Source organism: Lampetra planeri, chromosome 25 (assembly GCF_965212315.1).
Source record: "Lampetra planeri chromosome 25, kcLamPlan1.2.h2, whole genome shotgun sequence".
Lineage (NCBI taxonomy): Eukaryota > Metazoa > Chordata > Hyperoartia > Petromyzontiformes > Petromyzontidae > Lampetra > Lampetra planeri.
The window spans coordinates 8,130,854-8,187,350 of record NC_136131.1 but is presented as its reverse complement, the minus strand read 5'-3'; the positions used below and the strand labels follow the sequence as shown (position 1 = coordinate 8,187,350).

At 52.0% G+C, this 56,497-nt stretch overlaps 2 protein-coding genes across 2 annotated transcripts; both read left to right on the top strand.

Moving 5' to 3' along the window:
• Positions 1-1,791: 1,791 nt before the first annotated feature.
• Positions 1,792-10,522, top strand: ZNF839 (zinc finger protein 839). The gene is made up of 7 exons (XM_078606389.1): positions 1,792-2,870; positions 3,215-3,343; positions 4,885-4,977; positions 6,624-6,776; positions 7,203-7,358; positions 8,115-8,199; positions 9,456-10,522. Exons 1-7 carry the CDS (start codon positions 1,839-1,841, stop codon positions 10,520-10,522), a joined length of 2,715 nt encoding a protein of 904 aa, XP_078462515.1. The 5' UTR covers positions 1,792-1,838.
• A 6,386-nt stretch (positions 10,523-16,908) lies between these two features.
• On the top strand, positions 16,909-33,304 carry LOC144727390 (lysophosphatidylserine lipase ABHD12-like). Its single transcript, XM_078606176.1, has 12 exons — positions 16,909-17,008; positions 19,528-19,652; positions 21,076-21,184; positions 23,081-23,200; positions 23,935-23,965; positions 25,344-25,389; positions 27,148-27,277; positions 27,844-27,881; positions 28,610-28,689; positions 30,914-30,996; positions 31,349-31,555; positions 32,651-33,304. Exons 1-12 carry the CDS (start codon positions 16,992-16,994, stop codon positions 32,748-32,750), a joined length of 1,086 nt encoding a protein of 361 aa, XP_078462302.1. The 5' UTR covers positions 16,909-16,991; the 3' UTR covers positions 32,751-33,304.
• The last annotated feature ends 23,193 nt before the right edge of the window (positions 33,305-56,497 follow it).

Below are 56,497 nucleotides of genomic sequence, written 5' to 3'. Positions count from 1 at the left end.
TTGCCACTAGGGAGACAATAGGGAGACAAAGGCGGCCGGGCGTGGTACTGACCACCCACCCCCTCGTGTGCCGTGCCGGCCTTCATAGGTGCTCGCTAACAGCACTTGCCCCAACAGTCTGTTAAAACTGTACGGGGGATATTTGTTGTCTATGTGTGTTTTTATGTTGTCTGTGTCATTGTGTGGTATTGTGTCTGTGTTTTGTGTTGGCTGTGTTTGTGTGTCGTTGTTTTTTCGTGTTTGTGATTTTTATTCACGTCCGGTGGATGCTACTGTTAAAAAACATTTGACAAAAACAATTACAGTATAACTTATATTCTTGGTTCTTTCGGTAAAGTCACGTAGAAGGGAAATAATAAAAATAAAATATTATTTCCCTTCTACGTGACTTTACCGAAAGAACCAAGAAGATGAATCACTGCGGTCACGAAAGCTTTAAATCGAAATTCAATTATAACTGTAAAAAATTATGACATATAATCATCAGTCACAAAAGTGCATGCAGGCAGGTAACAAGTCGAGCTCAAATTGTCGCGGAATTATTTTAAGACGTCATTAGCAGGACAATGCGATGAACGTCTTGACAGGTTTCGTCGATTTCAGGAATCATCAGTGCGGTGTAGCCACCAGTGCCCCACTGCCGCCCATGCGCGCTTCGTCCACTAGGGGGGGCAGCTGGAGATTTATTTTTCTAATGAAAAAAAACTTTTCTTTAAATAGTTTGTTGCGTTTAAAACATTTTTTTTAAAAGTAGAATTATTCTTTCAACGTGAAGAAAACATTTTAAGTTCGTATTAGAAACGTCTGCAACGCCACAGTCTTGATCTGTGCCTCGGGGGGGTCTCGGGACGGCTGTGAAGGCGTCCGAGTGAGACATTTTCCTTCGTCGCGACGAGCTTCTCGCATTGAAGCCACGCTGTTTGAGACCCATTCAGGGTGGTGAACAATGCACCCGTGCCTGTAATTAGACGATGTCACATCGCGAGGTTGCACTGTGCAAATATAGCAGCTTTTGGCAGTGTCAAAGGCGATGTGTAGTGTGGACTTGAGGGTCATGGGGACAGCATTTGAGTGCTTTGTTGTTTAGCTTCGTATTGTTTATAAATGCCTACCGTTGGTAGATAAGACAGCCGTATCACTTTCACGGGAAGGCCAATAACATGCCGAGATTTTTCTTAATTCGAACACCAATATTTTTCAGAGGTCACTCACAACAGCCCCACCTAGTGGACATGTCACCAGCCGCCACGTGCTTCGTGAGGGCTGTATGTGGAGCTCTGACATCTGTTGTGTGATTGCAGAGGTGCGCTTGGGCTGTGTTAAACAATCGTTATCATCATCACCGATTGCCATCATAGCTCATTTTCCTCTGCTGCTTTCCAAGCAGTACATACTCCCTTCCCTCATAAATGCTGTTGATGATTGCCCACCCATGTACATTTTCTCCTCTGGCCTAGAATTGTCTCCTATCCGTGACGTTTGTATGTTAACACTTCTTTCGCACCGTATGTAGCCAACCGTGCTAATCGGAGGTTTGGGGAAGGACAACATATTAAATACAAAAAGCAGTTCTAATTAAATGAATTTGCAATCTACATGTAAAAGTGCATGGCTCATGTGGCTTACTAATGTCGGAAGGAAGAGCATTCCAAGTGGCCGCAGAAGCACGCGATGCGGTGACCGTCTTTGTTCGATGGCCTGCCAAGAGCCGCCGCTGCTGCCACCGTGACGTAGATGGTTTATGCTCCTTGATGAGATCGTGGCTGATCGTGGCTGATGATGACGACGTTGCCAATCGGCGTTGTGATCCGTGTGTCCCACAGGACAAAGAGCGGACGATGCCGCCGCTGGCGCTTGTTCAGCCGCGAGTGTCGAGCCAGTCCGGCGGCACCACCGTTGCCACCGCCGCCACCACCACCATGGCTCCCATCGCCAGCACCGCCGCTCAGATCTTTCACATCCAGGCCGTGGGGCAGGACCAACCTCAGCAGTTCATCCTGTGCACCACAGGCACAGGCACCAGCGCGATCCGCATCCTATCTCAGCGCCAGCCTCCTCCGCTCGGGCCCGTGTCCACCATCCGGCTGGTGCCGGGCATTGGTCTTACCAACGGGCAGAGGGTCGTGCTGACCGGTGAAACGGCGCAGCAGCAGCTGCAGCAGCAGCAGGCAGCGGTGGTGACGGGACGACCCGGGAACGGTCGCAGGTCGGCCGGCAACAAGCACTTGAAGAGGCTGGCGAAGATCAAGACGCGTTCCGGTCGCATCTCACGCCCGCCGCTGCACAAGATCAAGGACTACAAGTTCATCAGGATGGAGGACCTCGCCGACGGGCACCAGTCGGACTCGGACGACTACTCGGACTACAGCGTGGAGGAGGGTGGCGGCGAGGAGGAGCGCAAGGCCAAGGTGGGTGAGACCCAGGAGGAGCGACTCCACGGGCCGCTCACCTTCACCGTGAAGCCCAAGAACTTCCTCTGCCAGAACTGCGACAAGTCGTACATCGGGCGCGGCGGGCTGGCGCGCCACTACCGGCTGAACCCGACGCACGGACGATTGGAGCCGCTGGCGGACGAGCCGGACAATGCCGTTGCCGCCACGGCTTGTGATGAACACGGGGGTGGTGGTGGTGATGATGGGGACGGTGGTGGTGGCGGTGGTGGCGGTGGCGGCGGTGGTGGTGGTGAGATGATGGGGGAAGCCGCGTCACTGTCTGCGCCAGTGGAGGTACTGGCGGACAAGGGTCCGGCGAGTGTGGCCGATGCGGGAAGTTTGACGGAGCCGGAATTCATCGTCGCGTCTGACTTTGTGCAAGCGGAGCAGCCGTCTGTTTCTGAGCTGCAGCAACAACAGCAGCAGCAACAGCAGCAGGTATGAGTGGTGGCACATGCTTCGTGGCCGTGTGCTTTTGAGGATTGTGTGGACCTTAGGCATAAAATGCAAAATAAGTACGAGCACAGTTGTGGAGCAGGTAAGTAAACAAAAATCCCACAATGATGTATGTATGTTGAACCTCTTTTGCACCGTATGTAGCAACCGTGCTTGTGTATTATATGGACCCAAAATATAACAAGAGATGGTCCTTGCCTGAAAACATTTTTAACAGTTCACCAGGATTTGTTCACCCTCCACCCAGCACCCCGTGATCGTCAAAGCCGACTACCCTCTCGTCCCTCTGCGACCAACGTGACGCGTGAGCGCCTCCCTCCTTTTAGGAGCCGTCGCCTGTCGGAGCCGTGGCCCCCGTGCCCTCCGCCCGTCGCCCCGGAAGGCCTCCCAAGAACCCGGGCGGGCCTTCCGTTCAGGAGCAGCAGCTGCAGAAGAAGAAGACGCAGCTTAGAGAGGTGTGACGTGCTCGCGCGTCGAGGTGACGCGGCCCCATTTACACCGCTCTGTGAATACGCGTTGCATTGTATTGTATCGGCGACTGACAAGGAGACCCGTAGGCTCACACGGATATCCATAGGTTCACATTAGAGTCCCGTAGAATCACATAGAGATCCATAGACTGGCATAGAGATCCATGGACTTGGATAGAGGTCCATAGATTGACATATAATCACATAGGAATCCACAGACTCACATAGAGACTCATAAACTTGCATAGGGATCCATAGACTTACATAGAGATCCATAGATTCACATAGAGACCAATGACTAACTGCATCTCTATTCAATACATATGCTTACTCTTTCTGTACAGTGTCTTGAAATGCAGTTGCATTTATGCGCTGTATAATCCACATTGTCATTGTATTGTAGAAACTGATACAATATATTCATGACCCGCATAGAGGCCCGTAGATTGGCATAGAGACCCTCAGACTGACGTAGATGCACATTAGATGCCTATACTGCAAACTGACAGAGACCCATAGACTCGCATAGAGACCCATAGACTCACACGGAGTACCATAGACTCACAGAGACCCATAGACTCACACGGAGACCCACAGACTCACGCAGAGACTCAGATGAAGGCCTATGACTGACTGCCTGTCTGTTAAATAGTTGTGCCCACTGCCTTTGTACAGCCACTTGAGATGTGGTCACACACGGACCCTGTGTAAATCCCTATTGTATTGTATTGTATAAACTAAAACCAAACAGTTTTTATTTTTTTACCAGGTAAGGCCCACTGAGCTATATCGCTCGTTTTCAGAGGTGACCTGGCCACAAATGATAGCTCAGTGAAGGGGCTTATCACGTGGAAATTTACAGTAGCCAAATACTCCACAAACTCACGTTGATTATAAATGTGGGGGGGGGGGGGAAACCAGAGGACCCGGAGAAAAATCCACACGATCACGGGAAGAGAAATATGAAAATTCTAAATATGCAGGTGTCAGGTTCGGGTTTAAACCCATGACCTTTATGTATGTTAAACTTCTTGTGCACCGTACGTAGCTAACCATGCTAATCGCAGGTACAGGGGAAGGACAAACTAAAGACAAAAAATAAGTGAGCTACCTCCTGTATACCAGTAGATAACATCTCTCCACTTTGCGGTGCCCATCTCACCACTGTATTGCGTTTGTGCGTGTGTGCGCGTGTGGGGAGCGGTAGTGTAGCAGTTAGCGTGCTGCGCTATGAACCTGGCGACCCGAGTTCGATTCCAGCTCACGATCAATACCAGTGACGATTATCTGGACCGGTCCCGGGCCTCCCCTAGGTCTACTCAGCCTCAAATGAGTACCCGGTGCGATGTGTAAACATCGCCACTAGGGAGACAAAGGCGGCCAGACGTGGTGTTGGCCACCCACCCCCTCGTGTGCCGTGCCGGCCTTCATAGGTGCTCGCTAACAGCACTTGCCCCAACAGTCTGTTGAGGCTATACGGGGGGTCTTTGTCTTTGTCTCTGTTGTGTGTCTTCTTGGCAAAGCAGCTGCTGAAGGGGTGCGATGACGAGGAACTCTTGGAGCTGGTGCTGCCACGTCTCACCCGCATCCTTACGCTCTGGCAATTCCTGCTTAAGAAGGTCCGTGACCCTCCGAGACGTGGGAAATCTCATTTAGAGTTGATTTTAGTTTTTTATTGTTCGGGTTACTTTGCCATGCGAGTACTCAAATTCTAAGCGTTGAAGGGGTTACTTTCCAACACAGTGGTGTGTTGAATGAGTAACTAATTGGCCACGTTTTGTTTACTTAACAAACCAAAACTAATTGGGAGGTGGCAGGTTTAACGATCTAACCCAAAAAAAACCCGTTATGGATGATAATATTGGTCGCGAAAGCCCACATGTTATACACGCGCGGCGAGTGCTATCCCGACGTGTGTGTCGTACACCCTCCTACACCCCGACGCAGCCAGATGTATTGTCACATGAACCAAGGTGACAATACTTTATTACTGCTTCAGCACCACCGGTGTGTGGGACAGCGGTCCAGTTCCAAATAGTACAATTTTCTGGCTTGCTCTCCCAGTGTTACCGGCGGTGCTGAAGCAGTCATAATAAACTGGCCGTATTTATTTTAATGACAGCTTCATTCATTTGCCTGAGGGTGCACAATACGAAATCGGCACGTGTTGCTGCTGGCCGCGTGATGTTTTGCGCATTTTGAGCCTGTGCTCAGCAACTGTGGTTTAAAAACAAACAAACAAATACTGATTAAAACATGACTTCCTGGATTTTATTCCGACTCCGTGGATCGTGTCCTGACCTTGCTTGCCGTGATTTATCAAGCGAAACATCGCTAAATATTTCGCATGCGATTTGTTTTTCGACTCGACGGTGCGCGAGCCGGAATGGTAATAATAATAACTGGCGCGTCGATCGCTGGCACGCGGTGGTGGTGACGGCGGTGGCGCTGGTGGTGGCGGTGGTGGCGGTGGTGGCGGTGGTGGCGGTGGTGGCGGTGGTGGCGGTGGCAGTGGTGGCGAGGAGGGTGTTACGGCAAACACTGGGCCACACCTTTTCTGTGGCTGAAACCAAAAGTGAATTACGCACTCGTTATATTGGCTGCGAAAACTTGGCGTGTTCCTCAGTTTAATTCGAAATGCTGATGCGGACGAGGAACATTCAGCCGTAGGCTACTTGGCAAGAAATACCCACAGACCACCTTATAAGAGATGCTACATCGATAGAATACAGAGCAAATATTAAACTTAAACTTTTTTTTATTTTATCAGGTAAGGCCCACTGAGCTATTTAGCTCTTTTTCAGAAGCAACCTAGCCAGATATGATAGCTCAACAAAGTGGCTTATCACGCGGAAATGTATAGCAGCCAAATGCTTTAAACGCACATTTCTAAATGTTGAGGGAAAAACCGGAGAACCTGGAAAAAAATCCACGTAAACACGGGGAGAGAGAACATACAGCAGGTGTTGGGATCGAACCCACGACCTCCTGTGTACCAGGCGAGGTAGTTAACATCTCCTCGCCACCGTGATGATGATGATGAGAGAGAGAGAGACGCACAAACTCCAAATATACAGCAGGCGTTGGGATCGAACCCACGACCTCCTGTGTACCAGGCGAGGTAGTTAACATCTCCTCGCCACCGTGACACGAGAAACAACAACAACACCAACAAAAATAAACACCGAGCTGGGCAGAGTGTGAAGGCAGGGCACGTGTTGCGATGTCGAAGGCCGTTGGCGCGAGCCCCCCTTGCTTGCCACAGGTGGAGAAGGGCCGGTCGGAGCGACCGTGCCTCCCGGACGTCTACCGCGAGTTCGAGACCCTGCACCGGCACGTGAAGACGATGGCAGAGGAGCACTTCAGCAGCCCGCCGTGCCAGCCACCGCAGCCGCCGCTGCAGATCAATAACACGCAGGTACGCGCCGCCATCACCCACGGCCACTTGCGGGTGACGGAGTTCGTTTTAGCTGAACGCGAACGCTGACAATTGCACGACCATTCGTGTTGTCGTACCGTGAGTCCTCGCTTAACGCGCAGTGTTCACGCCACAAAGCGTTTTTCGCTATGACGTGGAAGTTCCATTAGGGAACACTTTTCGCACAACGCGGGACGCACGCCGTTACAACGCACGCCGTTACAACGTGGAACGTGCATCGTTATAACGCGGTTTCTGAGCGGTTTACTCGGCCTAAGATGAGTACCTGGTGTGTTGTGTAAGCATCGCCACTCGGGAGGCCAGGATCGGCCGGGCGTGGTGCTGGCCACCCACCCCCTCCGTGTGCCGTGCCGGCCTTCGTAGTCTGTTGAGGCTCTGCATGCGGGGGCACCTTTGTCTTTGTAGGTGGCCCAATCGCTGGGGTTGGGCCCAGAGTTGCTAGGACTCGACGAGAACTCCGCAGTGGGCCCACCGCTCGACTCCTCGACGCTCCGCTACGAGTTCGTGCTGGTTGACCCCGCGCGCATCGACCTGACCTCGACCTTCAAGCGTCACTCCCAGGTCACCTGCACGCAAACACACGCACGCAAACGCACGCAAACGCACGCACGGAATCGCACGCACGCAAACGCACGCACGCACGCAAACGCACGCACACAAACACATGCACACAAACACGCAAACACACAAGCACGCAATCGCACGCACGCAAACACGCGCACGCAAATGCACGCACGCAAACGCACGCACGCAGACGCACGCACGCAAACGCACGCAAACGCACGCACACAAACGCACGCAATCACACGCACACAATCACACGCACACAAACACACGCAAACAAACACGCACGCACGTACACTTATGCACACAAACTAAACGGATTTATTTTTTCCGAACTGTGTTCTGATTGGGGTGGGGGGTACGGTGGGGAACGGTGGCGCAACATCTAGAGCATTGTGCTACGAACCCAGCGGCTGGTAGGTTCAGTGCTATCAGTGCTATCAGTGCTATCAGTGCTATTAGTGCTATCAGTGATATCTGAACCGGTCCTGGTCCCTCACTGCCTTGACTAACCAGGGCTGACCATCATGTTGAAGTACATGATGGGTTTTATGTCTCGTCATCATCGGTGACTGGGCAGGTACATACGTACCTGGGGGGACAACCTGGTTTCATCACTAGCAGCGGGCTGGAACCCAGGATCTCAGCTGTGCCGGCTCAACGCTCTGAACCCTGAGCCTCGCGGCCGGCTCCTAAACTTCCAGGGAGTTGAACTCAGAGGTCGGTGTGCTCTCTGTGGTGGTGGTGTTGTAGGACGAGGCAGAGGGCGAACCGAATGGAAAGAGACCTCGCGTTGAGGATGAGATGGGAGACGAAGTACTGTCCGTGCCGGGAGATGGTAAGGCCTTGGCACGCGCAGCAACGGCAACAACCGCTATTCGCCACTAAGTGGCGGTGACGTCACCACGGCGCTTGTGCCAGCCTATGTGCACGTTAAGACCACGTGAAGCTGGCACGGTAGGGGGCACAGGTGGAGCATCGGCCAGTCATCTCAGTCAGTCGACCCATGGCACCTGGGTCTACCCCGTGACCTCCTGCCAGCAGACGTTCGACACTTCACGTGGTCTTAACGTGCTTGGCATGTGCACGCACGCACGCACGCAAGATGTTCTGTTGATTTCATAGGTTAGGTCAGAGGTCTGCAACCTGCAGCTCCGCAGCCGCGTGTGGCTCTTTCAGGGCTGCTTCGTGACGTCGTTTATTAAGGAGACCGCCATCTCGTATTCACCACGTGAAATATTGATATTTTTTTTTACCAAATTCGAAGACAAAGGCTCTTCATGTTATTTTGGTTTCTGACCCCTGGGCTAGGTAGCAGAGGTCGCAATCGGGTACCCGATACCCGTACCCTACCCAATACCCAGCTACCCGTACCCAGCCGGGTACGGGTACCCGTTTGCGACCCTGGTGCGGCCGGGTACGGGTAAGGAATCGAAACCCTTTTGCGATCTCTGCTAGGTAGACTCGTGTACCAGGTGTTCTGCGCGCTCGTGATAACCTTGGTTGTAAGAGTTACGCGTTTATAAATGCACTTACTCGGCAAACATGGCGAAGTAATGGCTACAGCAGGGGCCTACCAGCAAGTTGTTAGAGCAATGTCCATGAGTGCCCGAAACTTCTCTTGTCTCATGATCACTGCTGTTTGTTAGTATTGCTGAGAAAAGTGATGTTTTGTCATCTAGGTTGATATACAGTAAAACCTGGGATTGCGAGCATAATTCGTTCCGGAAACGTGTTTGTAATCCAAAGCACTCGTATATCAAAGCACTCGTATATCAGTTGTGATCACGTGACGCTGGGCAGACAAAGCGTATACACGTACTACTCGTATTGCAAGACCTCGCTCGTTTATCAACACCAGTGACGATTATGTGAACTGGTCCTGGGTCTCCCGAAGGTCGATTCAGCTTCAAATGAGTACCTTGTGCGGTGTGGAGTAAACATCGCGACTAGGGAGACAAAGGCGGTCGGAACGTGGTGTTGGCCACCCAATGGACCATGCCGGCCTTCATAGGCGCTCGCTGACAGCGCTTGCCCCAACAGTCGTTTGAGACTAAAGGGGCGATGTTTGTATGTCTCTGTTTGTTTCGACAGCGTCCGGTGATGCAGCTGACCAGCAGATGGCGCCAGCAGACGACGGCGCCCTGCAGCAGCTCATGGCCAGCACTGTTCCGTCACCCAACGTGGTTCAGCAGCACGACACGCTCCACTCGGTGTATTACCAGATCTCCACAGATTCCAACTCGGAACAGCTGACCGGCTTGCAGGACACTCCGCAGCAGCAGCAGGAGGATCAACAGCAGCATGGAGAGCAGAGCTCCGTGTTCTACCAGCTGCCGGGGGAAAGAGAAGCGGCCGATTCCGACACGGTGGACTCGTGCGGCGCCACCCTGTCGCGGCAAATCGTCTCCAGGACAGGTTCGGGCGACGGAGAACCCAGCCCCGGGCGCATCAAAGCCCCGTGCTTCGGTGAGGACGACTTGGTGATGATGGCTGACCTTGAGGGCGAGAAGCTGCTGGGCGGAAACGCTCACGGCGGGGGGGACAACGGCTTGGCGGGGAGCGACGGGTTAGCGGGGAGCGACACGCACGAAGTGGCCCACATCATTCACGCGCCCAGCTTCGGCGACGAAGACCTGGAAGAGCCCCGGTCTCGCGACTCGGCCGGGATGAGCGCGGTGGCGGACGCGTCCGACGGTCGGCCTCCCCCCACTCCTCCTCCTCCGCCTCCGCCTCCTCAAGGCAACGACGGCGAGAGGCCGGCGGCGATACCCAGCCACGCTCTGCCGACGAACGGCGGCTCCTTGTCGCACGTGGCACCGCCGGACAAAGCGATGGACGAATGCGCCGGCGGCGTCGGCGGCGCCGTCGCGGACGTGCCGGTCGCCCCGGGCTGCGCGCGCCCCACGAGCGGCGGCGCCGTGCCGAACGGCGCCGGTGACGTGACGACGGTGGGGGAGGGTGGGGACGGCGAGACCGGGGAGCTCGCGCCGTGCGCCGCGTCGTACCCTCGCGGCCCCGAGGGGCCCCACGTTGCCGTGGCGCCGGGCCGGCCGGACGGATGTACGGAGCGGCTGCCGCTGGAGACGGTTCAGGCGCTGCTCACGATGGAGGCGTCCCTGGAAGCGCAGCCGGCGGAAACGCAGCTGTGCGGGGAATAGGCCGCGGGCGTGCGTCCGTCCGTTACGCGTCGATTTTTTTTTTTTACGCCGATACATATATAGAAATGCCATGGACGTCGGTCGTTTGCCTCCCCTGGTCTTGCCGAAAGTGCGTGTCGCGCAGTACTTCGCAGATCGGAGGCTCCCCTGTTATTGAGCGGGAGGGCATGGTCGCGTCGTCAGGGTTGTGTTGGCGCAGTGATGTGTGATGTGGTGTCTTTATCTCTCCGTCGAGGACCCCCGCTGGTGACGGTGCACGCACGCGCACAGGCGCATGCACGCGCACGCACACACGCGCACGCACACACGCGCACAGGCGCATGCACACGCACGCACACACGCGCATGCACGCGAGCGCTGTGAAACTCGTCAAGTGCCAACATGCCCTTGCCTACCGGGGTAGTGCCGTTGCCAAGGGCGCACTGCCAGCGTGATTGTACATACAAGTAGTCGTACGTTTCGGTGTTTTCAGTTTTTTTTTGTACATTAGAGGACGTTCGCGCGCCGCAAGGATGGTACGATCGCTCGCGGTGTCCCCCCCCGCCCTCCCTTAAGCCGGAAAATATTTTTTTACAAACTCAGAAAAACTCACAAGTATCCTATTAAACGTGCGTTTGTATTTATATATTATTTGACAGTATAAATATACGGTGATATTCGTGAAAGGATCGGTGTGCGCGGAGTAAGATTTCGAAGGTTTTGTTTCCAGCGATCGTTTATCGCATAAGTATTACCGCAGTAAAGTGTTGCTCACACATGTACGAGTGTAACATAAACGTGGGAACGCTCATGCGTAGGATGCAAGGCGCGATAAAACCCTGCTTTTCACTTGCACCCGCGAAATATCACTGGGGAGTTGTTCATACCGGTGTGCAGCATGACTGGACATTCCGTAACACTGCCAGTGTTTGCCGCTCCATGACAGCGCCTTCGCCACAGCAGAGGAAACGTTTCTACTGCTTATTTTACGTGCCCGGTTCTTTTTTGTTTCGCAAGGAAAACCCTCCACCTGGCTGCATAAACCGTTGTCATTTCACGTGCACGTCACCACTGCCTTGTCGCGTTTCATTTGGAAAGGTCGGAGACGCAACCGCAATCAAAACAAACGTCTTGAAGGTGTACGCAACGGCCCCCGTTGTTCTCCAAGATCTCCGTAGTGAATCGGAAGCTTCGTCGGGCCTTCTTCCTGGCATTTCCTACCACTCTTGTGTGGTCTGCCTGCCTTGCTCTGCTTTCTCCACTCATTCCTATCCCGGGTTGCCATCTCTACGTCCACTCAACGATCCTTAATTTATGAATGCTGAACTTGTTTTGCACTGCACGTCGCCAACCGTGCTAATCGGAGGTGCGGGGAAAGGACAACAAACCAAACACAAAACGTAGTTCCTAAGGTATGAGTTTTCAATCTCGATGATTTCAAAGTGCACAGCTCCAGTGGTTTCCTAATATCGGAAGCAAGAGCGTTCCAGACGGCCCGCAGAAACGCATCTGAAAGCACGCGAGATGCGGTCGGTGACCGTCCTTGTTCGACGACCAGCCAAAAGCCGCCGCTGCGAGGATGACCGGAGTGCGAGTGATAGTGTGTGCCCCTTGACGAGCTCGGCAAGCTATCGTGGTTCATTTGTGGCAAGCGCATTGTGGGTAACGAGCGTGACCTTAACGTATTCGGGTCTTGATCCTAACTCGCAGCTTCCACCACCTTTCTCGGCCTGCTTCCACGTTCGTCACCTTTTTCTTCATCCAATGTGAAGCTTCGATTAAATTAAATAAAACTTCAAATTCAAGGGTCGGGGCACGCCGCCTTATCGCTGCGGTGATGTCACTGCAGTCACCATATGGTTGGTCATTGACCGAAGCTTGCGGGGGAGTGACAGAGATCTGTCTCCAGTTCCGTTACGTGCGATCGATCGTGACGTGAACGTTTTTCTTTCTTTCCTTGTGCACAAAAGATTTGAGTTTGTGTCTTAGCCCACGGACAAACAGCCTGGGTTAATGTTCAAGGTGTGTTCTGTTTGCGTCGTATGGTCACTGCGCACTACATTGACGTATACATAAAGCATCGGGTGTGATGAGCCGGTTACACGAGCATCGAAAAGGTCAAATTTCTCATGGCAGTCAATCTCCAGTCTCTCTCGGTCAGCCAAGACGTTATCCAGTGCACCCCGTGTTGTTTATGTGCACATGTAGGTGAGATTCTAAAGTGGCGTGGCGTGTCGCACAAATAATTAGATTTTTTTTTGCAAGGAATGTTTTGTCGGTGGGAGATGGTGGTTTCATTGAAAGTCGCCTGTTTCCCTGCAGCTGAGAAGTTAGATCAATCTCGCGCGGTAAGATTGTTTTCTTTCAATACGCTGGGATAGTTGGCAGTATTTATCGTGATTTGGGTCCGGCCCAAATGATTTTTTTCTGGACATCTGTAAAAAAATTGCTTTGTAGCTAATCGGATTCCTCGAGTATAAATAGTCGGATTCTGATCTACCTACAGAGAAGGTTAAGTAGAGTGTACAATGTAGATCATAAACATCGCCGAGTGAACTAGAATTGTGATGTATCATGCCATACGAAATTAGAAAAAAAAATGCGCTGGCTGGGTTCCTGCCTGGCTTCCTGACTGGCTTACGCGGTGGTGACGTCAACGCGCCACGTCTGCGTGGTGACGTCACCCGCATCCCACAGCGTTGAGCCGTGCTCGTGCGTGCTGACGTCACGGGAAAGGATGAGAACAAGGAGAGTGAGGGTGAGTTGAGAGCGGGGAAAGATCGAGGGGGGGGGGGGATTGGAGATAGAATAGGGTACAAGAAGAATAGATTAGAAACAAGAAAAGTGAAGTATCGAGATAAATTGGGATATCGGAACGTATATTATTTATACTGGAGGAATCCGATGAGCTATGAAGCTCTTTTTCACACGTCTTGTAGGAGCCGGTCAGAACGTTACAATAGGGGGAAGGCAAGAGAAAGGTGGAGAGAGGGCTCTGTACTTTTTAATATTCATAGTTTGGCTGGCTGGCTGGGAGAGACGGACGGTCACGTCCAAAGAACATCCAGGTTGCTAGTTTAATATAAAAACGTGATTTCCAGAAACAAAGACATTGTGAGCGCCCTTTTGTCAACCCTCAGCCGGATAACGGCCTCCTCCTGCCATGTTGGTAATAATGGGGGTTGTTTGGCCACAGTTCACTGTGTTGGAGCGATGGCGAGTTTGATAACCCAGCCATGGATAATGTCAGTGTCGAAAGATATCTCAACCGGCCTCCCCTCCCCCCAACAAACCGATGGAGACCAGCATGGTGAAGAATGTCAAACCACCTCTATAACCAACGTGGCATGGGGAGGAGACTTCCATCCAGCAGTGGATTATACTGGTAGGAACGAAGTGGACCAGCCACCAATAGATTATTGCGTCCGTCCGACCGTCCGTCCGTCCGTGTAGCAACATCGCCCCCTACTGCAAACACTTGGCATGACCCTACAAAAACCTTTAGACTCAGTGAGGCTTTCCTGGCTAAACAAGTGTAACATTCCCTTATAATCCCTCAGATAGCTTTTAATTAAAACATTTAAATTAATGAGGCTTTCCTGGCTAAACACGTGTAACATTCCCTTATAATTCCATGAGATAGCTTTTAATTAAAAATTTGAAATTAAATAAAAAAACTCACAGCGCCCTAAATCCTACAGCTAGGCCTAAAGCCTAGAACTAGGCCTGAAACTCTCCCTTCGTATCGTACCCCCGCGTGTGTGAAAGGGAGTTAATGTTTAACAATGTTACATTCCCTCATGTTTTTAAATAGAAACATTTAAATTTAAAGCTTTTACATAAATAATTAAAACATTTAAATAAAAAATTAACTCACAGCGCCCTAAAGCCTACAGCTAGGCCTAAAGCCTAGAACTGGGCCTCAATCTCTCCCTTCGTATCGTCCGATTAGGTGTAGCAACATCGCCCCCTACTGCAAACACTTGGCAGGACCCTACAAAAACCTTTTAACTCAGTGGGGCTTTCCTGGCTAAACAAGTGTAATAATACATTATGTTTATATTATTTGGTTATTCGTTCCTACCAGCCCACCCCGCAGGGTCCTGTTACATCAAGGGCTGTAAATAATGAAAATGGTAATAAAAAAAAACAATTCTGTGAAGAAAAAAAATCGATTGAAGGGAAATATACATCTAGCTTCTAATGTGATGCAATTACAGATCATATCCAGTTAAAAATGATAAAACTGCTAGATGAAGGCCTGTCCGTATGCTGTGTTCGTCTATAGCAGTGTTCTTCACTATATCAGAGCGGGGGGGGTGGCACGTCCACCGATAAGACGTCGACAGGCGAGAGGACCGCCACGCGATTTGAAACCCATCGGGAGGTTTTGACAGCAGCACCAGTCACGCGCACGTGGCAATGAAGAACGTTGCTCTCGGAGGGAGGGTGTGGAGGTGTGTGTGGTCATACTTCGCCACGCTGGTCAATGCAGGTTTTGTGAAGTTGTCGGGAGCCGGGGCAGGATCGGTTCAGGTATCACTCGCCACCCATGTTCGCCGTGATCGGGCATAACACCTCGGGTTGACGCGGCGTTCATAGTGCAAGCGAGCTAAGCACAACACCACCGCTCCGTGCGCGGGATAATTCAAAGTAATTATTGAGAAGCGCGGTCTCTCTGCTGCTGGGCTATCATGGATAAGAGTAATTGCGCAACAACTCGTGTTGTTGCGCAACAACAATACACGAGATTGCGTCCACAAGTTTTGTACGCAATCCCGTATATTGCGTTGCAACCTTTGTTCACTAATCACCAGAGGTGGGACAAAGTCATTGTTATGCAAGTCCAAGTCGAGTCGCAAGTCATCAAATTCATGACTCGAGTCTGACTCGAGTCCAAGTCACATGACTCGAGTCCACATCTCATAGGTGGGACAAAGTCATTGTTATGCAAGTCCAAGTCGAGTCGCAAGTCATCAAATTCATGACTCGAGTCTGACTCGAGTCCAAGTCACATGACTCGAGTCCACACCTCTGCTAATCACCGAACAATGTTGCCTGTGTTCCAGCCGCGCGCGGCTGTATTTGCAGACACGAGGATTGTGTTACGTGCAGCGATCGTTTGCCGTTGTTTAGGCGGAACAGAAAATAAACGCAAGATAAGATCTTCAATAAACGTTGAAACGTTGGACTACGAACACGCGTTCTTGACCACGTCTTGTGTGGCTGAATCACGCGCCCGACAATGCAAACCAGCACGGTGTGGAGATGCCGAGGGTCGGTGGATCACACGTGCGCGAATGTTGCGAAACTCCCTTACCCGTAGGCTTGCCAGGAGAAGGCGGTAACATCAACGTGAGGATTCATATCATCTGTCCCCTTCTGTGTGGGATAGAGCGTTTCCCCCTTCACACACGCGGGACCTATGCGGTTTTTCCCCCACGTGCAGTATACCCGCTCATTCATTGGCTGAAAGCGGCTCGCTATATCGAGAGCGTCGCAGAGCTTGGGCAAATTGTTGGCAGCGGCGGCTCACCTGCATGGCCATCGATGCCTTCCAAACCTGCCCGGTGGTTCCTGCCTCGCGATGGCGAGATGGCAACACGCGCGGACGGCCGCAAGCGTCGTAACACACGGAAGCGAAGACGACACGCTCCATCGCAAAGCCATCGCAGAGGGCGCCGCGTCTCACTGGCGGATGGAGTCGTGCCACCAGGGGCCGCTGTCGCTTCGTGGCTTTGCCCAATGAATCTAAGCACACGCATGTTGCCTGCACGTGGCACACGCATGTTGCCTGCACGTGGCACACGCGTGGGGGTTTTTTTTTCTTCCCCTCCGGGTCCCTCTGGATTTGCCCCCCCCCCCCCCTTGCACATTTTAGAATCAACATCACGCCGTTATGGTATTTTTTTGGCTGCTGGAAATGTATACATGTCCACACGATCGTAAGCCACTTTCATTTTGGGTCAACGGGTGTGACAGCCAAGAAGCAGAAACAGAGAGAGAGAGCTAAGGTAGCAGCACCCGTGTGGAGTATACACAGCGGTGGGGTGAAGTAGTCACGAATCCGCGCGTTGTCTACGTGACAGATCCCTTACTAATTGGCTGTGTCGGGTGGTGGAGGGTTACGACACATTTATATTCTTAGGTTTTTTCGGAAAAAAACCTAAAAATATGAATCCTTGCAGTCACGAAAGCTTCAAATCTAGGACACATTTATACTTACGCGATCGAACCCCAAAAAAACCTTTATTATGAATAAAATTAGTCGCGAAAGCCTGCTACGAATTGAACTGAGTGTGTGTGGATGAGGGGTCCTTACCCACTGGTAACAAAAATTAAATCGTTGCAGGGTCTGCGCCTTGGTAAAAAAATATGTTAATCTCGAGGTTGCCATGGGGACGGGCCTAGTTCAGCCCTCGACGCCTCCGCCTTCGCCTGAAGGCTCCGCCCGCCGTCAGCGTCTCGCGCCCGGCGCCCTCAGTTCCTGATGCGGCGAGAACGAATGTGAGTCTCGGCGACCCCCCTCTTAAGCGCAATTGTTGAGAAAAGGAAAATGTGTTTAAGATCGACGAGGCATGTGGATGTGTGCGCGTGTTTTATTAATTTTATTTGACACCGACCGGCGGGGCCCAAGTAGGCGAGAGAGTTTGCGGCCTTGCGAACGGAGTTGAGGAACGCGGAAGGTTGCCGCTGTTTTGTAATTTGCGTTGTTGTTGAGGATGTTGTTGTTGTTGCCTCCCCGTCCTTAATGTACATCGCGTGAATATATACATGTGTCGTTAAACCCACCACCACCCGACACAGTCGATTAGTAAGGTTTGTCGCGTGAACACAACGTGGTGATTCGTTTCCAGTACGGAAACACCGGTTGCGTGTTGGAGGGCAAAGCCGCAACATTTACAATCTAAGTTCGACGTTTCGCCAGTAATTGCAACCCGCTGCATCAGGCGACAGCCAGACCATTATGCAAATTAATTTAAAGTGTAACAGCTGTATGAGAAACATTTTCATTTAAAGCTTTCGTGACTGCAGGGATTCATATTCTTGATTCTTTCGGTAAAGTCACGTAGAAGGGAAATAATAAAATAATAAAAATATATAACAATAAAAATTCTCACGACGTTTCGACTGCAACACAAGCAATCATCGTCAGGTGTGACATGCACAGCAAATTTTCTTGCTGTGGATTTCACACCTGATGATGATTGCTTGTGTTGCAGTCGAAGCTGTATGAGAGTTGTTTATATTTGTGTTGTTTTAACATTCGGAGCGGGCGCGGTTGTGACGAGGTGTGTGCCGCGTGTGTGTGTCGCGTGTTTATTAATCAAGTCTTGTTAACTTATACATATCGGTGCGCAGCTTCAACGTATGTTGTTGCGTATACCGCGGCTATTTTGTTGTTGTGCCATAACCAGCGAGCATTAGGGTAAAGAAAGGCAAACGTAGCGTGTTTTACTGCCGTGTCAACACGACGGGACGTGCAGTGCACATTGCGAGTGGCGTCTTTTACCTTTAGATTAACCGTGGGGAGAACCCGTTGAGATAAATTGGTATTTGATTTAAAGAAATTAGCTTCGTAATTTTTCTTTATTTTGCTCGATTAAGTGCAGGGTGGAAGGTATTCGTTGATTTAAAATGTGTTTATCTCTCTCTCGCTTTTGAGCAGCTGATTGAACGTCGTGTGAAAGTGATCTCCTATCTCTTGCATAGAAGTGTTAAATAGTTACAGAGGTGATAAGCGTACAGAGGTGATAAGTGTGCATAACTCTTGGCATTCGTGGCAGAGGTGGTAGAGGCTTTGAAGTAATTCGTTGTTTTCTCCAGAATTATCATTTTGGTGGAGTGTTTCGAAGCGTATCAGGGCTCTAGGGATATTTTGGTAATCGTTGTGTGGATTAATTAGAATGGACTTGTAACGTGTATTCATTACAGTACTTGCATTAACACATGCCATTTAAGAGAGAGAGAGTGAGGATATCTTTTGTTTTATTACGTTAAACAATATCTCATGCCTCCAATTGAAATTCCGGGGTGTGAGACTGAGATCTTGTAATTGTTTGATGAACAGCACAAACTAATCTTTAGTCGATGTCTACGTGATTCACCGTCGTGCTATACGGCCACTTGTTCACAATAACCTCTGCCAAAACGAAAGGCTCCCGACCACACCCGTGTCATCATCGGGATCGTTTTGACCATACTTCACCCTGTTGGTCAACGCGAGTTGGTGAAATGGGGAGTGCCCTAAACGGAATTCGGATATTGGCCGACAACGCGAGCTTTGGGCTCGAAATTTTAACTCGGGACGAGGGGTTTATTGCACAAAGCACGAATCACAATGCCACCGCCCCACCACCACTTTTGTTTCATATAAACTTGCAGTTAGCAGCTACGATACAATCTGCAGAATAAGCAAATGCTGTGAAAACCCAACACGTGTTGTATGCAGGTCCAACCGCCTTTGGCCTGTGTAACAATGGGCAATACGTGAAGTGACAAATGTATTCTTTAGTCTATTGTCAAATGTCATTGGGTCAGACCTCCCCTCCATACTGTCCAAACTTGAGTTTTCTACTTTATTCCAGTTTTTCAAGTAAAACACCAGTCAAGTATTCTGCCTATTGGACTCCCCTGCATGCTTTCACAACTTCCTTAATCGACCTTCGGGCTTTTGAAAAAGTGTCCATTCCACTTCTTTTTGCTCTTTCTGAATTGTTTCAATGAGACTTCTCTCCTCCTTAGCCTCCTTTAGAACTTCCTGCTCACTCTCTCTCACCATCAGACTACTCTTTGTAATGTTTGTAGTTGTAACTTTTTGCCCTGGACATTTGTGAAAAAGAGCTTCACAGCTCATCGGATTCCTCCAGTCTAAACAAACATTTTCATTCATTCGGTGCCACGACTCGCATCTCAAGAGCCTTCGATTCTTCTTACGTCTTTCTTTCTCATAGTCCAAGTTCCTGTTGCGTACAAAGCTGAGAATAATGGACACCTCCCCCCCCCCCCCCATGATGTCTTCACAGGCGCGCTCGAGTGATGAAACATGCACGCAGATTTGTCCTGGTTATCCTGGGCTTCTACGTCCTTGTTCCGTTCATCGTCAAGCTGTTCCCCGCAATTGCAATGAAACTGGTCTTCAATAACTTCGGTGCGTGCAGGGCGCTTCTGATCCATGCGCGTGCTTTGGTTTACTGCCTTCACTTTCGCAGCTTGCAGGCCATGCATGCGCTGAGTAACCTTGTGCTGCACAGGGGACAGCTGCCGCTGAGGGTGCCATTTCAAAAGTTTGAGACCGAGATGTAATGTAAATTGCTTATATTTTTGTAGAGCACTCTGAACTGCTTTTTGTGTTTTGTTCTTTCGTCACACCTCCGAGTAGCACGGTTGGCTATGTACGGTGCAAAATAAGTTAAACATGCATGCAATATGCTCTGGCAAAAACAGTACTCTCTCAAAAACAATCACGAAGGGAATATTTGAATAATTGTAGCTTTTCCACCCTTATTAATAGACAAGTTCTTTTTAGAGGCATGTCATGAGATGAAACGAGTTAAATTTAGAAATCTCGAAGTCCCCGCAAATGATGCTGGCCATGTCACTTCATCTCTTCATCAACACTAGGAGTGCACTGGGTAGTTTTATGTCGTCAGTATTATTATTAACTGAATGTTTGGGTAAAATTTATGAAACACACTTTATGTGTGCATTTTCCATTTAGTTATCTAATAGTTGTGAGTTGATTATGCCAATTCTGAGGATGTTCTAGATCGGCGATATGGGTACAAATATTAGCCAAGTTTATTGTTAAACAAGAACATCTGAAAACCAAACACTTAACCTTTTGGACCTCCCAAAATTGGGGGGCACATTTTTTAAATATATGTTTGTTTAGAAACCTAGACTACAAAAGTTTGTATCTGGAGGGTTTGAAGGGTGGTAGATCCAAATATTAAGATTATTCTCATGTACACGATTTTATGCACCTATCACGAGCCTGAAGAATCGATTTTAGTGGATTATTCGATATGTTAAATTTCGATTTAAAGCTTTCGTGACTGCAGGGATTCATCTTCTTGGTTCTTTCGGTAAAGTCACGTAAAAGGGAAGTAATAAAATAATAAAAATAAAACATAATAAAATAAAATAATTCTCACGACGTTTCTGCTACAACGCAAGCAGCCGTCAGGTGAAGACGGCTGCTTGCGTTGTAGCCGAAACGTCGTGAGAATTATTTTATTTTATTATGTTTTATTATTTTATTACTTCCCTTCTACGTGACTTTACCGAAAGAACCAAGAAGATATTCGATATGTTGTTTTTCCCTCACTCTGCACCCATGTGTAATACAAAACCTGTGCTGTGCAAACGGTCATTCTCATTCCAAAGTCACTCAGAATTGTTCAGGCTTTCTACCAGTTTCTGTAGCCCTTCAGAACTCACCAACAAAACTTCACAATCGGAATCGATTTTAGTGGACGATTCGATGTGTCACATGCTTACTGTGCACCCACGTACGTGCGTCTCTGTTGAACCGGGGGCTGCGCCGTGCATGCGTGTGTTTTATTTTTCAGTGCGCGTTCCAACCACGGAGCAACTGCTCGATCCAGAAACGCACTTCGGTCTCAACCACACACGCAATTTCTACCTCCACCCGGAGAGTGGCGTAACCCTCGGTGTCTGGTACGTGATGCTAGCACACACAAGGCGCTGCGGTGGCGAGATGTTAACTGCCTCGCCTGGTATGCAGGAGGTCGTGGGTTTGATCCCGATCCTGACGCCTGCAGTGTATTTGGAGTTTGCATGTGTCTCTCTCCGCAGTCATGTGGATTTTTCTCTGGGTCCTACGGGTTTTCCCTACACATTTAGAAACGTGCGTTTATGGTATTTGGCTGCTATAATTTTCCACGTGATAGGTCACTTAATTGGGCTATAATTTGTGACCAAGTCTCTTCTAAAAAAGAGCTAGATAGCTTAGCGGGCCTTACCTGGTAATATAAAAAATCTTTTAAAATTTCGATTTAAAGCTTTCGTGACTGCAGGGATTCATCTTCTTGGTTCTTTCGGTAAAGTCATGTAGAAGGGAAATAATACAGCGTCTGAATGACACTGTCTTTCCGACAGCCCTGTTCTTCACCTGAGGACGGCTGCTTGCGTTGTGGCCGAAACGTCGTGAGAATTGTATTTAATTATGTTTTATTATTTTATTATTTCCCTATTTCGTTTTTACTCACACCCACGTGGGAATTAACCGTGTGAACCGCTATCGGTCTACGTGGTGGGCAGCGAAAAGAAGTGTTGAAAAATGTACTTGGTCGATTGAGCCTTGAATGGATTTGGTATGGTGTATGAACAGCAGCAGCGCTGGTGAGACGAAGGCCTTCAGGTCTGTTGCGTGGCCACGCCATCCCCCCTCTAGTGTGCCTTGCAGGTATTAATAGGCAATAGCTTACCGCACTTGCACCAGCAGTCTGTAAAGGCTATACAGAGGATCTTGGTATATTTTTTTATATAAGTGAGGGTTGTACAGCTGGCAGCCTGAGGGTCAGATGTATCTCACAGAGGCCTGCTGAGCTACGGCTCGCCAAGAGATATGGCTCTCAAAGAGATGTGAAGAGATGCAGATTAGTGAGATGAAAGAAAGATGGACAAGGGATAGAGATGGGAGAGCTGTAGGCAAGAGATTAAGATTGCCGAGTTGAAAGCGAGATAAACGAGAGAGATATGAGAGACCTTGACAAGAGGCACGCATTGATAGTCACATGTGCAGACGTTACGATGCCGTGTGACATCCTAACATTTGTACACGTGACGTATCGCATCAAAAAGCCTGGCAGCACATGCCAGTTATACCACCGGCAAATGTAGTTGAAGAACCCTGAGACAAGTCATATTTACTCGTGATGGCAAGCTGCCGTGTGTGTGTTTAACACGTAGGCTTTCGCGACCAATATTATCCATATTCGAGGTTTTATTTTTGGGTTAGATCGTGTAATTATAAACGTGTCATTATTTCTGTCTGTCACCTGATGATGCTGGTTGTAATTACCGGTGAAACATCGTGCTCGAATTGTAAATATTGTGTCTCCTCTCCCAACACACAAGCGGTGTGCTGAACTAGTAACTAATTGGCACGTTTTGTTCACGTGACAAACCTGACTAATTGGCTGTGTCGGGTGGTGGCGGGTTTAACGACGCATCTATATTTATGCAATATAACCCAAACAAAAAAAACGTATGCCGCATGTGTGTGTGTGTTGTGGCGTTACGATTAGCGCATTGCGCTACGATCCCGGCGACCCGAATTCGACTCCCGCTAATGGCCAACATCAGTGACGATTATTTAACCGGTCCTGGGCCTCCCCTAGGTAGACTCAGCCTTAAATGAGTACCTGGTGCGATGTGTAAACGTCACTACTGGAGAGACAATGGTTGCCGGGCATGGTGCTGGCCGCCCACCCCCTCGTGTGCCGTGTCGGCCTTCATAGGTGCTCGCTAACAGCACTTGCCCCAACAGTCTGTTAAGGCTACACGGGGGGATCTTTGTCTTTTGTGTGGCTTTTGACTGGACGCTACCAGGCACACGGTGCCCGCCTCCCTTGGGCAGCAGGCTCGGGGCAAGGGCTCAGGCTGGTATGAGGACAGCCTGGGCTCCGGTCGCCCTATCATCCTCTACCTGCACGGCAATGCGGCTTCACGGTGAGACACCATGCGAACTGGAACCTCTCATGCGATCGGAATTGCCTCTTTGCACTCTTATCCACAAGCAGTGAAGAGTGCGCCAACAAACTGAAACCCCACTTCTTCGTTAACACTGCACTGGAGAGCAAGTGCAAGCGGTTTGCGGGTTAATCGCACTGATTGTATCAACCACTAGTACGTAGCCCTGCCTCTAGGCCCGTGGTTCTTAACCTGGGGTGCTTACACCCCTTGGGGGTGCGAGATGCCCTTTCCCGGGAGTGTGCGAGACATGGCCAGATTGTTTTAGAAGGTAAATCGTCGAAACATAAATTGCGCACGGGCACGTTAGTACAAGTACTTGTGTCATCAAACCTATGTATTTATTAACATTTTAAAAAAACTATTGAGAACCACAGGGTTCTCTCTCTGTATTTTTTTCCTCCTGATGACGATCGCTTGTGTTGTGACCGAAACGTCGCAGTTTTTTGCTTATTTTATTTCTATTAATTTGAACCTATCTACGTGACTTTACCGAAAGACCCAAAGAATATTAATTCCCGCAGTCACGAAAGCTGCAAGTCAAGATTTCAAGTCCTTTCATCTCCTTCAATAGCAAAGCTTCAAACTCGTGTCAGACACCCAGGGATGCAGGCTATGTACATATTTACGGGGCAAGACCGGTTTATTTTTTTGGATTGCCCCTTCCTGTGATCTCTCCCGGTTGACACGGCCTGTCGTCCTTTCTCTCCTAGGGCTGGATCGTACCGAGTGGAACTCTACAAGGTAGCGTGCTAAAGCGGTTGGCAGCTAATCTGTGCCTGCTGTGATCCTTGAAAACTTTGCATAATTTGTTGATTCATAATTGCCGCTGTCAGACTTGTCGCAGACACTTGTAAACAAGAACACGTCGCACCGGTACTGCCATCTCCACCACTGTCTCCGCACTCCAGTCCTGGATGATCTTGCAGAGCGCACCCATCATCTTCAATATCCTCCATGCAATCATCCCTGTCTACCTCTTCCCTCTCATCTCACGCTACTCCACTCCACGCACTCTCCTACCTCTTCCCTCTCATCTCACTTTACTCCCCTCCACGCACTCTTCTACCTATCCCCTCTCATCTCACTCTACTCCCCTCCACGCACTCTCCTACCTATCCCCTCTCATCTCAGTCTACTCCCCTCCACGCACTCTCCTACCTATCCCCTCTCATCTCACGCTACTCCACACACTCTCCTACCTATCCCCTCTCATCTCACGCTACTCCACACACTCTCCTGCCTCTTCCCCTCTCATCTCACTCTACTCCCCTCCACACACTCTCCTACCTCTTCCCTCTCAGCTCACTTGACTCCCCTCCACGCACTCTCCTATCTCTCCCCTCTCATCTCACTCTACTCCACACACTCTCCTACCTCACCCTTCTAATCTCACTCTACTCCACTCCACGCACTCTCCTACCTCTCCCCTCTCATCTCACTCTACTCCCCTCCACGCACTCTCCTACCTCTCCCCTCTCAACTCACTCTACTCCCCTCCACGCACTCTCCTACCTCTCCCCTCCCATCTCACTCTACTCCCCTCCACACTCTCTCCTACCTCTCCCCTCCCATCTCACACTGCTCCCCTCCATGCACTCTCCTACCTCTCTGCTCTCATCTCACTCTACTTCACACACTCTCCTACCTCACCCTTCTAATCTCACTCTACTCCACTCCACGCACTCTCCTACCTCTCTGCTCTCATCCCACTGTATTATCCTCCACACATTCTCCTACCTCTCCTCTCTCATCTTACCCCCCCTCCGTGCCCTGTCAGCTCCAGCAACCAGTCAATCTTTCGCTCAGCAGGAGGTCGCTCATTCTCTTCTGCTGCCCTCAGTCTGGAACTCCCTTCCCCCAGCCATCTGTGTTGTCGGCTCCCTGCCCCCTGTTCATGTCTAGCCTCAATACCCTCAATTGTCCCCTGCCGATGACCGACTGCTTTTCTACAAATTACATTTTCTCAATGTTTCTTTACAGGATCTTGAGATGCGGTAATATTTTTGACGCTACGTAAATCCAATTTGTATTTTAGCGCTTTATAAATAATGTCAATAAACTTAAACCAAGTTTCCAGTTCACTCTCATCGTGACTTCTAAACCTCTCTCGTCTCTGCAGGTCATAAGTGCTCTTGATTATCACATCGTGGCTGTGGATTACAGAGGTAATGCCAGCTTGCATTTTTTCCGAATGATCGTCGCACGCAACACAAACGCGCACGCGGTGGTGCACACCTGTGACGTAGGCACTTGGAGGCACGCGTCGGCGGTACGGATTTGATTTGAGAATATTCCAAATCCACTGGGCTGTGAAATGGCAGCGCAGAAAATGGGTTCCTTACCCATCTCTTAGGTAGTTAACATCTTGCCACGGTGGCTATGAGATGTTAACTACCTCGCTTGGTATACAGGAGGTCGTGGGTTCGAATCTGGACCCTGACGCCTGCTGCTGTATATTTGGAGTTTGCATGTCTCTCTCTCCCCCCGTGGTCGCGTGGATTTTTCCCCGGTTTCTTTGGTTTTTATGCTCTTTCGTTTATTCGGTAAAGTCACGTGGGTTAATACTTTACCGAAAAAATCAAAGTATGGATCCTTGCAGTCACGAAAGCTTCAAATCTTTGGTTTTTCTCTCCACATTTATAATAAACACACGTTTAGAGTATTTGGCTGCTATGTATTTCCATATGATGATAAGCCACTTCGTTGAGCTATCAGTGATTGCCAGATCGCTTCTGAAAAAGAGCTATATAGCTAAGTGCGCCATTACCTGGTAAAATAAAAATAGATAAGGCCACCTTTGAGTGGTATCCCTTCGTAAGCTCAGTGGCTTTTTTTGTATTATTGGATTCCTCAAATAAAAACACCCCCTCCCCAACCCCCACCCCGCTTAATCAAATTGGCCAAACATCAAAATCAAGGACCCTCCTGAGAAAGAGTCTTGAGATTCAAGCGAGGCTTTCGTGGACAAACAAATTACGTTAATAATTACACGCTGAAATTACAGCAGCCCGTAGTCCTGCGCTAGACACTAATCGTGGAACAATGCATAAAATCATCCTGTTAATATCTATTCTATAACTCACAATAACTGCATAGATTCACTTGTGCACGTATCGACGTGTTTCGATCTATACACCTTGGATGTAATGGGTTCACTTGACCCCGCATGCGCTAGTGGCACGACTATTCACCGCAGTGTTTGAAAACGAATCGATTCTCTAATCGACTCGCGATCATTCATTGTGGGAATTCCTGAAATCACTGGGGTGGAGGGGCTAGGGGGGGGCGTTGGGAAGTTGCAACTTTTCATTCTCTCCAGAACACGTGGGCTCTCCCTCCCTCCACTCCCTCCTTCCCTCCCCACTGCAATCCCCCCCATCTCTCATTCCTCACCGTGCCCTCATTCCACCTCCCCCTCCTCCCACCAACTGCCATTTCTCATTCCTCACCGTGCCCTCATTCCACCTCCCCCTCCTCCCACCAACTGCCATCTCTCATTCCTCACCGTGCCCTCATTCCACCTCCCCCTCCTCCCACCAACTGCCATTTCTCATTCCTCACCGTGCCCTCATTCACTTCCCCCCTCCTACTCCCACCAACTGCCATTTCTCATTCCTCACCGTGCCCTCATTCCACCTCCCCCCCTCCCACCAACTGCCATTTCTCATTCCTCACCGTGCCCTCATTCACTTCCCCCCTCCTACTCCCACCAACTGCCATTTCTCATTCCTCACCGTGCCCTCATTCCACCTCCCCCTCCTCCCACCAACTGCCATTTCTCATTCCTCACCGTGCCCCCATTCCACCTCCCCCCTCCTACTCCCACCAACTGCCATCTCTCATTCCTCACCGTGCCCCCATTCCACCTCCCCCCTCCTCCCACCAACTGCCATCTCTCAATTCCTAAACCACGTGCCGGGCAGGGTGGGGCGACTCGGTGGGCTCCCCGTCGGAGGTCGCCATCACGGAGGACGCCCTCGCCACGTACAAGTGGATCGTTGCGCGGAGCCAGAAGAGCCCCCTGTTCGTGTGGGGGCACTCGCTCGGCAGCGGGTACGCCGGTGGTGATGACAATAATCATGATGATGATGAGGAAGACAAATCACTCACCCGCATGGATTTTGTAATTGCTTTCCACCGTGTTGATCCTCTAACTGTGATTAATCATCTAGGCATGGTGGTTGCCACGTTGACGAGATTTTAACTGTCTCGCCTGGTATGCAGAAGGACATGGGTTCGATCCTGAAAGGGCCAACCCTGTGATCAATTTGGCTGGGCTTTACTGAGGGCAAGTCCCCTAACAGCAATACATTGGCCTTCACTTATTGAGAGTTATCGTGACCCCAAGTTACAGACAGACAGACATATAGAGGTTTGAACCTTGTTTGAAACGTATTCATAAATGAGTTTCAATGAAACGACCAGGTGCATGTCTATCCATGGATCGCCTAAACTCAGCGTTCAGATTTTGAAATTGAGGCGTTCTTTTACTGGAAGCCAATGCAATTCTTTGTTTCCCATATTACCGATGTGATTTGATCATATTTCCTTCCCCCGTATTCTTCGTGCAACAGAGTTGTCGAGTTGTAATAGCTAACTGTTGTCTTATTTTGTAACAGGGTTGCCACGAACCTGGCTCTTCAATTAAACAAGGAAGGTAAGACTTTCTCACTTCCTACTCGTTTGATATCAATGCGATCTCACACACACTCACTCACACATTCACCTTCACACAGTGTTAGGGTTGTTGCACAACTGCCCGTTAAAACCGGGAACTGTTTCCGGAATCGGTCACCAGCTCCCAGATGCTACGAACCGCCGGTTATTGTTTCCGGTGGAGTTTTAGTCGCGAATGCACCGATTGGCACACGCGGGCGTACGTAGATTCGGGAGATTGAATGGAACTTCGCGACCTCTTGAATGCGAGTACAGTGCGCTGCTGAGCAATACACCACTGTGGCAGCTCCCTTTGTTTTGGATGCTCTTCTGCGACCGTCTGGAATGCTCTTCCCTCCGATATTAGGAAGCCACTGGAGCTATGTGATTTTAAATATAGATTGAAAACTCATTTTTATAGAACTGCTTTTTGTTTTCAGTTTGTTGTCCTTCCCCAAACCCCCGATGAGCATGGTTGGCTACGTACGGTGCGGAAGAAGTTGAACATACATACATTTTTGTGGCAGCGAGCCCGCTCCCCATCTTTCTATCCCCTGCTTTTCATAACCGGTTTGGCTTACGTCCATGGTATTTACGTGCGTCACAACGTGATGTAACGGGCTCGCCGCATTGCCTCAATACAACTAAAGAACAAACGTACATTGTCATGACAATATATCTTGTTTTTTATTGACGATGCTGTTACCAAAATGTGTGGAACGTGCCCAGGTGGGCGGCTGGATGGCCTCGTCCTGGAGTCTCCGTTCACGAACCTGCGCGATGAGATCAGGAACCACCCCATGAGCCTGGTGAGCATCAAAGACAAAGACAACCCCGTATAGCCTTAACAGACTGTAGGGGGCAAGTGCTGTTAACGAACACCTATGAAGGCCGGAACGGTACACGAGGGGGTGGGTGGCCAGCTCCACGCCCGACCGCCTTTGTCTTCCTAGTGGCAATATTTACACACTGCACCAGGTACTCATTTCAGGCTGAGTCGACCTAGGGGAGGCCCATGACCTGGATGAACCACCCCATGAGCCTGGTGAGCATCGAACACACTGCCACCCCCGCTCCCCCGTTTACGATTTATTTGGCGATGCTGCTGTCGATACTGCCGCGTTGGCAGCGGTGCACAAGCACGATTATTTAACAACAGGGAAAAAACAATCGACACGTTCGTCAATAACCGCTGTGGCCTGACATTTTTTATTTTTGTAACAGGTGACGTTTCGGGCAATAGTCATTCTGTGTTACACATCCGCTGAGCGTGTTGCTGCATACTCAGCTAAGGTTGGGATGTCGTCATTATTGTCGTCGTCGTCATATCTGGGATGGAGCATCGGTTGCTTCGTCACTACGCTCGATAGAATTCAACATCGAGTAGCTGTCGGGGTACTTTATGATCAAGCACTCGCTGATTCGTTCACTCTGGTGGCCACTCGCTTACCGGCGGTCAGTTGTCTCCGTAGTACTCTGCCGTTGCTACTGCCGTGGTTATTGTTCCTGTGAACTTCACTCATTGGTTCCTCCTAACGTGTCGAGGACTCGGGTCTATCAGACATTGACTGTTTAGTCTCATCCACCGCTGTGTTCAACCACCGCAACACTGCAGGTTGCGACAACACACTCACCCGCTCCCCAACTTACTCGCCCACCCACTCGCTCATTCACTCACCACTCACCCACCCACCCACTCCCTCACGCACGCATTCACTCACTCGCTCACTCATGCATTCACTCACCCAAACGTCTCACACTCAACCCACTCACCACATTGCAGCTCACGACAATGATTTATGCTTCTCCCCTTCGCAATGCTCCACTTTGTAATGTCCTCCCGTTGTCTCTTTTGCAAATTTCGAAAAACCCTGAGCAATTCAACAAACGTGTTGACTCCTTAGACATTACACCTTCCACAGTGCCGTTTGTTGCTGGTCGCTTGGTGGTTTTGTGTCCCTTTTGGGCTGCGCTCATCATCATCATCACGATCCATGGACAGATGCCAACTGTGCATTTCGTCATTTGTTTCCACTTTTCTCTGTGCTGTGCCAATATGTCGTGGCCGCATCTTTCTGGCACCAATCTCTTATGTGGTCCTCGTTAAGCCATTCTCTGTTAGGACTTCGTTTCGATTTAAAGCTTTCGTGACTGCAGGGATTCATATTCTTGGTTCTTTCGGTAAAGTCACGTAGAAGGGAAATAATAAAATAAGAATAAAAACATAATAAAATTCTCAGGACGGCTCCTTGCGTTGTGGCCGAAACGTCGTGAGAATGTTATAATGTTTTATTTTTATTATTTTATTATTTCCCTTCTACGTGACTTTACCGAAAGAACCAAGAATATGACTTCGTTTTTTTCCGGTTTCTTCCTTTTCATTTCCCTGTTGTTGCCCATCCTACACGTGTGCCGGTTTACTTCTCATCACTGCCTGCGTTGGGTCCTCTTCAATGTGCAACATCTTTCTTAGTTCTACGTTGGCCACTCTTTGGGTCCAGCTTGGATGCAGCATCGTTCCCTAGCAATACATTTCAGGAGCCGTGATATCAATGCGAACTTGCCATTGTCAATTTAAAGCTTTCGTGACTGCAGGGATTCATCTTCTTGGTTCTTTCGGTAAAGTCACATAGAAGGGAAGTAATCAAATAATAAAAATAAAACACAATAAAATAATTCTCACGACGTTTCGGCCACAACGTAAGCAGCCGTTCTCAGGTGAAAACCAGGTCCGTCGAGGCGGGGCGACAGACCTGGTTTTCACCTGAGGACGGCTGCTTGCGTTGTGGCTGAAACGTCGTGAGAATTATTTTATTGTGTTTTATTTTTATTATTTTATTACTTCCCTTCTACGTGACTTTACCGAAAGAACCAAGAAGTTGCCATTGTCAGTTGCTCTTTTGAACAAGTCTGGGCTACGTTACCTTTCGGTCCGTCGGAATCGATCGTGTTGCGATCTTGTTGCCCGAGTCATGGATCTCGGCCAAGGAACCCTGTGCTCGTCCTGGTCTGTCCCTACCTCCACGCGTGCAGATCTACAGGTTCTTCCCAGCCTTCGACTGGTTCTTCGTCAAACCCCTGGAGGACAACGGAATACGTTTTGCCATTGATGAAAAGTGAGTTTCAGTTCAAAGTCAAACTCTGAGCCGGTGGTGGAAATTCCACATTCCTATATCGAGGGGGAGGGGGATGGGGGAGGTGTGGCGGTTGAGTGGATCCATAGAACGACCAGAATGAGAATATTTGTTTAGGCTTGAGGAATGCGATGAGCTATAAAGCTCTTTTCACATGCCTCCAGTATATTCACGGATTTCCAGTCAACCGCCGTTGACCTCGCCGCAAAATGGTGCTCATTGTCTCGACCCCAGTGGGGCACGGCTGGCTACGTACGGCGCGAAAGAAGTTCGACTTACATTTGTACGTACATTCATGGGCTCAGATGAAACCTGCCACCCCGCCCCCACCTAGGCTGGTACACGTCACGAGCCGCCTGCTGGTGCTGCACTCACGCGACGACCCGGTGGTGCCCTACCACATGGGCCACAAGCTGTACCTGCTGATGATGTTGGCGCGGCCCCAACACAGCGATACGGTTCGCTTCGCGAGCTTCCCGGCGGCGTGCGGATACCGGCACCAGCACATCTGGCGCGACCCCAGGCTGCCCGCCATCGTGCGGTACGGTGCCCTCCGTCGGTTTACGGCGGTCGAACAGAAGCGACGAGATCGCCCTTGCCTTGCGGATGCGAACTCCACCTAGGCTGGGTGCCCGGGGCTCTCTCTCAGACAGGCATTTTGAAGCCTCGTGGTTGAGAAATCAAAATTGGGCGTGTGGGTGGGTGTGGGGAGTGGTGGATCAGTGGGGGGGGGGGGCGGCACAGCTGGTAAATCTGCCAGTCATCTCACGTCAGTCAACCGATGGCACCTGCTGGGTGTGTCCCGTGACCTTTCGGTGAGCCTCCGACACTTCACGTGGCCTGAAAGTGCACCTGGCCTGGCACAGGCGCCGTGGTGACGTCACCGTCACTTGGTGGCGATGGGCGGGGTATTGGAGCGGTGTAATAGTGGTTGGTGCACAGTTCTATTAACCTGGAGACCCCCGTTTCGATTCCTCAAAGCTGCTAACGTCAGGGATGAATCGTCTGAAACTGGTCCAGTGAGTAAGGTGAACCGGCGCTGATGAACGCAGCCTTAAATGAGTACCCGGTGCAGTGTGTAAACATCAGCACTGGGGAGACAAAGGCGGCCGGGCTTGGGGCTGGCAAGATCACTTCCTTATGCTCCATGATAGCCTTAATAGGTACTCGCTAACAGCGGTTTCAACAGATAACAGCGGTTTCACCAGCTTACTGGGTAGGCTGTACGGAGAGGGGGGCGGGTTTGCCTTGTGTAGGTGGGTAAGTGCGTGGGTGTATGGGTGCGCGAGTGCATAGATTTATATTGGTTAATATATATTGTAAAAAATCTTTATTTTGTTGAAAATAGGCAAAGTGGGGAAAGTTAATTTCCCCCCTTGAGCCAATATTGACGTAGGGTTCCACTGACACCATCAACTCACGAGAGCTGAGATCCCGGCTTAATCACGCGCGCTCGAAAAAGCCGGGTTCCGGCCCAGGATTTCTGCTGTGCCAGCTCAACGCTTTGAGCCACCTCACAAAGTCATTCATTTAACTTTGTCAACATGCATTCAATTATCCTTTACGAATGTCTACATTTCCCTGCACACGCGTTCAATGCAATCACCCTTCTCCATAACGACTGCCATCCCCACAGAAGCTTCGTCGAGAACACCAAGGAGAGTAACCGATTGGAGTGGAGGTGGGAGAAGGGTGAGGCTACCGCATGGACGTCTCCACCCTGCGGTGAGCAATAAACAAACTCTGCGTGATGCGGAGTTCGGCATCCGAACGGCACGGACCAACTCATGGGCTGCAAGCAACGTGCCCAGCAAACATTGGAGCAGGCGACCACCAGACCGCCTGACTTCCATCTATCTCTAGACACACCTGAACAGAGAACCCACCACCACCACCAGACTGCCCGGCTTCGACCTTCCTGATGAGTACGGCCGTTTTGACAACCCACTGCAGGACAAGGGCCTCCCCATAGCGTGCGGGTCACGCAGGGCTGTGTAACCAGACCTCACCACGCTGATCAGTGCGGGCTGGTGGGACGGGGAGCATTGATGTGGGAGCATAGGCGCGCAGTACAACGGTGGATTTTTGCTGCACCGTCCTCCTGATTCCGACAGCGTAGCCACGCAGCTGCCTGTAAAAGTCTGTTTAATGCATCACCAACGCCCATCCAAGCGCTGACAACATCTTGACAGATTCCCATCGCAGTCGAGGACCTTGCTACTCGAACAACTGTCATGGTGTTCAGTGTGAAGTCGCTCAGTGTAACTCCGTGTGTGTTTGTGCGCGTGTGTCCCAGGTGTGTGAACTCGGGAGCCTGGGTGCCATGAGGGCTGGCGACTCCACGTTGGCCCAGCTCTTGAACGCACTAACACACACACACACGCACCCACACGCACGCACACGCACCCACACGCACCCACACACACGCACCCACACGCTAACACACACGCACGCACTAACACACACACGCACGCACACACACACCCGCACCCACACCCTAACACACACGCACACACACACTAACACGCACCCACACACACCTGTATAGCCTCAATAAGTTATTGGGGCTTTAAATTGTGTTCGCATGCACCTACTAGGACTGGAAACGGCACACAAGGGCTCACGATGTGGTCAGCATCACGCCCGCCCACCTATTGACACGTACACAACTAAAGCATACAAAGACACGACGTGATACGTGTACACAATGCACACATACATCCAGGAGCACAGATACACGTCGTGCACACAAGCACACGTGCTTGGGCATATCTGTGGTGCTTCGCTTTTAGGGAGGGCACGCCTCACGGAGCAGCACAGAGGGCAGCTTCAGCACCCGGTTAATGGGTGGACGCACTTTGCTAATGCTGGCTATTTTTTGCCGAGTGGACCTAGAGGGAGCTCCTCAGTTAGGTGTTGTTACAGGTTAATTATATATCGCCTCCGGTATCTGATTAGTGCGGCTGAGATGCTGGCAGTGATTGATAAATAGCGTAGCATCGGTTTTCGCAGCCTATATGATGATTCAAAAGATATATTTTTTTGGGTTGGGCCACTCCGTCACGATCTTGCCTAAGTCAACGCTCGTGCAAGTTGCAAATTCACGTTCCACTTGTGGCCGGTGTCCACACACTCTCACGACAGATTCTTGACAAAATCATCACACGGCCGAACCGAACAATCTAATTTTGAGTCGTGATAAATTTCGTTTTATAAAGTTTTTTTGTAATTTCACCAGGTAAGGCCCACTGAAGCTATGCGCAGCTTCTTATTCAGAAGCGACCTGGCCATAGATGATAGCTGAACTGTGTGGCTTATCGCGTGGAAATGTACATCAGCCAAATACACCAAACGCGTGATGTTGATTCTAAATGTGGGGGGAAAAACCAGAGGGACCCTGAGAAAAATCCACGCGACCACGACGAGAGAGACACCGCACACTCCAAATATACAGCAGGCGTCAGGGTCGGGATCGATCCCACGACCTCCTGTATACCAGGCGAGGTAGTTAACATCTAGCCACCGTGATGAGAGAGAGAGAGACACCACACACTCCAAATATACAGCAGCAGGCGTCAGGGTCGGGATCGAACCCACGACCTCCTACATACCAGGTGAGGCAGTTAACATCTAGCCACCGTGATGATGATAAGAGAGAGACACCGCAAACTCCAAATATAGAGCAGGCGTCAGGGTCGGGATCGAACCCACGACCTCCTGCATACCAGGCGAGGTAGTTAACATCTCGCCCAGGGGCCGTCTGAAATTGGTTTGGCCTCGTGTGGCCTGCGGACCGCTTGAGATGAAGTTGTGGGTCACGTCTGGTCCAAGGGCGAGTCGCTTCCCCAACCCTCTTGCCCCCTGGCGGCTTCTGAAATGCCGACAGCAGTAGAAGTCGGTTCCATCGATTAAAGTCGATCACCACGACCGCGTTTCGACGTGGAGCTGGCGAGAGAAGCTCTTGCTATTACCTGAACCCCATCCCTTGCGGCCACGACTTGAAGAGGCGGCGTTGCGTGGTCGAGAAGCGTTCTCGAAGAGAATTTGTTCGTGAATTTGAGCGGCGAAGCCACAGTTTGTGGTGCTCGCCGTCTTCGACGCCTGTGAGAAGGAGCTTGGAAGCTCCCATCGGATTCCTCCGCGGTAAATGTTACGATCCTCAATTGTTACACGCTGCCTGCACGGCACTTGCTTGTTGTTTAAGTCCCGAAGCCGCTGGGCTCGACAAAGGTCGTATTCGCTACTTGTTGTTGACCCCTGGCGTTTTGCCGAGGTGTCGTTACTTTAAAAAACCACTTTGTACTCTGTGGATGGAGGATGAAGTCGTTTTTGGGAAAAGTGTTGAATGCGTTAAAATGCAGTTTTATTTCTACTATATATGACGCGTAATCTAAAATGTACTGTTTCAACAATCACATGAGTTATTTATTTACAATGTTACACTCGTGAGAAAAAAATGCATCAAAACAAGCGGTCTAAACACCCCCCCCCCACCAAGCCCCCCTTGCGATGATGAACACTGGTTTATGGTTTCTGTTTGTGAAATGCTTTGTTACATATCCTTGGGCTTTCTGCAGGTTTCCTTTATAAACTGTCTCCACGGAAAATGACGTTGCCGCTCGACTCTGTGCCTGAAGGACTCCTCTGTGCCTGTGCGACTCTGTGCCTGAAGGACTCTGAGCCTCTACGAATCTGTGCTTGTACGACTCTGTGACTGCACGACGTCTCTGCCTGTACGACTCTGGGTCTGTACGACTCTGCGCCTGTACGTTCCGCGGCGTGTGGTGGTGTTTGCCAACTGGATGTGTTATAGCGAGAGTCGCTCACTTGCAACCCCCCTTATCAGCGCTGCCTCGCTTATTACATACCAATTCAGACCTTATAGGTCACCCCGTGCTCCTTATAAATCTCAACGTTCATCCTACAAAGTCCCATCACAAGGGAGAAACACAAATAGACAATTACAAATCCCCGTATTGAAACGGCTGTGCGCCCTATGGGCCTGACAAATCGGGTTTCCTGTACAAGATTGCGGGGTAAACCGTACGGGTTCACGGCTATGTAATTGCTTGATTATAATCGACTTTTACTGGTAAGAACCTCCTGATTGTGTCCGTCGTGCAGGGAGGGGCGGGTGGGGAGGGGCTGGGTGGGGAGGGTGGGGCTGGGTGGGGCTGGGTGGGGAGGGTGGGGAGGGTGGGGCTGGGTGGGGGGTGGGGGTGGGCTGGGTGGGGAGGGGTTGGTTACCCCGTGGTGCCCTTATAAATATCAACGTTTAACCTACTCACGCCGGCTTGTGCCCGCCCTCACAGTCGGGCATATTTGCGGAATACACCACGCCGCCGTTGACCCTGCCCATTGACTGAGCAACCCAACGTTCCTACAAGCTCCCTCCGCAGGAGAAATGTGTTTTGTAGGTTGATTGCTTGGGCCGCTTAAAATACGACAGCCACCCTTACCCACAACCCGTCTCGTGAAGGCTGGAAACCCCCCCCCCCCCCCCATACAGACCACGCCCAGTGCGATGCGGATGACGTCACAGCTTGACCCATCGTATCCTGGCCAAATCCGATAAGCTATGACGCTCTTATTGCACACATGTCCAGTAGGGGCGCGTCAGCAACTTTTAGTTTTAACCCGCTGTGTACCATGGGTAAAACGCTTTGGGTAATAATACAGTCATGGATTAAAAAAAACTGAATGTAGGGTTCGGAAAAACATTAAAGCCAAACCGATTCTATGATCTTCTTGGTTCCAAGAAGATGAATCCCTGCAGTCACGAAAGCTTTAAAACGATTCTATGATATAAAATAAACCATTACAACTATTTCAATGTTTTTATTATACCAGGTAAGGTTTACTGAGCTCTGTAGCTCTTTTTCAGAAGCGACCTGACTGCAAGTGATAGCTCAACGAAGTGGCTCATCACGTGGACAGTTTTAGCCAAATACTCTAAAACGCGTGATGTTTCTAAATGTGGAGGGGAAAACCGGAGGACCCGGAGAAAAACCGCACCACGACTCACTGGGAGAGAGACCTCGCAAACTTCAAATACACAGAAGCAGGCGTCAGGGTTGGGATCGAACGCACGACTTCCTGTAGACCAGGCGAGGTAGTAAACATGAAATAATAAACTGGAGTGGTCAACATTTTTGGTTTTGCAAATTTAATATATCACAGCCATAGCACACATCTGACAGTTACAAAAAAATAACAGTTTCATCTCTTAAGTCGTGTAAAATAGAAATACTTTTCAATTCTGTTTTTATGTACAATAGATAAATATGACGTTTCACACAATAATGTCATCACGGCCAGCGAACGGTACCGTACAATTGAACCGTTGAAAATATAATTCCGTACCAAAGACACAGATCCCCCGTATAGCCTTAATAGGCTGGTGGGGCAAGTGCTGTTAGCGAGTAGCACCTATAAAGGCCGGCACCGCACACGAGGGGGTGGGTGGCCAGCAACCACGCCCGCCCGGCCGCCTTTGTCTCCCCATTGGCCATGTTTACACACCGCACCAGGTACTCATTTGAGGCCGAGTCGACCTAGGGGAGTCCCAGGACCGGTTCAGAATAACTGTCACCGGTTGCTGGTGGCCGTGAGCGGGAACACGAACTCGGGTGGCCGGCTTCGTCGGCTCAGCGCGCTGACCACTCGACTATCGCTGCTAATACAACGCACCCCACACATCAGAGGTCGCAACCGGGTACCCGATACCCGTACCCTACCCGATACCCGGCTACCCGTACCCGGCCGGGTACGGGTACCCGTTTGCGACCCTGGTGCGGCCAGGTACGGGTAGGCCGTGAGTCACTGGTGAGTAACCGTTTGTCACTCATTTCCCAACGTCTTGTCTCTTCTCACAATTCAAGTTGCTAGAATCAACCCACCCGCGCATGTAACATGGCTTCATCCCAGACGTCGCAATCAGGTACCCGATACCCGTACCCTACCCGTACCCGGCTCGGGTACGGGTAGGGTACGGCCGGGTACGGGTACCCGTTTGCGACCCTGGTGCGGCCGGGTACGGGTACGGGTAAGGAATCAAAACCCGTTTGCGACCTCTGCCACACACACACACACACCAGAGATGTGCATAAGATACACACACACACGGATACCGTCTTCTCTTCAAAGTTAGGCAGCCACGCGGTGAACGCTCAACGTCGCTGGACAAGTACCAACACGAATCCGTACCTCTACAATAAACAACACAACCGACAATGTACAATGGTGATCCGCTTATCGATACCTAACTGATTTGTAATGCAACCCTCTTTAATTTCAACAGCTGATTTTGTACGGTACTATACTGCATTGTGAAAGTGCCGGCCGACAGAGGGGAGAGTTAGGAGGAGATGTGAACGCACGTGTTAGAGGCTTTACAATCCCGTTATGTTGATCTGTCATATTCTCCCTTTTACATGAAAAAAGAAACTCAAAACGTGGAGTCAATGGCAAGGGCCATTGACACATCGCCTACTTTATACAGGGGACTCCTTATCTACTTACGAACATTCGACTTGCGAACTTTCAGAGATACGAACGAACCTGATCTACATGTCCAGTTGCCTGTTCAGATCGAGAGTCGTAAGTTCAACCGCCGTGCAATAGATGGCGGTGGTGGCGTCTACATCTGCAGGACGTGAAGAACCAGTGGCATCTACATCTGTAGAACGTGAAGAACCAGTGGCATCTACATATGCAGAACGTGAAGAACCAGTGGCATCTACATCTGTAGAACGTGAAGAACCAGTGGCATCTACATCTACACAACGTGAAGAACCAGCGGCATCTATATCTGCAGAACGTGAAGAACCAGTGGCATCCACATCTGCAGAACGTGAAGAACCAGCGGCATCTACATCTGCAGAACGTGAAGAACCAGTGGCATATACATCTGCAGAACGTGAAGAACCAGTGGCATCTACATCTGCAGAACATGAAGAACCAGTGGCATCTACATCTGCAGAACGCAAAGAACCAGTGGCATCTACATCTACAGAACGTGAAGAACCAGTGGCATCTACATGTGATTATACAACTTCTAAAGCCATTCCTCGTGTTTAGTGTACACGCCGTATAACAAGTTTGAATTCGACAGGAGTAAAGTTGGACTTACGAACAAATCGACTTACGAACAGACCTCTGGAACCTAACTCGTGCGTAAGTAGATGAGTCCCTGTACATATATAAAACATATACACACAACCCTTTTAAGGCCAATGTGTTATTGACAAGCGTGTTGACGATCTGGTTCTTCAGTCTGTGTGCCACGTCCAACGCAGCAGCGTCAATAACAGCAGCAGTGAAACATTCCCCGCTGTGTCAGTGGGGGCGTCTGTGCGGCGGACTCCTCGCTTAACGCGTGGCCGCGTTCACACTCCGTGTCGTTCGCTACAGAGGCGGTTCTTCCATTCAGGAACACTTGCCGCACAGCGCGGAACGCGCGCCGTTATAACACGGAGCACGAACCGTTACAACACGCGCCGTTATAACACGGATCACGCAGCGTTACAACGCGCATCTCCGTTATAAAGCGTACCGTTACAACGCGGAAACACACCGTTACAACACACGCCGTTATAACACGGAACACGCAGCGTTACAACGCGCACCTCCGTTATAACGCGTACCGTTACAACGCGGAAACACACCGTTACAACACGCGCCGTTATAACGCGGCTTCTGAGCGGTGCAGTAACACAGTAACGTGGAATGGCACGGTAACGCGCCACACTTGATCGTCACCGGATTATTCGCGTGGACATCGGTTTTGTTTCCGCTCAGCGCGGGCACTTTTTAGAAACGCATCTACCACACTAGCGCATTAAAGTGAGGGGCTTGCCGCAGTTACACGGAACACCCGCGTGTGTGTGTGTGTGTGTGCAGCCGTGTGTGTGTGTACAACTGTGTGTGTGTGTGTACAGCCGTGTGTGTGTGCAGCCGTGTGTGTGTGCAGCCGTGTGTGTGTGCAGCCGTGTGTGTGTGCAGCCGTGTGTGTGTGCAGCCGTGTGTGTGTACAGCCGTGTGTGTGTGTGTGCAGCCGTGTGTGTGTACAGCCGTGTGTGTGTGTGCAGCCGTGTGTGTGTGCAGCCGTGTGTGTGTGTGTGCAGCCGTGTGTGTGTGTGTACAGCCGTGTGTGTGTGTGCAGCCGTGTGTGTGTGTGTACAGCCGTGTGTGTGTGTGCAGCTGTGTGTGTGTGTGTACAGCCGTGTGTGTGTGTACAGCCTTGTGTGTGTACAGCCGTGTGTGTGTACAGCCGTGTGTGTGTGTGTACAGCCGTGTGTGTGTACAGCCGTGTGTGTGTGTGTACAGCCGTGTGTGTGTGCAGCCGTGTGTGTGTGCAGCCGTGTGTATGTACAGCCGTGTGTGTGTGTGTGCAGCCGTGTGTGTGTACAGCCGTGTGTGAGTGTGCAGCCGTGTGTGTGTGCAGCCGTGTGTATGTACAGCCGTGTGTGTGTGTGTGCAGCCGTGTGTGTGTACAGCCGTGTGTGAGTGTGCAGCCGTGTGTGTGTGTGTACAGCTGTGTGTGTGTACAGCTGTGTGTGTGTACAGCCGTGTGTGTGTGTGTACAGCCGTGTGTGTGTGCACAACCGCACTATTAACAACACAACTTTGCGTTTCACGTGGGGAGTTTTCTTAAAACAATTTTTTTTTAATATTTTGTGACGACGACGACGACGACGTGGGAAAGTTTCACCCCCCCCCGGCAAATGCGCTGCTGAAAAAGCGCAGAGGGGGGTGGGTGGGGGTGGTGGGGGGTGGTGGGGGGTGGTGGGGGGGATGGTGGGGGGGATGGTGGGGGGGGGGTGGTGGGTGGGACGGTGGGGGGGGGGTGGTGGTGGTGGGGTGGATGGAGGTTAGTGGTGGGGGGTGGTGGGAGTGGTGGGGATGTTGGGGGGGGGTGGTGGGGGATGGTGGGGGGGGGGTGGTGTTGGGGGTAGTGGGGGGGATGGTGGGGGGATGGTGGGGGGGGGATGGTGGGGGGGATGGTGGGGGGGGGGTGTTGGGGGGACAAGGGTCTGACGCCAGTGAGACGGTGTCAAGTTGTTGTTGTTTGTTGTCCGCCGACTCTTGCGCGATGACAATATGCCATACGATGCGTGTAAGTCACAGACTTATGTTCACGTGTAGAAGGGGCTGCTCCCTCCTCGCCCATCTGCAAGGAGAGAACGCGAGTGTGGTGTGAGCAGAGGTTGCGGCGAGCGAGTGGATTATCCCCGTAGCTGTCAACCCCTTATCAGTGCTGCCAGCTTATTGCAGACCAATTCAGACCTTATTGGTCACCGCGTGCCCATTATACATCTCAACGTTCATCCTACAAAGTCCCATCACGAGGGAGAAACACAAACAGACTAAACAAGTTTTTTCTGCCCGTATTGAAACGGCTGTACGCCGGTGTAGAACTGACAACTCAATTTCCCTGGACAAGATTACGGGGTAAACCGTGTGGGTTGAAAAGTCGTAAGAGCCGCGTAACGTGCGATTCAAATGCATCGACTGAGTTGTGTTTGCATCGCCTACGGGGAGTTTTGTGTTGTTTTAGGTTAGGCCGCCACGTTAATGGTCTAGCCAAATCTGTGTCGTCAACGGCCTCCACCACCCGACACGTTTTCTAGAATCGAGCAAGGTTATTAAACTAAACATTTTCATTTGACCAGGTAAGGCCCCACTGAGCGAGGTGGCTTTTTTTTCAGAAGTGACCTGGCCACAAATGATAGCTCGACGAAGTGGCTTATCGCGTGGAAATGTATAGCAGCCAAATACTCTAAACGCGTGACGTTCATTCTAAATGTGGAGGGAATAACCGGAAGACCCGGAGAAAAACCCACGGGGAGAGAGAGAGAGAGAGACACGCAAACTCCAAATATACTTTAGAAGTCAGTCAGGGTCGGAATCGAACCCACGACCTCCTGCATAGCAGGCGAGGTAGTCAACATCTCCTAGTCACTGTGATGATGATGAGAGAGAGAGACACGCAAACTCCAAATATACAGCAGGCATCACTCAGGGTCGGGATCGAACCCATGACCTCCTGCATAGCAGGCGAGGTAGTCAATATCTCCTAGTCACTGTGATGATGATGATGAGAGAGAGACACGCAAACTCCACATATACAGCAGGCGTCACTCAGGGTCGGGATCGAACCCACGACCTCCTGCATAGCAGGCGAGGTCGTCAACATCTCCTAGTCACTGTGATGATGATGATGATGATGAGAGAGAGACACGCAAACTCCACATATACAGCAGGCGTCACTCAGGGTCGGGATCAAACCCACGACCTCCTGCATAGCAGGCGAGGTAGTCAACATCTCCTAGCCACCGTGATGATGATGAAAGAGAGAGACACGCAAACTGCACATATACAGCAGCAGGCGTCACTCAGGGTCGGGATCGAACCCACGACCTCCTGCATACCAGGCGAGGCAGTCAACATCTGGGAGTTGCCCACCTGGGTGTGCGCCGCAAACGACGTCGGGCGCGTTGAGTTGATGCAACTCGCTCGGGGGCCCCTCGGGGTCTCCGCCCCAGCCTGCAAAGAGCTCCTCCAGAGTCTCGAACAGCGCCTGCAGCTCCTCGGCCGCCCGGCCTCCGTCCTCCGCCAGGTCCACTGAGACCTCGCCACCCGCGGCCTGCCGGCCCAATCTGCGGGCCGTCTTCTCTCGCCCTGCCTCGTCCTCCTCCTCCTCCACCACCACCTCTTCGTCGTCTTGGGCCTCCTCCTCCTCGTCGCTCATGGCCTCCTGCAGAATCCTCTCGATGGTGTTCTCCTGGAGGAGGTTGGCGGTGGCGGTGATGGTGGACGATCCTTCTCCGTCCGAAGGCGGTGGCGTCCACTCGCTGACGCCAGGAGTCCACGCGTCGCCTCTCCAGTTGGAGTCATCGAGCGACGGAGACCACGACGAAGATGAAGATGACGACGATGATGAAGATGACGACGACGTGCCCGTCCTGCACCCTTCGAAGCTCTCGGCCATCCGGCTGATCTGCTCGAATATGACGTTGATGCGCTCCTTCTCGCCGGGCATGTAGACCACACGGCGGTGGTGGTCGTGCCGGTTGTGGTGGTGGTGGTTGTGGTGGTGGTTGTGGCCGAGTTTGATCTCCGAGGCCGCGGCGAGGACACGCGGCCACTCCTCGTCCTCGAACGCGGCGGCCGTGCCGGGAATCCAACTCGGCTCTCGGTCCGCGGGGCTCTCGGGCGTGGGAGGGAGGACGTCGTAGACAAAATCGTTGGTCATCGACGACGACGACGATAACGACGACGACGACGATGATGATGACAATGGACGGTTCTTCGCGTCGGACTCTCCGTACACATCGGCGAGACGAGAGGAGGAGGTGGAGGTGGTGGTGGAGGAGGAGGAGGTGGTCGCGGCGTCGGTTGTCGGAGGAGCCGGGGGGGAGCCGGCACCGAAGAATTGTGGGAGTCGTCCCCCGGGGGTGTAGGGGGGCGTGCAGAGAGGGGAGACGTCGCCCGCCGGCGGAGCGGGCGACGTCACCCCCAGCTGCAGCAGCTCCACTTGCTGATGATGATGCTGATGATGATGCTGCTGATGATGCTGATGCTGCTTGGAAGAATCTTGCTGCTGCTGATGATGATGATGATGCTGATGCTGCTCGGAAGAATCTTGCTGCTGCTGATGATGATGCTGATGATGCTGATGATGATGCTGCTCAGAAGAATCGTGCTGCTGCTGCTGATGATGATGATGCTGATGCTGCTGCAGCCTCGCCCGCTTCGCCCCCGCCACGAACTCTTCATCATCCGGCTGCCGGTGATCGCGCTCCGCCCCACGTTTCGTGGCAGCCATGCACGACCACTGCACAAGTTGCTGATGATGATGTTGGTCCTGATGCTGCTGATGATGTTGCTGCTGCTGATGATGTCGGTCCTGATGATGCTGCTGATGTTGCTGCTGCTGATGATGCTGTTGCTGCTGCTGCTGGTCCTGATGTTGCTGTTGCTGCTGCTGCTGTTGGTACGGATGCTGCTGTTGCTGCTGATGTTGGTGCTGATGATGCTGTTGCTGCTGCTGCTGGTTGTCCTGACTACGGAGTTCAATTGAGCAACCAACACTTGCTTCATGGCGATCGTCGTCATGGCAGCGAGCATGAAGGTATTGATGGTGATGTCGATGACGTTGCTTTGTCGAGTCCGCGAGTTGCAGCTGGGTTGGATCTGCGAGGCGACTTGGAGTTGACGTTGGAGGGGCTGGGAGGGGAGGGGGGGCTGGGAAGGGAGGGGCCGATCGCCCGCTCGCATCTCCCTCCGACAGAGCCCTCCGCTCACGCAGCTGCTGGATCATGAACTTGGCCTCGGCATCGCTACAACAAGCAGGCACACGCACGCGCACGTTGGCATCCGGTTAGCACGGTCGGCCACGTGCGGTGCGAAATAAGCTATACGTACATACACGCACGTGGTTTGGGGGAGCGGTGGCGCAGTGGTTAGCGCGCCGCGCTACAAACCCGGCGACCCCGAGCGTTTGATCCCCGCTCACGACGACAACAACAACAACAACGCTAACAACGACGACGACAACAACAACAACAACAATAACGACAACAACACCGGTGGCGACTATCTAAACCGGTTCCCGGGCCACCCTCGTAGCTCGAATCAGCCTTAAAATGCTCGCCTGGAACGGTGTTGTAAATTTCAGCACCTAAGGGAGACAAAGGCGGCCGGGCCGGGGCGTTGCGCTGGCCACAGCCACCCACCACGCCGCGTGCCCTACTGCTCCCCCCTCCCGCGCCCCCCGACGGTGCCACTCGCCAACAGCGACTTGCGCCAGGAGCCCACTGAGGCTACACGGGTGGGTGGCAAGGTTGGTGAGTGCGTGGGTGGTAAGGTTGGTGAGTGGGTGGTAAGGTTGGTGAGTGGGTGGGTGGCAAGGTTGGTGAGTGGGTGGGTGGCAAGGTTGGTGAGTGGGTGGGTGGTAAGGTCGGTGAGTGGGTGGGTGGTAAGGTTGGTGAGTGCGTGGGTGGTAAGGTTGGTGAGTGGGTGGGTGGTAAGGTTGGTGAGTGGGTGGGTGGCAAGGTTGGTGAATGGGTGGGTGGCAAGGTTGGTGAGTGGGTGGGTGGTAAGGTCGGTGAGTGGGTGGTAAGGTTGGTGAGTGCGTGGGTGGTAAGGTTGGTGAGTGGGTGGGTGGTAAGGTTGGTGAGTGGGTGGGTGGTAAGGTTGGTGAGTGGGTGGGTGCGGAGGTCGGTGAGTGGGTGGGTGGTAAGGTTGGTGAGTGGGTGGGTGGTAAGGTTGGTGAGTGGGTGGGTGGTAAGGTTGGTGAGTGGGTGGGTGGTAAGGTTGGTGAGTGGGTGGGTGGTAAGGTTGGTGAGTGGGTGGGTGGTAAGGTTGGTGAGTGGGTGGGTGGTAAGGTTGGTGAGTGGGTGGGTGCGGAGGTCGGTGAGTGGGTGGGTGGTAAGGTTGGTGAGTGGGTGGGTGGTAAGGTTGGTGAGTGGGTGGGTGGTAAGGTTGGTGAGTGGGTGGGTGGTAAGGTTGGTGAGTGGGTGGGTGCGGAGGTCGGTGAGTGGGTGGGTGGTAAGGTTGGTGAGTGGGTGGGTGGTAAGGTTGGTGAGTGGGTGGGTGGTAAGGTTGGTGAGTGGGTGGGTGCGGAGGTCGGTGAGTGCGTGGGTGGCAAGGTTGGTGAGTGGGTGGGTGGTAAGGTTGGTGAGTGGGTGGGTGGTAAGGTTTGGTGAGTGGGTGGGTGGTAAGGTTTATGAGTGGGTGGGTGCAAGGTTTGGTGAGTGGGTGGTAAGGTTGGTGAGTGGGTGGTAAGGTTTGGTGAGCGTGTCCGTGTTTGTCTCTGTGCGTGAGCATTTCTCCCTTTCCGTACGCCTGCCGAAGTGGATGCAGAGCAACAACCCTTACTAGTTGGCCGTGTCGGGTGGCGGCGGGTTTAACGACACATTTATATATTTACGCGATCCAACGTTTCGATTGGTGCATCGGGATGCGGTCTTGGGGTGGTTACGTGAGCGTCCGTGAGCTCAGGGCCGGGCGGCTATACGAGGGGGGCGAGGGGAGCGAGGGCGGCGGGGGGGTCTAGGGCCACGGGGTGTCGCCCCCTTTGCCCTTTGAGATGATCTCCCCCGGGAGGCTTCACCTGAGCACGCGGTTGCAGCACTGGACGAGCGGCAGCTGCTCGCTGAGCCTCGCGCCGGACACCAGCACCCAGCACCAGCCACCCTGCAGCGTCTGCAGCCTCAGCACGACCTCCAGCGGGCGCCCAGCGGCCTCGCCTCGCACTGCGCGGGGGGCAAGGGGGTGGTGGTGGTGGTGGGGGGTGGGGTGGGGGAGCAAGAGGGAGCAGGAGGGGAGCGGGTGGGACGGGAGGAGAGAGGGAGGCCACGTGATTAGACGGGAGATGAAGTCGACGAAGTGTGACGATGATAAGAGTTAGCGGCAGGTCGCAACGCTGCACCACGGCCGCACGGTGTCCGCTCCTCGCTCTCGTATAGGGAGAGAGACAGAGGGGACGACTCAGAGAGAGAGAGAGAGGGGACGACTCAGAGAGAGAAAGGATGACTCAGAGAGAGAGGACGACTCAGAGAGAAAGAGAGGATGACTCAGAGAGAGGACGAGTCAGAGAGAAGACGACTCAGAGAGAGAGGACGACTCAGAGAAAGAGGGCGACTCAGAGAAAGAGAGAGGACGACTCAGAGAGAGGACGACTCAGAGAGAGACAGGACGACTCACAGAGAGAGAGGACGACTCAGAGAGAGAGAGAGGACGACTCAGAGAGAGAAAGAGGACAACTCAGAGAGAGAGGACGACTCAGAGAGGGAGAGAGGACGACTCAGAGAGAGAGAGGACGACTCAGAGAGAGGATGACTCAGAGAGAGAGAGGACGACTCAGAGAGAAAGGACGACTCGGAGGAGGCGCCAGGAGGAAGAGCCACAGACGAGGAGCGGGAAGGCAGCAGCCGCCACGCAGCGGTGAGGAGCCGGCGCACGCATAACATCTGCCCCAGCTCTGCGGTTCTCTCTGTATATGGCCCCACGGTGGCAAGGAGATGTTAACTACCTCGCCTGGTATACAGGAGGTCATGGGTTCGAGCCCGGGACCCTGACGTCTGCTGCTGTATATTTGGAGTTTGGGTGTCCCTCTCTCCCCGTGGTCGCGTGGATGCGTTTCCCGGTTCCCAGCCCCCCCACTCCACGTTTACAAATCGACGTCGCGCCGCCGTTTCGACGACTCGGCTGCCGTGACACAAACTCCTCGAGGCCGCGATCACGAGGGCCACGACCACGAGGGCCACTTCGTTGGGCCACCATCCGTGGCTTCTGGGACAAAATTTCAACAACAACAAAAATTTATATTTTTCTATTTTGCCTTTGCTCGGCTCAGCGGGCTTCACTGGGGCAGCAAATCGACGTTCCGAGTCGCGGGCCGCGCGGTGGCTCACCGCAGCGCGCGTGCTCAGCCGACGCCCTCGCGAGGTCGAGGGGGTGGACGAGGCTGTACCACGAGAGGCCGCGCAGCGCCGCCGCTTCGTGGCCCAGGTGGTAGACCACGCTGCGACGGGGAGACAACAACAACAACGATGACAAAGATGACGATGATGAAGACAATAAAAAACACCACCGCCGGTCAACAAAAAAACGCGTGATCGGACAAAGGCTCGTCGAGAGATGAGTCCATCAGTACCGCCAGTCATGAATCCATCGGTAAGTTTTTTTTGTTTAAAGTAAAGGACCCGCACTTAAAAAAAATTTCCCCCGAGACAAACTCACTCACTCGCCAAACATCCCCACCCACCCGCTCACTGACCTTCTCACCAACTTTACCACCCACCCAATAACCTTGCCACCCGCTCACCAACCTTCCCACGCACTCACCAAACATCCAACCCATTTTTTTGGTTCTTTCGGTAAAGTCACATAGAATGGAAATAATAAAATAATAAAAATAAAACATAATATAAAGTTATAATATTATTTTATTATATTATATAATTATAAAATGTTTTATTTTTATTATTTTATTATTTCCATTCTACGTGACTTTACCGAAAGAACCAAGAAGATGAATCCCTGCAGTCACGAAAGCTTCAAATCCAAATCCAACCCATTCACCAACCTCCCGGCTCACCCCCCGTGACACCGAGAGATGAACTTGAACATTGTGCGTGCCGCTTAAACGAAGCCGACAATCCGACTGCAACGATGTTGCTGCTTTTAGCGCCGATCTCCGACATTCTCGTCAATTTGCCGAATCGGGATCGTCATGACTCCTGGATAAATCCGATGAGCTACGAAGCTCTTTGTCACGGTCTGCACACGGGGGGGGGGGGGTGGGGGGTGAGGGTACCTGTCCGACAGCTGCTGGAAGCGCATGTCCAGCGAGTGGAGCGACTGGAACGAGAGGTCCCAGCCGGCCGAGGCGACCTCCATCTCCCTCCCGGGGCCGGGCTGCCACACCGCGGTGCAGAACGCGGCGAGGACGGGGGGCCCGCCCCCCCACCACTCCGAGTCGCAGGGCCCCCCCCCACCGGGCCCCCCTCCTCCTACACCTCCTCCTCCGTGCCGCCGGAGGTAGCGGCCGCGCACCAGGATGGGCCGGCTGGCTCCCAGCCCCGGGCGCCGCATGGAGCGCGCAGTGTTCATGCGGCACACGAAGGACACCTCGGCACCTGGTGTCACGGGGGGAGGGGGGGGGGTGAGGTTGGTGAGTGGGTGGGAAGGTTGGTGAGCGGGTGGGAAGGTTGGTGAGTGAATGGAAAGGTTGGTGAGTGAGTGAGTGCGTGGGAAGGTTGGTGAGTGAGTGGGAAGGTTGGTGAGCGGCGAGTGAGTGCGTGGTAAGGTTGGTGAGTGAGTGAGTGGGAAGCTTGGTGAGTGGGTGGGAAGGTTATTGGGTGAGTGGTAAAGTTGGTGAGAGGGTCGGTGAGTGGTTGGGTGGGGATGTTTGGCGAGTGAGTGAGTGAGTGGGAAGGATGGTGAGTGAGTGCGTGGTAAGGTTGGTGAGTGAGTGGGAAGGTTGGTGAGCGAGTGAGTGCGTGGTAAGGTTGGTGAGTGGGTGGCAAGGTTATTGGGTGGGTGGTAAAGTTGGTGAGAAGGTCGGTGAGCGGGTGGGTGGGGACGTTTGGCGAGTGAGTGAGTGAGAAGGATGGTGAGTGATTGAGTGCGTGGTAAGGTTGGTGAGTGAATGGAAAGGTTGGTGAGCGAGTGAGTGCGTGGTAAGGTTGGTGAGTGAGTACGTGGGAAAGTTGGTGAGTGGGTGGGAAGGTTATTGGGTGAGTGGTTAAGTTGGTGAGAAGGTCGGTGAACGGGTGGGTGGGGACGTTTGGCGAGTGAGTGAGTGAGTGGGAAGGATGGTGAGTGAGCGCGTGGTAAGGTCGGTGAGCGGGTGGGATGAGTGCGGGGTTGAGGAGGTGGTCACCTCGTGCGCGGTGGCTCTGCGCGGTGGGGCCCCGCAGCGAGAGGCGAACCTCCTCGTGGTCGGTGGAATCCACGACGTCGTAGATGCTGTCCCCCTGCGAGAGCAGCTCCACCTGGCGGCACGAGGAGAAGGTAACGCATCAGCACCACCACCACCACCACCCTCGCCACCACTGTCAGAATAACTTCCATCACCACCGCCATCATCACCACCGCGCTCACCACGCTGGCCACCATCAACATCCTCATCATCATCACTACCATCAACATCCTCATCATCACTACCATCAACATCCTCATCATCATCACTACCATCATCATCATCATCACTACCATCAACATCATCACTACCATCATCCTCATCATCATCACTACCATCAACATCATCATCACTACCATCAACATCATCATCATCGTCACTATCATCATCATCATCACTACCATCACCACCTCCACCAGTAACACCACCACGACCACCACACTCACCACCACTGTCAGCACCACCACGTTTACCACCACCACCACACTCACCACCAGCATCATCACTACCATCACCACCTCCATCAACATCACCACGAGCACCACGCTCACCACCACTGTCATCACCACCACCACCACACTCACCACCACGCTCACCACCACACTCACCACCACTGTCATCACCATCACCACCACCACCACCACCACCACCACCACGCTCACCACCACACTCACCACCACTGTCATCACCATCACCACCACCACCACGCTCACCACCACACTCACCACCACTGTCATCACCATCACCACCACCACCACCACGCTCACCACCACACTCACCACCACTGTCATCACCATCACCACCACGCTCATCACCGCCCTCCCCCCCCCGGGCACGCACCACGCTGTGGCCCAGGTGCTTGCTCACGCAGTCGGCCACGTGCACGATCTTCCCGTGCGCCGTGAGCAGCAGCAGGAACCCGGGCAGCGCCGAGGCGGGGTCGGCGAGGATGGGGTCCCAGTGGCCCCCCTCTGCGACTCCTACAGACAGAGGCACAGCGAGGAGAGAGGGGGGGGGGCAGGGGTCAGATCATTGATCACGTGACGCGGTTTGTTTTTTTTGTGTCGATTTCTATTCGCTTCGTTGTTCTTAATTTTGTTGTTTTCTGTTGTTGTTTGTGTGACCCAGGCGACTCTTGCAATCGAGACTCGCTCTCCGGGGTTACGCGACATGAACTCGAGGCAGTGGCACGGCCACAGAGACAGACGGCACCAGCAGCAGCAGGAGGAGGAGGAGGTAGGATGAACATTAGCCGGACTGACGCGCAGAGACAAACACCGACACACAGAAGCCGCCCGTTTGACCTCAACGGGCTCTTGGGGCAAGTGCTGTTAGCGAGCACCTATGAAGTACCGACACGACACACGAGGGGGTGGGTGGCCAACACCACGCCCGGCCGCCTTTGTTTCCCCAGCGGCGATGTTTACACACCGCACCAGGTACTCATTTGAGGCTGAGTCGACCTAGGGAGTGGCCCAGGACCGGTTCAGATAATCGGCACTGGGTGTTGGCCGTGAGTGGGAATCGAACTCGGGTTCGTAGCGCAGCGCGCTGACCGCTACGCTACCACGCACACGCACACACCACACGCATGCGCACATACACACACACGCACCCCACACACACACACCACACGCACGCGCGCACATACACACACACCACACACACACCACACACACGCACATACACACACCACACACACGCACACCACACGCACACACGCGCACATACACACACGCCCACCACACGCACACACACCCCCACCACACGCACACCACGCACGCACACGCACATACACACACACCACACACACACACACACACCACACGCACACACACATACACACACCACACACACACCACACACACGCACACACACACCCCCACCACACGCACGCACACGCACGCGCGCGCTCACCTGTGCCGAGTGTTCGTGCGGCGCGCGCGCGCACGCACGTGAGCGCCATGACGTGCAGGTGCGAGAGGCGCGCGCGCTCCCCGCGCGCCACGGGGAGGAGGTCCCGCAGAGCGCGCAGCTCCGCGCCGAGCAGCGCGCGGCGCGCCTTGGACGCTCCCTTCGTCGACCTGCGCGCGCGCGCACACAAAGGCAAAAGGGTTGAGCGCCCGGATAGCCTCGGCACGCTGTAGGGGCAAGTGCCGATTAACGAGCGAGATAAACCTGCGAAGGTTCCGGCAGCGGCACGCGACCACCACGCCCGGCCGCCTTTGTCTTCCCATTGTTGATGGGGGTTTTGTTTGTTTTGTTTTACTATACAGCGCACGCGGTACTAATTTAAGGCTGAGTCGACCTAGGGGAAGCCCAGAACTGGTTTAGCATTCGTTCGTGGTTTGGGCCGTGAGCGGGAATTGAACTCGGGTCGCAAGCTTCGCGCTAACCACTGACCTACAAAGACAAAGGCCCCCCCGTATAGCCTCAACAGACTGTCGGGGCAAGTGCTGTTAGCGAGCAGCACCTATGAAGACCGGCACGGCACACGAGGGGGTGGGTGGCCAGCAATCACACCCACGCGCGCATTCACACATCCGTCCACTCACACTCGCACACGCGCACTCATCCACTAGACGATTTGGATGATGCATAACAACCCAGGCGAAAACTTGGCAAGACCCTCTCCTGAACATGAGTCATGAGCCTCGGTGAGGCTTTCTTGGGTAATCAAGCAGAATAATAATCACATCAATAATTCTCATCAAACCTCCCTTTCCCCGCTATTCCCTTTTCACTCCTGCTGCTGCTCAGCGTCTTGAGATGCGGGATTACGACGTCTTCATAAATCACGGAGATTATTGTATCGTCACAGCGTCACCGCGATCACCATCATCACAATCATCATCACCGTGATCATCATCACCATCAACACCACGATCATCATCACTATCATCATCACTATAATCACATGGCATCATCCACATAATCATCATCACATGGCATCATCACTATCATCATCACTATCATCATCATCACTATGGTGATAATTATCGTCACCATCATCACCATCATCACCACCATCATCGCCATGGTCGTCATCATCATCATCACCATCACCACCATCATCACCACCATCATCACCATCATCATCACCATCATCACCATAATCACCACCATCATCACAACCATCATCACCACCACCATCATCGCCATGGTCGTCATCATCATCACCACCACCACCATCACCACCACCATCATCACCACCATCATCACCACCATCATCACCATCACCACCATCATCGCCATCACGTGACGCGCGCACCCACCGGAATGGCTTCCGTGGCCGGTGGCTGGCTGCTGAGTGGGCCCTGCTTGAAGGGACCCCTCCTGCGGTCGACGGGGTCTTCTCTCCATCAGCGCAGCCCCCAAGCTCACGAGGGGACCTCTCCCCTCCGTGGAGCTCCATCATCTCCCAGTCACCTGGAGAACAATGCGCACACGCCGCTAACTCTACTGCTGGATGGATCGTTAACAAGGCAGGACACACATTTTTCGATTTAAAGCTTTCGTGACTGCAGGGATTCATCTTCTTGGTTCTTTCGGTAAAGTCACGTAGAATGGAAATAATAAAATAATAAAAATAAAACATAATAAATTAATTCTCACAACGCAAGTAGCCGTCCTCAGGTGAAGAACAGGCCTATCGAGAAGACAGAGTCTGTCTTCTCGATAGACCTGCTTGCGTTGTGGCCGAAACGTCGTGAGAATTATTTTATTATGTTTTATTTTTATTATTTTATTATTTCCATTCTACGTGACTTTACCGAAAGAACCAAGAAGATGAATCCCTGCAGTCACGAAAGAAGCTTTAAATCGAAATGTTTTAGTTGCTCTCTATTTCATTCATTTATATCGCCGATTGCGTGAAGGGTTGGGGGGAGCTAAGCATCATGCGGATCCCAGCCACGAACATTGACAGCCACCACAGAGCCGACGCTTCAGGAGAGCGAAAAAAAGGAGGCACGGCGAGACGAGATCCTTGTAAGCAGCCTGCACGCGTCGAGTGCAAAGGGGAGTGCGATTGGCGATCCACTGCTGGATGAAGGCCTCTCAAAGCCGCCACTCGCCGTCCGTGTCACGATCCTGGCGATGCAAGGATTGACCCAAGCCCCCAACCACCCGCAACTGATTTCAGATTTAATCGTTCCATCTCCCATCGATGGATTAGGTCCTCTCTCGAACGCGCTCAATTTCATGCGGCTGCAGCTCTGTTGTTGTTGTTGTGGTTAACCACAGTCCATCATCCATTCTAAACACGACGACATGTAAGCTTGTCTTCAGGGTGTTGAATGATCTCAGTTCATCGGCGAATGTTCCCCAAATGCACGGGCTCCTCTTTCCGTCACTCAAATGGGATGCCAAACATTCGTCTCAACAACAACAATAATGATAACATTTAAAAATATATATACTATATTTTTCCAAGTTTGGGTGGAGAGAGAGTGAATTGAGTTCCATAAGCACAATCATTGGATGCAACTGGGAGGAGTATCCAATGCAAAGTTGGTGAGAAATGACGCGGCTCATAGATACAGACTATCATTGCCCATAGGCTATCATTGCCCATGAACTATGGACTATGATTGCCCATAGACTCACATTGACCAGTGACTGACATTGCACGTAGATTGGCATTGCCCATAGACCCACAAGATCTTGAATAAATATCATGGAAACGGGGTGATTGAAAACAAGACAATGATGAGAAATGACATGGCCGGCACACACAGAGAGAGAGATGGAGAAAAATAGGCAATTCATCAAGACACTCATTCTATAATCTACACCCACTTACCGTGAGAGCGGCAGATGGCGCGCGCGCGCACGTGCCGAGATGATCGCTCCCTCCCACCGCTGTAGTTCGCGTTCAGCCACCGCCACCACCACCACGACCACCACCACGACCACCACCACCACCACGACCACCACGAGAGGGGGGGCCACGGACTCCCTCCTCGCGCTCTCTGCAGCGCGGTGCGCGCAGAGCGCGGATTTTATGAAGCTCCGCCAAGGAGCGATGGGGCCAGCCCATTGGCTGTCGCAAATCGTGAAGAGCACGCGGCCCCCGGCTCCTCCTCCTACTCCTCCAACGACGCCGCAGAAGCAGCAGCAGCAGCAGGAGCATCGATAACGCTACGGCGATGGTGAGAATGATTGTAATGAAGAAGGGTCATTGCTCGAAACGCGTACCTGTCAAACACTTTATCAGTGCTGCCTAGCTTAATGTTACAGAACCATTTAGACCTCATTGGTCACCTCGTGCCCCTCCCTTATAAATCTCAACGTTCATCATACAACGTCGCATCACAAGGGAGAAACACAAACAAATAGACAAATTATATTTGTTGTTGCCCGTATTGTATTAAAACGGCTGCACGCCGTGTGGAACTGACAACTCAATTTCCCTGGACAAGAATACGGGATGAATCGTACGGGTTGACACGGTATGGAAACGTCGAGTTTGTTGCCAATTGTGCTCGTGCATCACTGCCAACGCAACAGCGGAAACATCACCGCATTGTTTGTTGAATGGCATTGCGGGTGATGTCAGTTCGCCCGACAAATCATGCCGAACGACGTATTTGCTGTTGAGCGGAATGCTTTCTTCGCGTCGATATTATGAGTGGTCTGCGTCAGGCCACCCGAGTTCGATTCCCGGGACTCGGCGAACATCAGTGGCTGGCCTCATCTGAAGCGGTCCTGACGTGGGAAAGATTTCATCCAGCAGTGGATTTAAAAGGCTGTCAATGCATTATTGGAAACGTGGATAAGACGTTTATTATTTGTATGTTGGATTAACCACACACATCTTTTCGGGTTTATTTAAAGTCCTTGCCACAGGGAGAACCAGACTCACACACAGAGACCCATAGACTCATCACACAGAGACCCATAGACTCATCACACAGATACCCATAGACTCACACAGAGACCCATAGACTCACCACACAGAGACCCATAGACTCACACAGAGACCCATAGACTCACCACACAGAGACCCATAGACTCATCACACAGAGACCCATATACTCATTACACAGAGACCCATAGACTCATCACACAGAGACCCATAGCCTCACACAGAGACCCATGGACTCACCACACAGAGACCCACAGACTCATCACACAGAGACCCATAGACTAATCACACAGAGACCCATAGACTCACACAGAGACCCATGGACTCACCACTGACCCATAGACTCACCACACAGAGACCCATAGACTCACCACACAGAGGCCCACAGACTCATCACACAGCGACCCATAGACTCATACAGAGACCCATAGACTCACCAGTGAACCATAGACTCACACAGAGACCCATAGACTCACCACACAGAGACCCATAGACTCACCACAGAAATACCCATAGACTCACACAGACTCATAGACTCACACATAGACCAAAGACTCACCACACAGATACCCATAGACTCACCACAGAGACCCATAAACTCACCACATAGAGACCCATAGACTCACACAGAGATCCATAGACTCCTCACACAGATACCCCATAGACTCACCACACAGAGACCGGTAGGTTCACAGATATTCATAGACTCGCACAGAGACACATCGACTCGCTCACACGGAAGACCCACATAGACTGGGCGGTGACGTGGCCGAGCGATGCGAGAGGTTCGCGGTTCGAACCGAGCGTCCGCCCTGATCAATACTGCGTTGCGTATTCACGGTAAACACACCCCGATGCGCCGCCTGCATCGCGGTGGACGTTAAAGATCCAGTGGGGTCTTTCGCGCAAGAGTAGGCCATTGTGTGTCGGCGGTCAATGATCCCAAATTGGTCAAATTTGAAGCTACTCCGCAAATTACTCAATAAGGAATACAAACGCTCAGCGGCAGCTATTATCGTCCCCCGCCCCCACCACCCCCCCTACTGCTGCGAACACATCGCAGGACCCTAAAGGGGATGAACACGCGAGTCATGAGACTCGATGGAGCCTTATCCGGGAGACAAGCGATATCGTGCTGTTCCACCTGAAGACGGAAGCTTGTGTTGCCTCCGAAACGTCGT

Excerpts from the sequence above, each read along its gene's own strand:
- LOC144727390 (XM_078606176.1), top strand. Across the intron at positions 28,690-30,913 it reads GGAACCACCCCATGAGCCTG|ATCTACAGGTTCTTCCCAGC; the intron begins GTGAGCATCAAA and ends CCACGCGTGCAG. Across the intron at positions 30,997-31,348 it reads CGTTTTGCCATTGATGAAAA|GCTGGTACACGTCACGAGCC; the intron begins GTGAGTTTCAGT and ends GCCCCCACCTAG.
- ZNF839 (XM_078606389.1), top strand. The coding sequence starts at position 1,839 with ATGCCGCCGCTGGCGCTTGTTCAGCCGCGAGTGTCGAGCCAGTCCGGC. Across the intron at positions 3,344-4,884 it reads AGAAGACGCAGCTTAGAGAG|CTGCTGAAGGGGTGCGATGA; the intron begins GTGTGACGTGCT and ends TTGGCAAAGCAG. Across the intron at positions 7,359-8,114 it reads CCTTCAAGCGTCACTCCCAG|GACGAGGCAGAGGGCGAACC; the intron begins GTCACCTGCACG and ends GTGGTGTTGTAG.